This window comes from Alnus glutinosa, chromosome 8 (genome assembly GCF_958979055.1).
Source record: "Alnus glutinosa chromosome 8, dhAlnGlut1.1, whole genome shotgun sequence".
Taxonomy (NCBI): Eukaryota; Viridiplantae; Streptophyta; class Magnoliopsida; order Fagales; family Betulaceae; genus Alnus; species Alnus glutinosa.
Genome location: NC_084893.1, coordinates 22,170,637 through 22,242,725, shown reverse-complemented (window position 1 = coordinate 22,242,725; position 72,089 = coordinate 22,170,637). Strand labels below are relative to the sequence as shown.

At 35.7% G+C, this 72,089-nt stretch overlaps 3 protein-coding genes and 1 long non-coding RNA gene across 4 annotated transcripts; all 4 read left to right on the top strand.

Annotated features, from left to right (window-relative positions):
• The first annotated feature begins 16,511 nt into the window (after positions 1-16,511).
• Positions 16,512-41,092, top strand: LOC133876220 (probable LRR receptor-like serine/threonine-protein kinase At3g47570). Its single transcript, XM_062314505.1, has 7 exons — positions 16,512-17,154; positions 17,231-17,374; positions 18,581-19,021; positions 19,066-20,568; positions 20,726-20,776; positions 40,249-40,560; positions 40,623-41,092. Exons 1-7 carry the CDS (start codon positions 16,512-16,514, stop codon positions 41,090-41,092), a joined length of 3,564 nt encoding a protein of 1,187 aa, XP_062170489.1.
• Positions 41,093-62,965: 21,873 nt separating this feature from the next.
• On the top strand, positions 62,966-65,071 carry LOC133876219 (uncharacterized). Its single transcript, XM_062314504.1, has 3 exons — positions 62,966-63,721; positions 63,790-64,019; positions 64,149-65,071. The coding sequence occupies exons 1-3, from the start codon at positions 62,966-62,968 to the stop codon at positions 65,047-65,049; spliced, it is 1,887 nt and encodes a 628-aa protein (XP_062170488.1). The 3' UTR covers positions 65,050-65,071.
• Positions 65,072-65,214: 143 nt separating this feature from the next.
• Positions 65,215-66,172, top strand: LOC133876218 (uncharacterized). The gene is made up of 3 exons (XM_062314502.1): positions 65,215-65,396; positions 65,502-65,743; positions 65,831-66,172. The coding sequence occupies exons 2-3, from the start codon at positions 65,555-65,557 to the stop codon at positions 66,170-66,172; spliced, it is 531 nt and encodes a 176-aa protein (XP_062170486.1). The 5' UTR covers positions 65,215-65,396; positions 65,502-65,554.
• A 212-nt stretch (positions 66,173-66,384) lies between these two features.
• LOC133874738 (uncharacterized) lies at positions 66,385-67,250 on the top strand. The gene is made up of 3 exons (XR_009901360.1): positions 66,385-66,481; positions 66,589-66,827; positions 66,921-67,250. It is a non-coding gene; the product is annotated as an uncharacterized LOC133874738 (long non-coding RNA).
• Positions 67,251-72,089: the final 4,839 nt, after the last annotated feature.

Below are 72,089 nucleotides of genomic sequence, written 5' to 3'. Positions count from 1 at the left end.
CTAAACTACCACCATTTTTCTGGATGGCCCCCCAAACTACCAAGGCTTGCACTCTGGCCCCCCAAACTACCAAAACCTTTGAAAAATGTTCCTTTGGGCGAAATATTCCCATACAAATAAAAAGATTTTAAAAAAAGATTTTATAAAAAGATTTTATAAAAAGATTTTAGAAAAGATTTTAAAAAATAAAATTTTATTTTAATTTGTTTTGAATTTTTTTTTTTAATTTTTTAATTGAAAAATGACACGTGACAAGGGTATTATGAGGATATTTCGCCAAAAGAGGCATTTTTCAATGGTTTTGGTAGTTTGGGGGGTTAGAGTGCAAGTCTTGGTAGTTTAGGAGACCATCTAGAGAAAATATGGTAGTTTTGGAGGTTAAATTATATTTTTCCCAAAAAAAAATAAAAATAAAAATTATGTTTAACAAAGATATACACATTGACTAACAATAATTATATATATTCAAATTGGGAGAGCCATAAATAACATCTAACAATAAATTTAAATTACCGACAAAAGTTTAATTATAAACTATCGATCTTAGCTTATGTTTTCAAGCTTTGGGGGTCTCCTGGCTCTAATTGATGTGGAGAATTGTCTAGACGATCTAGTCTCTACTCCTAAGTTTTAAAAGGAATTGTAAAGTGAAGAACTTAGAGTGCACAATTAACTATGTTACCAGGGGTTTCGGTTCTAGGTGGGGCAAGGCAAGAGGTCTTTTGAAGTGAAGTTTTTGTCTCTGGGTTCTTAGGCTAATTTTGTAGGGGTCTTTCGGTTCTCTCTTTTTTTGGATTTTTTGGGTGTTTTTTCTCCCTCTCCCCTCTCTCCTGTTTTGGTTTCCTCTTTGTATACTTTCTGCATATTTTGGAATGCCTTTTGCGTTTTTAATAAAATCTTCTCCTCACTTACCAAAAATTTTCTCCTTTTTTTTTTTTTTTGGGTATTTTTCCTCCCTCTCTCCTCTCTTGTTTTGTATACTTTATGTATATTTCGGGGCTCCTTTTGCATTTTTAATAAATTTTTCTCGTCAAAAAAAAAAAAAAATACCACCATACATGGTCCAGGGCCACAGAGCGGGAGAAGCAAAGAGAGGGAAAAGTAGGCTGGCAAGGAGACGTGGAGAGACTAGGTAGCATGGTCTGTCGGATTGGGGGACAGTTTATTTTTTGGTACCCATCACCTGACAGCTGTTTGACCCCCGTCAGAAATCCATTTCCCTTACTGATACGTGGTTCAAAAATCTTATAACCCTTCTTTTTGACAATGCTGAGAACCCCATATCGTGGAGCCTTCTGTGGATCCTGCATTGGCCAAGAATTCCTAGATTTGAAAGAAAAGGATTAATTTAAATGTTATTGACATATAAATGGCCTCAACCTCAAAAACCTATACTAACCCCACTAAAACTGAAGCCATTATATTATCTCTTGTTTTCTTGTATAATAGCTGCTTTTTCTTGGTGCCTTTGTTGATTTGTTCTCTGCCTTTTGGTTGGATTATTGGAGTTATCGCATTATTAATTTAGGGTTTATCTTCTTGACGGTAGGTGTTCCACTTAAAAATGATTGAAAATTGCAATTTGAAGATGATGGGAAACTCTAGGTACTTGGCAATAAAGATCATTAAAAAAATAAAGATTAATTAGTAATTGGATGTTGCTGTAGGTGAAAGAGCTTGAAATGCAGCTGTTGAGTTGTTGGCTACATATGAAGACTACACATTTTTCATGAGCAATTCATTCTGTTGGAGATAGGTGCCAGCCTGGAGGAGAGGTGCTTGAACTCTATATAATGCGAAGTTTTTCCTCTTCTAATGTTTTGTCTTTATATAAATAATTTTTTTTATTCATTTTCTCTGATTTGTTAATTTAATGCTTGAAATGCAGTTAACCAATTTTAAGAAGTTGTTCAGGATGAGATTGCAAAGCTCAAGGCTAGTTCATCTTCAGTTCCACAAAACCATCCTATAATACGCCAATTTATAGAAGCTATCTGGGTATGTTTTCTCTCTATTATTTTATGTGGAGTTTCTTGAGTGTTGGACCTATTAAAAGCATAGGCAAGAATTACAAATTTTTACTCATAGATTTTTTACATTTTTTCTTAGTTTTTCTATTTTAAAATTCCGTGTTTAAGTGTTTTCTACTTCTTATTTTTTATCTAATACATTCTTACTGTGTTACTAATGCTAATGTATTAGTAAGAGAGAAGAAGCTAGAAAGAGGGAGAAGAGACAAGAAGCTGAGTAGAGAAAGAGAGAGAAGAGGGAGGAAGCGAAAGAGAGAATTAATTTTTCATAATTTTATTCGATCAAAGTCCATCTTCATTGAGACACGAGACACTTAAATAGACTAAGAGACAAAACCCTAGGCCAATACCCATTTACTGACATACCTAACATAATCTAGGGCAACACCCATTTATTAAATTTCCTAAAATCCTTTAGGACAATCACCTCCTTATTGAATTACGAAGACAATACCATTGACTCTTGAAATCAAATAAAACATAAAATTAAATTCTAATAACCGTTATAAACCAATATTTCGCGTTTTTTCTTTAGCATCATTCTCCCTTGGTTGGAAAAAACTCGACCTCAAGTTTTGAAATACTAAAAGGTTGAAAACATAAGCTCAGAAAAATTTGTGGGTCCAAGCCCAACTTCTAAATAAGGTGTTAGGTTTTTAATTGGCATATTCGGTGCTCAAAACAAATGTGTATGTAGTTTGTGGTTGGGTAGATTTGTACTTACGATTTGGGTTGAAAAATGTTCAAGAAAATCAAGTACATCAAGCTTCGTTTGCAGGCTTATCCGCTAGTGTCCGGACAAAATGCTCTGGCAGTGTGCATTGTCTGCTGGTTCGTCTACTGATGTCTGGACGGTTGTTTAGATAAAATGTTTCTTTTGTTGTTTTGTTCACTCATGTCCAACTTGAAGAAACAAAAGGTTTCGTTTTCTTTGGCCTTCATACTTGTCCGGACGATTTGAGAGACAGAAGCTTTGGTCTACAGTTGCGTTCGATGGTGTCCAAGAAACTCGTAGTATAAGGCAAGAAACCCTAAGGATGTTTGGATATCTCACTAACTTGACCGGACAACGCCACATAAAACCTAAACCGACTTTAGGTTTTCTGTTTGATTTTTCCAAGTTTATGAAAGGACTATGAAGGCACTATTTTAAGAAGCTAAGCAGAAATGAGTAAGGCTAATATTGTGAGATTCTATACACTAAAAGCTTAGCAATTTCATTGTGTGATTAGAGAAACATTTAAGATAAGCTGAATAACATTTATTCTCTTGGAGTGATCAAACCACAAGTTGTTCTACATCAAAAACAACTTGAATTCTGCAGCTGCTGCAATAGAATGAAAGTGGGCAAGGGGGTGTTTGTTTGGGTACAAATGTCTATCTAATTCATTAGAAGGGTTGTTTAGTGTATTTTGCCTGTATTATGAATTCTTCTTAGTGTTGCTTTCTTGGGTTTGGCCGTCTTTGAGTGGTTTTATCTTTGATGTATTATTCAAAGGGTTTCCATTTTGTTAACAAAATTTGTTGTGCTGATGTATGATTGGTTTATGCTTTCTTAGTGGTTTGATATCAACTTTTTATTCTGCTGCATAATTGTTGGTTGTGAGCATTGGGGTGTAAATTTTGCATTTCAATTGGCATCAGAGTGAGGTTCTCTCATTTTGGATTAAACTCCTAAGTGTGATCCTTGTCCCCAATTGTCAATGGCTCACTCACAATCTCTGTTGGTACCACCCTATTTTGATGGGTACAATTATGCTTGCTGGAAAGTTTGCCTGAGAGTCTCCCATAAATCTTTAGACGAGCAAGTCTAGATGACCACTGAGAAAGGTTGGAAACGGCTAGAAATGCCTCTGTATCAATGGTCCAAAGATGAGCTTAGTGAGTGTAATTGGAATAGGAAAGGCCTAAATCTGTTTTCATGGTCATGTCTCCTGAGGAATTCAAGCGAATTTCTCTTTGTGAGATTGCTAAGGAGGCATGAGAAATCATAGAGGTTACCCATGAAGGTACTAAGGCTGTGAAGAATTTCAAATTTCAGATGTTAACATCTAAGTTTGAAGAAATTAATGAGGGATGATGAGACGTTCGACGAGTTCTATGCTAGTTGAATGATTTTGTAAATTCTAGTTTCAACCTTGGGAAAAAGATTCTTGACAATAAGATTGTCAAGAAAGTCTAGAGGTCTCTACTTGTAATGGCTCACAGAAAAGTGCTAGCCACATCTATACTATCAATCCAAAATGACTAATCAATTTAGAGATTTCTTAGAATCTATTATAAAGTTCAGTTTCACCTATAACAATGTGGGACTTATTGTTCCATTGATGGTGGTCTTTTTTGGTTGGTCGGTGGCTCTAGAAAATATCCTTACCATGAAAAATCTTTGAAAGTGGCATGTCATTGTGGTTAATTGGTGTTGTTTATGTAAACGGAATGGGGTATCTGTGGGCCATTTTCTACTTTATTGTGAGGTTGCTTATGCCATTTGGAATGTTTTCTTTAGTCTTTTTGGGTTTTTTGGACCATGCCTAGATGAGTAGTCGATTTATGTGCTTTGTTGGTGGACTGTTGGCAACACTCAGAATGCTGATGTGTGGAAGATGGTGCCTTCGTGCTTGTTGTGGTGTCTATAGAGGGAAATTAATGATAGGAGTTTTGAGGACCGTGAGAGGACATTAGAGGAGATTAAGTTTTTATTTTTCAACACATTATATATTTGGACAGCTGCCTTTGTTTCTCCTTTGGTGATTAGTTATAATGATTTTCTTATTCTTTTTGCCAATTCTAATTATATGGCTTCTCTTGTACCTAGATGTGCTTTACGCTTTTAATGATAAAAAAGAAAAAGAATAAAAGTAAATCTGGTGGGTACATTCCTGAGTCTTTTTTAGATGCCAATGAGTGAAAAAAATAAACAAAAGAACAAAAGAAGAAAAAAAATAAGATTATGGTCCATATGCAACACAGATTTTTTTGGGTGATTCCTTGATCTCTTGGAAATAAAATAAACAAAACACAATTTCCATATCATCTGTTGAAGCAGAGTATAGGTCTATGGCCTTTGTCACTTGCGAGCTTCTTTGGCATTTTGCTCTGCTTAAGGACTTGCAGCTTCCTCATACTCAGCCTGCTTTGATTTTTAGTGAAAGTCAAGCTGTCCTACATATCGCAGCTTTGCTAACTCTGTATTTCACGAGCGCACCAATCATATAGAACTCGATTGGCACATTGTATGTGACGATTACTTAGGATTGATACGCACTTTGCATGTTCAGTCTAAACACAAAGTCCCTGACATTCTTACTAAGCCTCTTTCTTGTTCTTCTTTTCGTTAGTTGTTGTCCAAGATGAATGTTATAAGCCTTTACCATTCATCCTGAGGGATCGATTCAGCTGTAAATAGATGTTGAAGTTAAACTTATTAATTAGACAGCTGGATTGATTAGTTAATCAATTAGAGTGGTTAGATTGGTTAAGCTACACTGACACGTGATGTAATGAAGATAGTTAATAATTAGTTAGTTTACTCTGTTTTTATACTTGTATAAAGATAGGATTCTTCGTATCATTTACACAGAATATAAATTGAAATCATTCATTCTCCACATGCATTTCATCTTCTCTCTTTCTCTCTACATTCTGTTTCTTGATTCTTGCACATTGCAATTCTGTTAGTCAAGGTCACACTTGCGTTCAACATTTGCATTGTCCGCGCGCTATCATTGATTTTGAGGGTCATCCTTTTGTTATCATTCTTTACAGGGATAACACGCATTGAATCTAAGAAAGGTATCCACAAGACCCAATCCTATCTCTATCACTCGATGTGTGTATAAATAGATGACGATTATAAATGTACTTAGTCAGAGAGTATCAACCATGTGGAATCAATTATGCTCATGGAATATATATCAAGGATCATTCACAAGTTTCAAAGAAGAAATTGCCTGAAATTTTGTGATCATGATCAAATGCCTTTTTCTTTTTTGATGGTGGGATCTTCTTTTATATATATATATATATATATTTATCTTGCACTAATCCCCTTTACCTCGACCAACATACAGTCCTCATGGAGAAAACTTGTTTCCTATTCCCCCTTTGTGTGTCACCTTTGATCATGTTGCAATTTTACATGGCAAGCTTAGTTATTGTAATTGTTCCCAACTTTACCATCGATCAATTTGTTCTTCATGCCTTAAAGGCTCAAATTTCTTATGACCAACACAATGTTTTGACAAACAATTGGTCCACCAGCTTCTCTATATGCAATCGGGTCGATATCACTTGTGGTTCCAGCCATAATCGAGTCATTGCATTAAACCTTTCTTACATGGATCTTATAGGCACCATTCCTCCACACGTGGGAAATCTCTATTCCCAACGAGTTGTCTCATCTTTACCGGTTGCAACATTTATTCTTCGAATGCAATAACTTAAGCGAAAATATCCCTTTAGGGATGGGGCTGTTGTCCAAACTTCAAAGATTGTTTCTATATGGTAACAAATTCTCGGGAACTATTCCTCCATCTCTATCTAATATATCTTTGTTGCAAATAATTGATCTTAGTCAAAACCAACTCTCGGGCTCCATTCCATCCTCAATATTCAACATATACAACTTGCAAGAAATTGATCTTAAAGACAACATGCTTTCTGGTCTGATGCCGTCCATTATTTACAACATGTAATCATTGCAAGTCATTAACCTAGGAGCTAATAAGCTTTATGGTCCTTTACGTATGGATATGTTTGATTATCTTCCCTTCTTACAAGAGCTTGGAATGTCTAATAATCAGTTTTCTGGCCAACTCATATTCACTTTGTTCGAGTGCAAACAATTGCAATATTTATCATTGGCGAATAATGATTTCATTGGAAGTGTACCTTCGAAAATTGGGGACTTAACCATGCTCACAGAGTTATAACTTGACAACAACATCTTTGGAGGTATGTTTAGTATTCTTTTAGTTTTTAGTCACTTGCAAGTTTGAGTATTTGTTTCCAAATGGTAATTGTTTTGTAGGTACTATCCCACTCACTTTGTTCAAGTGCAAACAAATGCAAATATTATCTTTGTCGAATAAAAAATTTATAGGAAGAGTACCTCAAGGAATTAGAAACTTAACCATGCTCAGAGCGTTAGGCCTTTCCCTCAACAACTTTGGAGGTATGTTTTGATTGATTATATGGATGACATCATTGACTTTTTCTTGCCTCAAATTGGGGTACCCGTCAATTAAAAGTACAAAATAATTTGTCCACAACTTACAAGGAAACAAAAGGATTTAAGGAACTCTTTGGAAAAAAGAAAGAAAATTCTTGCGAATTGCAATATGTTAGTTCTTAGTACTAGGTTCTTAATGACCCTCTTCTTGACTTCCGAGTGACAGAACGATGATTGATCGGGTATGTCAGTTGAGCTTTTCTTAATGCGTCTGCTTGTAAACACGTACCAAGCAGTGTAGCGAAATCAAGACGATTCCAATAACGATGCGGAAATAAAAGTCAACAAAGAAAATAAAAATCAACAAAGACGGCTATGCTTTTTAATGTGTTTTAAATGATTTTTTTTTTCCCAAAAAGTGTTCTGATATGATATGAAGGTTAAAATATTTGCATGACCAATATGAATTGCAAAAATTATATACATTGCCAAAAAAATTGTAAGTCACCCATCATATTGTATTTGATTAGTTTAAGAGAAATTGTGATCTTAAGGCTATATATGTACTTAAGCATTTATACGTATAAAAATCCAGAGAAAGAAAATACACATTAGGGCTCGTTGACTACACAATATATTAGCAGTTGCCATGCGTAGGCCACCCCATAGCAGGGGGTGGCCTTCGAGCCACCTCGGCCACCTTTGGGGTTGTTCGCGCACCACCTCGGCCTATGAGGTGGATGTGCGGCTAGGTCCATGAGCTAGGTGTGGCTTGCGAGCCACTCCCAGCCTGCTCTGGGGTAGCCTTAGAGCCACCCCTGTCTCAGTCCCCTTCCCCCCCAAACCCCCTTTTTCTTTTTCTTTTTCTTTTTTCTTTTTTTCTTTTCGTTTCTTTTTTTTTTTTTTTTTTTAAAAAAAAAAACAGTTTTTAATTTTTAGGTTTTATATATCTATACATTTTATTATTCTATTGGTGTTGACGTAATACACTAACGGAATTTGTCAAGTGTTTCGATGAAATTTGACCGTAAGGACTAAACTGTTATTTTGGCTTGCCTCGAGGACATCTGAATTATTTTTTAAACCATAAGGAACGATTTATAGTCTAAAAAACACAATTATATTAATAAATTGTAAAATTCAATTTTTTTTTTCTTTCAAAGTTAATATTTATTTTCGGTAAAATAATATGAGTCTTAATGAAATTTAAATATGTACTTATCCATCAACCGAATTTGGTCAATCTCTATGTGTTGGGTCGCTGGGTCACCTACGACCTTCTCCGCAACCCCTCCCACTGGGGGAGGCTGCTCATCATCCTCTGAACCCATATCCTGGGGGCTATCGGGGACCAAATATTCGGGACCCAACATTGGAACGTCCCCCTCATGGGGAAGTTGGCTCCCCCCCAAATCTGGCATCTGGCTCTCACCAGAGAGTGGCACCTGGCTCTCCCCAAATAATGGCACCTAGCTCTCAACAGATAGAGGCACCTGGCTCTCTCCAGGCCCCGGGCTCTGACCCGCTGCTGATGCTGGCTTCTGTCTCAACCCCATCATCTGGCCCTGCATCGCCGCCTATGCTGGCGTCTGGCCCAACCCCATAGCCGGCATCTGCATCTCCCCAGTCTGTGACAGGAGAAACCTATCATCTTGTGTCTCACTATCGGAGTTACACGGCGGGGGTGCAGTATATGTATACGGAAAGTAACACGCATAACCATGTGGCCCCATCCCCTCTTGTAGCCACCATCGAGTCACATTACCTGGTGCCGTGAACCCTATCTGAGATAATGTGGGGGCCTCCGAATATGGAGAACTGAAACATCCAGCTGTGCTGGTCTGCCCGTGATCTGAGGTGGGCCCGGCCACCGTACTAGGTAATAACGATCTGTAAGCAGCATTTGGGTGGTGTGGCCACGCCGCAATATATAATGCTGTCGAATCTGTGGGCGTGGTCATGGGGGGCACGAGTGGGCGGGGTGCCCGATGTGCACAAGGAGGGGGTCTCTGGTCCTTCGATACCTGCGAACAAATGTTGACAAATCAATTAAAATTTTTATTTTATACTTTATTAATGAATATGCAAATTATACAATGAAATTTATGCAAATTAAAACAAGTGTAGTGAGTTCAAGCGAATCATACTCACAAAAAAATATATCAATCAAGGTATCACGGGAGCTTCAATCGGATCAATTTCGGGCCTATCGTACTCGAATTCATCATTCGTATTGGGTATGTCAGTAGTGGCTAGTACGAGCGGTACGCACTCATGATTGGTTGTACCTGCCTCATTACTCCCTTCCCCCTGACCAACGTCGTATACGTTGCGCGGTTTGGTCCTAACTGCACAAACCCAATTTGGGTTCCTTCCATCCTCGACGTAGAATACTTGATCTACTTGAGATGTAAGCACATACGGCTCGTCCTGAATCAGTTCTCCCCTATGGATGAGGTGATTGAAGTTGACAAACACTAAGCCATACTCGTCTATTTTGAACCCTATGTCCATCGTCGGGTCTGCCCAATTGCACTTAAACAGGACGTACGTAGTCCTGTCATAGTACTCGACCTCAACTATATCGGCTAACTGTCTGTAGTACGTTTCGCCGTTAATGGTTGGAACACATACGCCGCTGTTCTGTGTCCTCCTTCCCACATCATGAGCAAGCGTGCGGAACAGTTTTCTATTTACCACGTACCTGTTGTACTTGACTGCTGTCTCTTTCAGCCCTCTACAACGCATAACCAATTTGTGGCCCAATTTCTCCCTACGTTGATCGTCCAGGCCATCCACTTATATTATAGTTACATATATTAAAGACGACATTGGTTAATTACACCCAACATGCATAAATTTTTTCAATTTCAAATTTACCACTATTTCCTTACATATGCATGGTACCATTCACAGAACTGCTCATGATTTTGTGCTTCAATAAGAGCCTCCGTGATGAGACCCTTAGTGCACGATCGCCTAAGCGCGTATTTGTGCATCCTACACGCAATGTATACATTTACGTAATAGTAGTTATTAATATTTTTAATAGAAATTCTATAAAATATATAAACACTACTTACATCCGCAAATTGTGAAACTCGTCAGAGTTGAACACAATATAACGATGAATCTGGTGCATTGTCAACCAGTTCAGGGTAACTCGCGTGCCCGCTCCCTTTGATCCATCAGGATTTCGCTGAGGTCTGTTTTGAAAGGTTGGTGCATTATTCAGATACCTAGAACAAAACGTTATCAGCTCCGTTGCTATGTACCCCTCTGCAATGCACCCCTCAGGAGCTGCTTTATTGCGCAAGTTAGACTTAAAACTCCCAAGACTCCTGGTGTACACACATGCACGACGATAAATTGACATCGTTTATTGAACCAAATAAAGAAACAAAATTTTACTAACAGAATTTTACCTCTTTGCAGGGTACATCCACCAATATTGCACGGGTCTGCCGAGTCTATACTCGCGCACAAGATGCACGACCAAGTGGACCATGCTGGTAAAAAATCCTGGAGGAAATACCTGTTCCAGCTTGCACAACGTTATACAGACGTCACCCTGCAGTCGGTCCATCTCATCTTGTGCTAGCTTGGATGAGCATATGCCTCTAAAAAATGCAGAAATCTCCACAAGAGGTCTAACCACTTTTTCTGGCAACGACTGACGCAATGCAATTGGGAGAAGCTGTTGCATCAGTATGTGGCTATCATGGCTCTTCAACCTCGAAATTGTACGGTCCTTCAGCCGAACACACCATGAAATATTCGAGGCGTATCCATCCGGGACCGTCAAATTTCGAAGAACTTTCAAAAAAATTTCTTTGTCCTCCCTAGACATGGTGTGACAGGCGGCAGGCATATATGTCTTACCATTTGCGGCTATGAACGGATGCAACTTAGGTCTCAACCCCATTTCCTGCAAGTCCAGCCGAGCTACCAGGTTGTCATTTGTTTTCCCTTTGATATCCAAAATAATGACAAGTATATTATCCATGACATTTTTTTCTATGTGCATGATATCAAGATTGTGCTGAAGCAGATTGTCTTTCCCATACGGCAGTCTAAAAAAAATACTTTTCTTCTTCCACAGCACATCATCAGAGCTTGCTGCACTCCTCCGCTTCTTCCATTTCCTCTTCTTACCCGCATTCTCATTCCCAAACGCAACTCCGTCTAACTGTTGGATGATCTCGTCTCCGCTTGGCACATGCAGCATTGTTAAAAAATAATAATAATAATGAAAAAAAAATTAATTAATTAACCAATTTAATACTTATGGACCGAAATACCTGGTCCATAAAAATATAAAAAAAAAAAAAAAAAAAAAAACCCAAATTATACATATATGTACACAACTTTCAACAAGTCAGTAACATTGGAGCAAAAAAAAAATGGGAATAATAAAAAAATTATTACAACCTTAGTTAAACTTATTAGTTAGACAATTAGTTACTAACACGTGACACGTGATGTAATGAAGATAGTTAATTAGTTACTTTACTCTGTTTTTATACTCATGTAAAGATAGGATTCTTCGTATCATTTACATGGAATATTAATTGAAATCATTCGTTCTCCACATGCATTTCATCTTCTCTCTTTCTCTCTACTTTCTGATTATTGATTCTTGATTCTAGCTTGTACATTGCAATTCTGTTAGTCAAGGTCACGCTTGCGTTCAACATTTGTATCGTCCACTATCATTGAATTTGAGGCCCATCCTTTTGTTATCATTCTTTACGGGGATAACACGGCATTGAATTTGAGAAAGGTATCCACAAGACCCAATCCTATCTGTGTCACTCGGTGTTTGTGTGTGTGTGTGTTTACTTGAGGGCCCAAGGATAGGCCTTGATATTAAGTTGAATTCCAAATAAGCTTACTCGGCTCAAATTTGCAACACATGCATCCACAGTGCATGCATCAGTCCCCAAGATTAATGCTTGAACCGTGACGTTTCTGGAAGGACATTACTTCATTGGCAATTTTTCCACATGCATCGAATCAATTAGTTGAGGTCCAAGAATTGCAAGTGCCAAAAGATATTAATGGCATAGCAAGAAGTTGAGCAATGCAACTTGCTTGGTGTTGTCTTATTAGTGACTTTATTTGAGAATTAAATTTTGAAATTTTTTTTTGAAATGTATAGCATTTTCCGTTGATTAATTGTTTCAGTCAAGTCATGACAACCTTGTCAAAGTCGTTATTTTCACTTACACCAATTTTCTTAATGTCGACCATGAACGATTGGACATCAGCATTGACATTGACTTGGAATGTCTTCATCATGACTATGCTACTTTCTACAACTCTGTGCACGGCATCCTTAAGCCAGGTAAAGTCTTGCTAGATGATGAAAGTTAAGAAAGTTAGTTACTGACACGTGACACGTGATGTAATGAAGATAGTTAATTAGTTACTTTACACTGTTTTTATACTCATGTAAAGATAGGATTCTTCGCATCATTTACATAGAATATTAATTGAAATCATTCGTTCTCCACATGCATTTCATCTTCTCTCTTTCTCTCTACTTTCTGATTATTGATTCTTGATTCTAGCTTGTACATTGCAATTCTGTTAGTCAAGGTCACGCTTGCGTTCAACATTTGTATCGTCCACTATCATTGAATTTGAGGGCCATCTTTTTGTTATCATTCTTTACGGGGATAACACGGCATTGAATCTGAGAAAGGTATCCACAAGACCCAATCCTATCTGTGTCATTCGGTGTTTGTGTGTGTGTGTGTTTGCTTGAGGACCCAAGGATAGGCCTTGATATTAAGTTGAAATCCAAATTTGCACCACATCCACAGTGCATGCATCAGTCCCCAAGATTAATGCTTGAACCGTGACGTTTCTGGAAGGACATTACTTCATTGGCAATTTTTCCACATGCATCGATCCAATTAGTTGAGGTCCAAGAATTGCAAGTGCCAAAATATATTAATGGCATAGCAAGAATTTGAGCAATGCAACTTGCTTAAAGTTGTCTTATTAGTGACTTTAGGGAGCACCATAGAATTGATAGTTCCGTGGTTTCAAACTTTTTGGAGGGGCAGAATTAGGTAGGACTTTAAGGGACTAATGTCCCCTCAAAATTTTAAAATTATTTTAAAAAAATTTTATGCTTTTTATATAATCTCTCTTCCAAAATTAACAAATGTCTCTTCAAAATTTTAAAATTCTCTCTAAATTTTATACCCTTTTTCAGTTATGTCTCTCCCACACTTTAATGTCTAGTTCTGCGGCTTCCGCCCCTGGTTTTAGTGGTTAAAGTAATTCAATGATGATTATAAATGTATTTAGTTGGAAGAGAAGGAACAATATATACAAGAGGTGATTTTTTCAGCATTCTCATGGAAATATTTACGTGGTATAAACCGGAAACTGTTCGAGCAATTTTTTCTAGTGAAATGAACTTGAAGCATTAAGCATTGGATGAATGGAATAAAAAAAAGAGGGGGGAAAAAATAAAGCATTGCATGAATGACTAAATTAAATTACATGGAAATTACATGGCTCGATTAATCGTTGCTGTCAAGTTTTGATTAAGAGAAATGTTAGACTTCTCAAATTTTTCTTTCAAAATTTTGTTCCAAAATGATGTGTCACAATTTAATGAGATTGTGACACATTTTTTTTTTTTTTTTTTTTAAATAATAGATTTTATGAGGTTATAATACATCATTTGATAATCAAATTTGGATTTTTTTTTTTTTTTAGATGCATAGCATTTTCCGTTGATTAATTGTTTCAGTCAAGTCATGACAACCTTGTCAAAGTCGTTATTCTCACTTATACCAAATTTCTTAATGTCGACCATGAACGATTGGACATCAGCATTGACATTGACTTGGAATGTCTTCATCATGACTATGCTACTTTCTACAACTCTGTGCACGGCGTCCTTAAGCCAGGTAAAGTCTTGCTAGATGATGAAAATATATATGGTTGTACATCTTCTTGTTCTTTCTCACAAATTCCAAGTACAACCATGTAAGTGACGAAATGTTGAGCATTTTCCATACTGAATAATTCCGAGTGATCAATACTGAAATTACCCAAGTCATAACTAATTGATGGCTTCTCCAAGTACACTTTGCAGACATGTCATATATGTTTGCTTCACTCTACAAGATTATTGATTGTGGTAATTTCTTGAGCATCCTCCTATTACAGAAAAGGACAAAATCGAAGGATCAATCGAATTTAACACGATTTAAGATTCGTTTGAACGTCCAATTAATCCTCATGCATTAGTTTGATACATCGTGGTACGATTGAATGATCAATCAAACTTTATGAATTTTGTATTATCTTTGTGCACTAGTCTGATCGATCGTGATACCATTGAAGGGTCTATTGAACTCTTGGATTTTTTATCATCACGGTGCACTAGTCTGATCGATCGTGATAAGATCGAAGGATCGACCAAACTCTTTGGATTGAAGAATCATCTCGATGCACCTAGTTCGATCAATCATGATACAAGTTAATGATCGATTGAACTCTTTGGATTACATAATTACCAATTTACCGCTCACACGAAATTTTAAATATTTTTTAAAAAGATATTAAGTATAAAAGACATTAGTACGACATTCAGTAGGCATAGGTGAAAAGATACATCTTATTATTTTGTTTTAAGAAGTTCTTGAAAATGCTTGAACAAAACCCTAAATCTTTTCTTTTATTTTCCGCTGCGTATTAGTTTAGCATATTAAATATGTTTATGCTAACCATTACTTCATTGGCAATTTTTCCACAACGATCCAACTAGTTGAGGTCCAAGAATTGCAAGTGCCAAAAGTTATTAATGGCATAGTCAAGTCCTGTAAATCTCCCCGAAATAATTCCTAGAGAGATCCATCACTATCATCAGGAAGACTTTCCTAGTCCCAATTTATTGCTACCGGGAGGATTCGATGTCAAATTAAGAATTCGACTAAATGTATTTAGCCAGAAGAAAAGGAACAATATATACAAGAGGTCATGTTTACCATGTTTTGCCGTAATCAATTATGCTCATGGAAATAAATGTATCAAGGATCACTCACAAGTTTCAAAGAAGAAATTGTCTGAAATTTTGTCGGCCAGGAAAGACTGGACATCAGCATTGACATGGACTTGGAAAGAAGTTGAGCAATGCAACTTGCTTGGTGTTGTCTTTTTAGTGACTTTAAGGAGCACCATAGAATTGATATATAGTTCCGTGGTTTCAAACTTTTTGGAGGGGCTGAATTAGGTAGGACTTTAAGGGACTAATGTCCCCTCATTATTTTTAAATTATTTTAAAATTTTATGCTTTTTATATAATCTCTCTTCCAAAATTAACAAATGTCTCTTCAAAATTTTAAAATTCTCTCTAAATTTTATACCCTTTTTCAGTTATGTCTCTCCCACACTTTAATGTCTAGTTCCACCCCTGGTTTTTAGTGGTTAAAGTAATTCAATCATGATTATAAATGTATTTAGTTGGAAGAGAAGGAACAATATATACAAGAGGTGATTTTTTCAGCATTCTCATGGAAATATTTACATGGTATAAACCGGCAACTGTTCGAGCAATTTTTTTCTTGTGAAATGAACTTGAAGCATTAAGCATCGGATGAATGGAATAGAAAAAAGAGGGGGGAAAAAAAAGCATTGCATGAATGACTAAATTAGATTATATGGAAATTACATGGCTCGATTAATCATTGCCGTTAAGTGTTAATTAAGAGAAATGCTAGACTTTTTAAATTTTTTTTTAAAAAAATTTTATTTTTAAATAATGTATCACAATTTCATAAGATTGTGACACATTTTTTAAAAATAATAAATTTAATGAGATTATGACATGAGAATCAAATTTTGAAATTTTTTTTTTGAGATGTGCATTTCCCGTCTATCAATCGTTGCTGTCAACTCATGACAACCTTGTCAAAGTCGTTATTCTCACTTACACCAATTTTCTTAATGTCGACCATGAACGATTGGACATCAGCATTGACATTGACTTGGAATGTCTTCATCATGACTATTCTACTTTCTACAACTCTGTGCACGGCGTCCTTAAGCCAGGTAAAGTCTTGCTAGACGAAGAAAATATGGTTGTACATGTTAGTGACTCGGGTTCTCAATTCTTTTTCCTTTCTCTTTTTTGATGGTGGGATCTTCTTTTATATATATGTATGTATAGTCTCACTTGAACTCGCACTAATCCCCTTTACCTCGACCAACATACAGTCCTCATGGAGAAAACTTGTTTCTTATTCCCCCTTTGTGTGTCACCTCTGATCATGTGGCAATTTTACATGGCAAGCTTAGTTATTGCAACTGTTCCCAACCTTACCATCGATCAATCTGCTCTTCTTGCCTTAAAAGCTCAAATTTCTTATGACCCTTACAATGTTTTGACAAACAACTGGTCCACCAACTTCTCTATTTGCAACTGGGTCGGTATCACTTGTGGTTCCAACCATCATCGAGTCATCGCATTAAACCTTTCTTACATGGATCTTGTAGGCACCATTCCTCCACATTTGGGAAACCTTTCATTTCTTTCTAGTCTAAACATTGAAAACAACAGTTTTCATGGCTCTATTCCAAACGAGTTGTCTCATCTCTACCGGTTGAAAATAATTGATCTTAGTCATAACCAACTTTCGGGCTCCATTCCATCCTCAATCTTCAACATATACAGCTTGAAACATATTTATCTCTATGACAACATGCTTTCTGGTCTGATTCCGTCCATTATTTCCAACATTTCATCATTGCAAGTCATTCACCTAGAAGCTAATAAGCTTTATGGTACTATTCCACACACTTTGTTCAAGTGCAAACAACTGCAATATTTATCATTAGCGAATAATAATTTAAGTGGAAGTGTACCTTTGGAAATTGGGGACTTAACCATGCTCAGAGATTTATACCTTTACAACAACGTCTTTGGAGGTATGATTAGTATTCTTTTAGTTTTTAGTCACTTGCAAGTTTGAGTATTTGTTTCCAAATGGTTACTGTTTTGTAGGTACTATTCCACCCACTTTGTTCAAGTGCAAACAACTGCAAATTTTATCTTTGTGGAATAATAAATTTACGGAAAGAGTACCTCAAGGAATTAAAAACTTAACCATGCTCATAGCGTTAGGCCTTTCTCACAACAACTTTGGAGGTATGTTTTGATTGATTTTATGGATGACATCATTGACTTTTTCTTGCCTCAAATTAGGGTTCCCTTCAATTAAAAGTACAAAATAATTTGTCCACAACTTATAAGGAAACAAACGGATTTAAGGAACTTTGGGGAAAAAAGAAAGAAAGAAAATTCTTGTGAATTGCAATCTATTGGTTATTGCTACTAGGTTCTTAATGACCCTCTTCCTAACTTCCGAGTGACAGATTGGTGATCGATCTGGTATGTCGGTCGAGCTTTTCTTAATGTGTCTGCTTGTAAACACGTACGAAGCAGTGTAGCAAAATCAAGATGATTCCAATAAAGATGTGGAAATAAAAATCAACAAAAGACGGCTATGTTTTTTTATGTGTTTTAATTTTTTTTTTTCATAAAGTATCCTGATATGATATGAAGCCATGAAGGTAGAAATATTTGCATGATCAATATGAGTTGCAAAAATTATATACGTCGCCAAAAAAAGTTGTAAGTCACTCTCATCATACTGTATTTGATATTTGATTAGTTTAAGAGAAATTGTGATCTTAAGTCTGTATATGTACTTAAGGATTCACACGTATGAAAAACCAGAGAAATAAAATATACATTATGGCTCATTGAATACACAATATATTACTAGTTGCCATGCACAGGCCACCCCAGAGCAGGGGGTGGCCGTTGAGCCACCCTGGCCTATGAGGTGGATGCTCGGCTAGGCCCATGAGCTAGGTGTGGCTTGTGAGCCACGCCTAGCTTGCTCTAGGGTAGGCTTCGAGCCACCCCCATCCCCCAACCTTTTTTTTTTTTTTTTCTTTTATTTTTTTTTAAATAAGTTTTTAATTTTAAGGTTTTATATATTTATATATTTTACATTTTTTTTAATTAAGAGTGACACATGTCATCATTCTGTTGGTGCTAACGTAGTACACTAACGAAATCCGTCAAGTGTTTCAACGAAATTTGACTACAAAGACTGAATTGTTATTTTAGCCTACCCCGAGGACCTCTGAATTATTTTTTATACCGCAATGAACGATTTATAGTTTAAACCAACCACATGGACTGATTTTGTATTTATTGCTATTTATTAATTAGCTCTTAATTTGAAGTTTTTGTTAGTTTATTACACTTGTTCACTTGTATGCACGATTCATTTAAAGCATTTTTTTTTTGAATAGTAACGCATGGTTGTTCATATTGTGACAGGTGCAATACCAAGTGAAATTGGAAATCTTCAAAGCATTAAGCTCTTTGATGTCAGTTTCAACAACTTTATTGGTCCAATTCCATTTGAGATATTTAACATCTCAACAGTACAAGTAATTTCAGTGGTTTGCAATAACTTCTCAGGCCATCTTCCATCAAATGTAGGCCTCTTCCTTCCAAATCTCCAGCAACTTATTCTTTGGGAAAATCAACTAAGTGGAGCAATTCCTAGCTCTATCTCTAATGCTTCACAACTCACTCTGTTAGATTTGAGTGACAACTCATTTTCAGGCTTAATTCCTAAAGCACTTGGTAATTTAAGGTTCCTTACAGGGCTTGGCGTAGCAAACAATAATTTGACCATTGAATCTTCTACTCCAGAGTTCAACTTTTTCTCTTCTTTGTCAAATTTGACATATCTAAAACAGTTACAGTTGTCAGGTAATCTACTGAATAACATCCTTTCTGATTCCATTGGAATGAAGAACTTTACATAGATCATTGCAATATTAAGGGCAACATTCCAAGAGATATAGGCAATTTAAGCAACTTGATGACTTTGTCTCTACAGTTTAATGAATTGACTGGACCTATTCCAACTACTGTGGGAAAATTGCACAAGCTTCAAGGATTGAGAGTTGATAATAATAGACTAGAAGGTCTCATCCCATTTGATCTTTGTCATTTAGAGAGCTTGTTTGAGTTGAATTTAGGTCATAATGAGCTTTCTGGACCTATTCCTACATGTGTAAATAATCTAACTTTTCTAAGATATCTTTATTTACACTTCAACGAATTAACATCTGAGATTCCCTTGAGTTTGTGGAGCCTCTCTTATATCTTAAAGGTCGACTTGTCATCAAATTCTCTAAATGGCTCTCTCTCATTAGAGATTAGAAATTTGAAGGTGTTGATGGAATTGGAGTTATCAAGAAATCAACTATCTGGTGATATCCCAACAACAATTGGTGACCTCAACGATTTAGTTAATCTTTCATTGGCGGACAATAGATTAGAAGGCTCAATTCCTGAATCTTTTAGTAAATTGATAAGTTTGGAATTCTTGGATCTTTCCATTAACAATTTATCTGGAGAGATTCCTAAGTCCTTAGAAGGACTTTCACAACTCAAGTATCTAAATGTCTCTTCAAATAGACTGGAAGGAAAAATTCCTGTAGGAGGACCATTTGTATACTTCTTTGCTGCATCATTTATGTCAAATGATGGACTTTGTGGTGCTCCTCGATTGCAAGTTCCCCCATGTAAAGAAGGTGCTTCTCGACCCAAAAATACCGCAGTAGCATCTATACTAAAGTATGTATTACCAACAATTGGGTTAACAATGCTTGTAGTTGCTTTTGTATTAGAATGGACAAGACGCCAAAAAAGGAATGCAAAACTTCTGGTGGAGACAAACTCACCACAACTAGCGACATGGAAAATAATTTCCCAACAAGAACTTTTTCAAGCAACAAAAGGGTTCAATGCAAGCAACTTACTTGGTAAAGGGAGCTTTGGATTAGTATACCAAGGGACCCTTTCAGATGGTATGATTGTTGCAATAAAAGTTTTCAACTTGGTAGTAGAAGGGGCATTCAAAAGTTTTGAAACTGAGTGTGGGGTACTACGCAACATTCGTCATCGGAATCTTATTAAAATCATCAGCACGTGTAGTAACAATGACTTCAAAGCTTTTGTATTGGAATACATGCCTAATGGGAGCCTACAAAAGTGGTTGTATTCTCAAGACTGTTGTTTGAGTATCTTACAAAGACTAAATATAATGATTGATGTCGCATCAGCACTAGAATACCTTCATTATGGTTATTCAACACCTATTGTTCATTGTGATCTGAAGCCTAGCAATATCTTATTAGATGAAGATATGGTCTCACATGTTGCTGATTTTGGAATTGTCAAACTGTTAGGTGACAAAGATTCTATGATGCAAACCATGACTCTTGCTACTATTGGGTATATGGCACCAGGTGATATTTTTAGCCTACAACTAAAACTTGCATGTTTATCATTATACTCATTTATACACAAATAACTATAGTTTTTTGGTAGAATATTGATTTTAACACTTTATATCTTTGGAATATATAATTATGTTCTCATGATTAATTGTTATGTTACACGTAGAGTATGGATTGGAAGGAATTGTTTCAACAAGTGGCGATGTGTATAGTTATGGTATTTTGCTTATGGAAACTTTCACAAGAAAGAAACTACTGATGACATGTTTGGTGGAGAAATGAGCTTGAAGCGTTGGGTAGAGGAATCTTTACCCTTTTCAGTAACTAACGTTGTTGATGCCTATTTGTTGAGAACTGAAAAAGATTATGCTTCTATGGAGAATTGTATGTCATCCATAATGAGATTGGCGTTGCAGTGTTGTGATGAGTTACATGAGCAGAGGATTAATGCAAAAAGGATTTTAATCACACTCAACAAGATCAAATTGAATTTTCTACAAGATATTGATGGAAGCTAATATGAGAACATCAAGTTTGTTTATAGCTCTTTCAAGTTTGTACGTGCTTTTGAAATAATATTATATTTTTAAGACTCCACTAAAGATATTTTTTTATAGTCATTGATTTGTTTATAACTAGTACAGTTAATGATTGTAGTTATCATCTATAGTTAGCAGCCAATGGGTATTCTACGTTAGTCTCAAAGTGTTGAAGGTAAAAAAATCACTATTTTTGGTATCGGGACACAAATGAAAGCAATTGTGGGATTGTAATTTTTTTTTTTTTAAAGTACATTGAACAAGAAACAAACAGCTAATAGGCTTAATGCAGAAATAAACCATAAAGCAAGTTACATTAATAATGTAATAGGAGGTGGGTCTTTCCCACTTACAATAGAAACTGAGGGAGGGGGAGGAGTAGTGGGAATGCGGCCAGAAAAAGATTTGGTTGTGACCCAATGTGCCACTGAGTGGACACAAAGGTTTGCATTTCTATTGACTCTTCTAACACTCTAGGAGATGAAGATTGGAAGAGAGTCAATGATATCGTAAATAACAGATGAGATGCGCCAATCTGGAGGATTCTTGGGATGTTGCAAAGATAGAATAACCACTTGAGTGTTACCCTCAATGATAACTTTCTCAAGATTAAGAGAAGTAGCAAAAGAAATAGCTAGACACACAGCTAAGGCTTCGCCATAATTTGGCAAACAAGGAGAACTAATTTGGGAGATCATACTAATAATATGACCCTTGTGATTTCAACAAGTCACTGCTTGTGTTGAAAAAGTATCCCGGGTTACTATGTCAAAATTGATTTTGTAACCAAGACTTGTAGGAGGTAGCCACCGTTCCACTGGAGTTGGCCGGGACTCGATTCCAAGCAATGAAGTGCTCCATAGAAATCTTGTTGATATGTTGAGAGACTTGAACAACATCAAAGGAGAGAGCATCATGAAAGGCTTTATTTCGGTAATGCCAAAGAAGATCACACGACACAGCTTCAAATATTTGTAACATGTGGTGATCAGTTATAAGGATCCCTAGAGATGTTGGGGAGATAAACAACTCAACCCATTCTACCATATATATTAGAGAAATTAAGAGCCGTAGAATCCAAGGGCCAAAAGGAGTTGCGCCATACTACCCGAGAAAATGTGCTGTTGGAGAATCTGGCTTTCACTCGAAGCCTTTGTCGACGTATGGGGGTCCTATCATGGCCTTAAACCTCATATCTTCAGTCTAGGTGCTTAGTTCTAGGATCATGTCTGGAACAACCATTCTCCCTTCGGTCATGCTTACAACCTCATACATGGTAGGCCTAAGTGACGGGCAAGGGTCTTATGTTCCACCTATTCATTGATATACTTATATGTAATGAACTATATTTTTATCTTACAACTAATTCATAATGTTATAATTAAGCAAAAAAAAAAATAATTATTGGTAAAGCATCCTTGCAAGACTTATTGAGACGAGTAGGAAAATGCATACGCAAAATGGAAAAGTTTGCTAATTAAGTTCTTGTTTTCATTAGTTTTTGTCCAAGATGAATGTTATAAACCTATATATACCATTCATCTTGAGGGATAGATTCAGTTGTAAATAGGTGTTGAAGTTAAACTTATTAGTTAGACAGTTAGTTACCGACACGTGACACGTGATGTAATAAAGATAGTTAATTAGTTACTTTACTCTGTTTTTATACTTGTATAAAGATAGGATTCTTCGTATCATTTACACAAAATATTAATTGAAATCATTCGTTCTCCACATGCATTTCATCTTCTATCTTTCTCTCTACTTTCTGATTCTTGATTCTTGCACATTGCAATTCTGTTAGTCAAGGTCACGCTTGCGTTCAACATTTGTATTGTCCACTATCATTGAATTTGAGGCTCATCCTTTTGTTATCATTTTTTACGGGGATAACATGGCATTGAATCTGAGAAAGGTATCCACAAGACCCAATCCTATCTCTGCCACTTGTAGTGCCGGCTCTTCCCTTAGGCGAATTAGGCAGTCGCCTAAAGCCCCCAAGAAAGAAGGCCCCAAAAGTTACATTCCCCCCAGTAGAAAAAGGCCCCAAAAATTACACTTCTCAAGGCCCAATTATAGTCTGATGAGGAAAGGAGGGAAAAAAAATTCATTATCTATTTTGTCCCCTATTTATCTCTTCTTTAATTAAGAGACTCTTAAACTTCCATAAAAAAATTCAGATGCAAAAAACACAACAATTAATACTAAAATAAACAGTCATTAATTATCTCTATTTTGGAAGATTCTCACTCCCACAAAAAATCAATAGTCAGAACACAAAGTTGGCCAATAAAAAGGCCCAAAAACCACAAATATGAACTTTTTTTTCTTGAAAGAAAAAAGACACAAATCCTACTTGAACAATCTCTCCAGCAAATTACCAAAACTACTCTTTGAAATGCTCTATGATTTCCTCGAGCAGCCATATGATAAGAAGCCCATGAATCCAAGATCGCCGTAGCCACCTCTCGCCTCATCTTTGCCCCTCCTACGGCAATCTCTCATGCCCAAGGTTAGATCTGCAATTTACTTTCGATTTCTTTTTTGATATTTAGAGGTCTTCTAGACCTTTCTTCCACAAGATTTTATGTTCTCATGAGAGCATGCTAGGCAGCATGCAGCCACACCTTTTCCTTTTGTATTTTTTTTGTCATCCTTTTGATTATTGATGGGGAACGCAATCAACGCATGGCTGTTGAATAGCCATGTTTTTCCTCTTTTTTCTTCTTCTTTCTTTCTTTTTTTTTTTTTTTGTTGTGGGGTTGGGGAGTGGTGATTGTAATTTTAAACTTCTCGCCTAAGGACCCCAAATATATCGAGCCGGCCCTGGCCACTCGGTGTGTGTGTGTGCGCGCGCACGCACGTGCGTGTGCGTTCGTGCTTGATGACCCAAGGATAGGCCTAGATATTAGGCTGAAAGTTTGCTTGATGCTTGAACCGTGACGTTTCTGGAAGGACATTACTTCATTGGCAATTTTTCCACATGCATCGATCCATTGTGTGTGTGTTTGCTTGATGACCCTAGGATAGGCCTTGATATTAAGTTGAAATCCAAATAAGCTTACTCGGCTCAAATTTGCACCACATGCATCCACAGTGCATGCATCAGTCCCCAAGATTAATGCTTGAACCGTGACGTTTCTGGAAGGACATTACTTCATTGGCAATTTTTCCACATGCATCGATCCAACTAGTTGAGGTCCAAGAATTGCAAGTGCCAAAAGATATTAATGGCATAGCAAGAAGTTGAGCAATGCAACTTGCTTGGTGCTGTCTTATTAGTGACTTTAGGGAGCACCATAGAATTGATGGTTCCGTGGTTTAGTCGGAAGAGAAGGAACAATATATAGAAGAGGTGATTTTTTCAGCATGCTCATGAAAATATTTACGTGGAATAAACTGGCAACTATTCAAGCAATATTTTTTCTAGTGAAATGAACTTGAAGCATTAAGGATTGCATGAATGACTAAATTAAACTACATGGAAATTACATGGCTCGATTAATTGTTGCTGTCAAGTGTCGAGAGTTTTTTTTTTTTCTTAAAAAATGGTAATTAGCGATTAATAATTATTCAAGGATCACTCACAAGTTTCAAAGAAGAAATTGCCTGAAATTTTGTCATGACAACCTTGTCAAAGTTGTTATTTTCACGTACACCAGTTTTCTTAATGTCGACCATGAAAGATTGGACATCAGCATTGACATTGACTTGGGAAGTCTTCATCATGGCTATTCTACTTTCTACAAGTCTGTGCACGGCGTCCTTAAGCTCACTTGAACTCGGTAAAAGTTTTGCTAGATGAAAATATATATGGTTTTACATGTTAGTGACTCGGGTTCCCAATTCTTTTTCCTTTCTCTTTTTTGATGGTGGGATCTTCTTTTATATTTATCTTCTTGTTCTTTCTCACAAATTCCAAGTAAACCATGAAGTTACGGAATGTTGAGCATTTTCATCTCCACTGACTCAAACTTCATCCTTACCGGGTGCTCAATACTTAAATTACCCAAGTCATAACGAATTGATGACTTCTCCAAACACACTTTGCAGACATGTCATGTTTTGCTTCACTCTACTTGACTATTGATTGTGGTAATTTCCATCTTGAGCATCCTCCCATTAAAGGAAAGGACAAGATCGAAGGATCAATCGAGCTTGACACGATTTAAGGTTCGATTGAATGTCTAATTGATCATAGTGCATTAGTCTGATCGATCGTGATCCCATTGAAGTGTCTATCGAACTTTTGGATTTTTTATCATCTCGGTGCAATAGTCTGATCAATCGTGATAAAATCAGAGGATCGACCAAACTCTTTGGATTGAAGAATCATCTCGGTGCAATAGTTCGATCAATCATGATACGAGCTAATGATTGATTGAACTCTTTGAATTAAATAATTACCAATTTACCACTCACATAAAATTTTGAATATTAACCTATAAACACAACACAACTACACCATGTTTTTAAGATTCACAAAAGATCTTAAAAGACATTAGAATTTCTAGAATTTTCTGCTAACCAAAATACATGCGGCATCCCATTACTTCAATCATAGAATTAAGTTCAAGTATGAGGCGACTAGATCCTTATCAGCACTCTCATCACCTGCAATATTAAGATATATGCGATTGTGGGGTTATCACAATGACATAGGTGGATATTTGTAATACTCCGAGAATAAATACATTTATTTATTTATTTAATAATCACGATTTATAAATCCTTATTTTATATATATATATATAAAGGATTCCAATAAAATGCTATAAATTAGATTTACTTAAAACCTTTGACACTTTAAATTTCTTTATTTTTGAACATTTTAGTTTCATCTCGAACAGTCGAGTTGTCTTTTCCCCAAACGCTCGAGTTTCCTCTTAAATAATGAAGTTGTCTTGTTTCTGAATGTTCAGCCTCCTCTCGAATGATCGAGTTGTTTTTATTTCGAACGTTTGAGTTTCCTCTCGAACGTTTGAGCCTGTCTGAGAACATTTTGTGTTTAGCCCCCTCTTGCAAAAGCCCATAAAAAGCTATCTTTATCCTAAAATAATGCCATTTTCGCCTTCTTCTCCCCCCCCCCCCCCCTTTTTTTAACACCAGCAGCCCATAGAGGAGAAAGAGAGGTTTTAAAGAGAAAATGTGATTTTGTTTTGAGCCTTCTTCCTCAAGAAAATGTAACCCCTAAACCTCTATCTCATTTTAATATGTATTAGCATATTATTAGGTAAATCTGGCTGTAGAACTATATACGATGCTCATAGTATTAAAGTATTGATTAAGTGATTAAATTTACTTATTTCTATTAGTTTAAACTTTTAAAAAAAAGTTGCAATCCATCACATACAAATAAATTGACTTTCATCTGCTCGCTTAATTATTTTACGAAAATGACATCTAGTACATAGTTTTACAGCGTCTTTCTCTCATCCTCTCATTTTTCAAAATTACCATTGAATCAATAGGGTCCATAGGTAGGACTCATATAAACCCTACAAATTCAATGATAATTTTAAAAATTGAAAAGACGGGAGAAGAACCAAGCTAGAAATGAAATGGATCATTTCTCTTTTACACAGCAGAGAAGGAAAAATACATAGTTATACAACACATACAACAAAAGTACTGCAATTTCCCCAAGCCATGAGTGACACAGAACCAATTTATTCTTCGCCCTTCCTCTTCACTACGATAAGCTACTTAATACTATCATCTGTTCAACAAATTCATTATTGAAGCCACACGTTTCTTTTTCATGGGCCGCAATGACTCTGGCCGTTGTAAGGAGGAGCACATCTCTCAGTTATTGGAGGCGCTACCCTATATCCAGGCTGGCCTAAAACCACGGCAGCTTCATTCCCTACAATTTTTTTAAAATTATAAATTTTCAAATTATGTAAATTTAGGTCGTTTCATGCATTGAACGACATGAAAAGTGTTACATATTAAAAATGTGACATGTAAACAATGAAAATTGAGTATATTTTTATCAGGTTCTTATACTTTATGTCGTATACAAGCTTTGAGAAAAAAACTGTGTTTTGGTTTAGTAAAGAAAAAACGTCTCTTCAAAAGTGAAGAAAAAGCTTTTTAGAATTTTTTTTTTTGTTTTTGTTGCCTCGATAATATGTCATATCTTAAATATGTAGTACTTTTTTCGCCATTCGATGTAAAAAACGGCTAAAATTCACATAAATTGATAATCTAAAGTTTCTTTGAAATTGTAGAGGATCCTAATCGGCTCTGCTACGCCTATAAAATATTTGATCTCTACATGATAAATCCAAAATCATACTCATACCTGGTACTGGTTAATTAGTCTTTTCTGTTTAAATTTTCTTTTAACATTTCTCACCTTATTGATCGAATATCATAAAATTTGTTATTGATATGACTAATCCTGCACCCTCTTGCTCAGTTTTCCGAAGTATTATTGCTATTTAAGATATATATAACGTATTAGATTACTAGCCGAAAATTTTCAATCATATCATATTAATTAGTTGATTCTAGTACGATCAATAATATATATATAATCAACCAAGATTGCAAAAAGTTAAAATATTGCTGAAATGAATGACCAAATTAATAATAATTAAGTAGACGCACGAAGCATTCCCACTGAATCTCTTATTATTCTTGCATTAAGATTAAGAACGGAAAAGATCATGAAAATCCACCCTAGTAACATTTTTTTTATTCAATTAGAAAAAAAAAAAATAAAATAATAATAATAATAATAATAATGAAGCAGAGTTTCATCGTGTATGTAAAGAAGACACATGCACATGTAAAGCTAATGAATGTTGAAAATAAGAACACAACGGAATTCGTAGTCTCACCGCCGCTGGAACCAGATAATTCTCGAGCATTTATGTCGGAAGGAAGAAAGAATATGGAAGCCAAAAGAATGCATGCTATAAAAAAGGTCTTCATATTGGAGAGGAGAGTGGACACTGTTTGCTTTATGCTTTATCCCCACTTACCTACACCAACTATTATTTATAGTGGATTAACTCTGGAGACGAATTCTGGGTGTGTGTGAAAGAGAGAGATTCTAATTTGACCGTTTAAAATAATAGAACGAGTAAGCTAAAAACAACACAAGAATTAATGAAAATATGCTGAATTGGAAATAATGCATGAAAAGAAAGTTCAACACATTTTAATCAAACGGTACTGATTTTAAAAGGGGAAATGCTACTTTTACAACAACTGCACAACAAGTGCAGCAGTCGGGGCCTTTTTAGAAGCCATCTCATTTTTTTGATAGACACATAATAAACACTTAGAGTCCGTTTGAGTTTTCAATTTCAAAAAGTACGATTTAAAATAACGATTTTAAAATTTGCGATTTGAAAAAAATGATTTTTAAAAACGCAGTTAAGCGTTTGGCAAAATCGCAGTTTAGCCTTTAAAATCGTAAATTAGCCTTTAAAATTTCGCGTTTTCAAAAAGGCACCATCTTACCTGAGATTTGAAAAAGCAGATTTTTTGCGTTTTCAAATCGCAATTTTTAAAAACGCAATTTCCAAACGATTTATGTTTTGCGATTTGGTTTAAAATCGCACCCATTGTCTATGAAATCGCAATCCTAAACGCATTCTTAATGTATTATTAGAATTACTTATTTTTTCAGAATGCTAATCATGGAAATATTGAGTAAGTCTAATAATACATTTAAGTGTCAATAAAAAAATAAAATGGCTTTTAAAATTACTATTTGATCGAATTTATCATTTGATCAATCACATGTCTAATGGTGATTTTAAATACCACCTCATTTTTTTATGGATACTTGATAAATACTTAATGTATTTGTAAAATTACTCGAAAATATTTAAGTGGAATAAACCGGCAACTGTTGGAGCAATTTTTTTCTGGCGAAATGAATTCTTTTGCACATAATAAAATTAAGCATTAAGCATTGGATGAACGGATAAGAAAAAAGAGAAAAAGAAGAAGAAAGAATTGCAAGAATGACTAAATTAAATTACATGGAAACTACATGGCTCGATTAATTGTTGCATGCTGTGTCAAGTGTCGAGTTTTTTTTTTTCTTTCTTTTGTTTTTTAAAAAAAAAAAAGAAAAAGAAAAGAAAAGAAAAAAAGAAAAGAAAAGCAATTAGCGATTGATATCATGGATAAATCACAAGTTTCAAAGAAGAATTGCCGAGAAATTTCCAGAAATTTTGTCATGACAACCTTGTCAAATTAAGTCGTTAATCTCACGTACACCAAATTTCTTAAACTCGACCGTGAAAGATTAGACATCAGCATTGACGACGTTGACTTGGAAAGTCTTCATGATCATGGCCGGCTATTCTACTTTCTACAACTCTGTGCACGGCGTCCTTAACCAGGTAAAATCTTGCTAAATGAAAATATATATAGTTGTGTATGTTATGACTTGGGTGTTGAATCTGAATATTATTTAAATTTATTGCATGAATTACGAGGTTTGACTTTGTGAGATAAAATTTGAAAAAATTTAAAATTTTTTCAAAAAGTTGAATAAAATATAATTTATTTTTTAAAAAAAGTTGAATATTATTTTAAATATTATTCAAAACAAACACACTATTAATGACTCGGGTTGTCAAAATATATATAATAATAATAATTGTATCTTCTTCTTCTTTCCCACAAATTCCAAGTACAAACATGTAAGTTACGGAATGTTGAGCATTTTCCATATCTCCACCGACTCCAACTTCATCCTTACCGCGTGCTCAATGCTGAAATTACCCAAGTCATAACTAATTGATGGCTTCTCCAACTACACTTTGCAAACATGACATGTTTGCATGCTTCACTCTACAAGATTATTGACTGTGGTAATTTCTTGAGCATCCTCCCATTAAAGAAAAAGACAAGATCAAAGGATCAATCAAATTTAACATGATTTAAGGTTGGTTTGAACGTCTAATTGATCTTAATGCATTAGTTTGATCCATCGTGTAGGGTACAATTGAATGATCAATCGTAATACCATTGATGAGTCTATCGAACTCTTGAATTTTTTATCATCTCAGTGCACTAGTTCGATCAATCATGATACCATTGAAGGGTATTTCAAACTCTTAAATTTTTTATCATCACGGTACACTAGTCTGATTGGTCATGATAAGATTAAATGATCGACCAAGCTCTTTGGATTGAAGAATCATCTTGATGCAATAGTTTGATCAATTATGATACGAGCTAATGTTCGATTGACCTCTTTGGATTAGATAATTACCATTTTACCACTCACATTAAATTTTGAATTTTTTTTAAATAGATATTAAAAGTCTCACCGCGTTGGTACATAAACATTTATGTCGGAAGGAAGAAAGAATATGGAAGCCAAAAGAACGCATGCTATAAAAAAGGTCTTCGTATTGGAGAGGAGAGAGTCTGTTTGCTACTTTGCTTTATGCTTTATCCCTACTTACCTACGCATACTATTATTTAGGAATAATTGCACCGTTGATCCCGTGGTATGTCATAATTATTTTTCACTCCCTATGATTTAAAAAGTGCATGAGAGGTCATTATGGTTAGCGATAATTACAAATCGATCTTTACAGTCAAATTCCGTTAAAATTTTTAACAGATTCTGTCAAATGCCACGTCAGCGTCATGTGTCGCTAATAAGATGGCGACACGTGTCCATCTAAATAAAAAAATATAAATTTATTAAAAAAAATTATTTTTAAAAAAAAAAAAAAAAAAAAAAAAAACAAAAAAAAAAAAAAAAAAAAAAAAAGCCAGCAAAGGGGTGGCTGGGCGCCACCCCCGGCGGCCTTTGGGGGTGGCTCGCGGCCACCCCCTTGCCCCATTTTTTTTTTTTTTAAAAAAAATAAGTTTATTTATTTATTTTTTAATAAATTTATATTATTTTATTAAGATGTGCATTCAGTGACACGTGGCACTGACGTGGCATTTGACGGAATCTGTTAAAATTTTTAACGAAATTTGACTGTAGGGATCGATTTGTAATTATTGCTAACCACAAGAACCTCCCATGTACCTTTTAAACTATAAGGAGTGAAAAATAATTATGGCATACCACAGGGACCAACGGTGCAATTATCCCTATTATTTATAGTGCATTAACTCTGGAGCCGAATTCTAATTGTGTGTGGAAGAGAAAGATTTTAATTTGGCCGTTTCAAATATTAGAATGAGTAAGCTAAAAACAACACAAGAATTATTGAAAATATGCTGAATTGGAAATAATGCATAAACAGAAAGTTCCACACAAAAAGGGGATTAAAATTAAAGGACAACGGAAAAAGAATCAACGTAATAAGACTTACTAACTTTGGAATAGTCCATAAATTAAGAGTTAAATATAATTCACTCTTTAAAGTTGTCATACATTTTAAATTCGACTACCAAAGTTTAAAAATTTACAATATGCCCCCCCAAGTTTTCAAAATTGTCAATGTTGCCATTCTATTTGACTTATCTTTCAAATCAGACGGAATTTTGAACACGTGCGTATCTCGTGAATTTTTTTTTATGTAAATTTATCCATTTTACCCTCACTCCAAAACGTCGTCATTTTGCCTTTAGGGGGGCAAATTGAAAATTCAGGAAACTTTGTGGAGGCAAATTGCAAATTTTTAAATATTGACTAACAACTAAAAAAAAAAAAAAAAAAAAAAAAACAATTTAGCCCTCTAAACTACCACCATTTTTCTGGATGGCCCCCCAAACTACCAAGGCTTGCACTCTGGCCCCCCAAACTACCAAAACCTTTGAAAAATGTTCCTTTGGGCGAAATATTCCCATACAAATAAAAAGATTTTAAAAAAAGATTTTATAAAAAGATTTTATAAAAAGATTTTAGAAAAGATTTTAAAAAATAAAATTTTATTTTAATTTGTTTTGAATTTTTTTTTTTAATTTTTTAATTGAAAAATGACACGTGACAAGGGTATTATGAGGATATTTCGCCAAAAGAGGCATTTTTCAATGGTTTTGGTAGTTTGGGGGGTTAGAGTGCAAGTCTTGGTAGTTTAGGAGACCATCTAGAGAAAATATGGTAGTTTTGGAGGTTAAATTATATTTTTCCCAAAAAAAAATAAAAATAAAAATTATGTTTAACAAAGATATACACATTGACTAACAATAATTATATATATTCAAATTGGGAGAGCCATAAATAACATCTAACAATAAATTTAAATTACCGACAAAAGTTTAATTATAAACTATCGATCTTAGCTTATGTTTTCAAGCTTTGGGGGTCTCCTGGCTCTAATTGATGTGGAGAATTGTCTAGACGATCTAGTCTCTACTCCTAAGTTTTAAAAGGAATTGTAAAGTGAAGAACTTAGAGTGCACAATTAACTATGTTACCAGGGGTTTCGGTTCTAGGTGGGGCAAGGCAAGAGGTCTTTTGAAGTGAAGTTTTTGTCTCTGGGTTCTTAGGCTAATTTTGTAGGGGTCTTTCGGTTCTCTCTTTTTTTGGATTTTTTGGGTGTTTTTTCTCCCTCTCCCCTCTCTCCTGTTTTGGTTTCCTCTTTGTATACTTTCTGCATATTTTGGAATGCCTTTTGCGTTTTTAATAAAATCTTCTCCTCACTTACCAAAAATTTTCTCCTTTTTTTTTTTTTTTGGGTATTTTTCCTCCCTCTCTCCTCTCTTGTTTTGTATACTTTATGTATATTTCGGGGCTCCTTTTGCATTTTTAATAAATTTTTCTCGTCAAAAAAAAAAAAAAATACCACCATACATGGTCCAGGGCCACAGAGCGGGAGAAGCAAAGAGAGGGAAAAGTAGGCTGGCAAGGAGACGTGGAGAGACTAGGTAGCATGGTCTGTCGGATTGGGGGACAGTTTATTTTTTGGTACCCATCACCTGACAGCTGTTTGACCCCCGTCAGAAATCCATTTCCCTTACTGATACGTGGTTCAAAAATCTTATAACCCTTCTTTTTGACAATGCTGAGAACCCCATATCGTGGAGCCTTCTGTGGATCCTGCATTGGCCAAGAATTCCTAGATTTGAAAGAAAAGGATTAATTTAAATGTTATTGACATATAAATGGCCTCAACCTCAAAAACCTATACTAACCCCACTAAAACTGAAGCCATTATATTATCTCTTGTTTTCTTGTATAATAGCTGCTTTTTCTTGGTGCCTTTGTTGATTTGTTCTCTGCCTTTTGGTTGGTTTATTGGAGTTATCGCATTATTAATTTAGGGTTTATCTTCTTGACGGTAGGTGTTCCACTTAAAAATGATTGAAAATTGCAATTTGAAGATGATGGGAAACTCTAGGTACTTGGCAATAAAGATCATTAAAAAAATAAAGATTAATTAGTAATTGGATGTTGCTGTAGGTGAAAGAGCTTGAAATGCAGCTGTTGAGTTGTTGGCTACATATGAAGACTACACATTTTTCATGAGCAATTCATTCTGTTGGAGATAGGTGCCAGCCTGGAGGAGAGGTGCTTGAACTCTATATAATGCGAAGTTTTTCCTCTTCTAATGTTTTGTCTTTATATAAATAATTTTTTTTATTCATTTTCTCTGATTTGTTAATTTAATGCTTGAAATGCAGTTAACCAATTTTAAGAAGTTGTTCAGGATGAGATTGCAAAGCTCAAGGCTAGTTCATCTTCAGTTCCACAAAACCATCCTATAATACGCCAATTTATAGAAGCTATCTGGGTATGTTTTCTCTCTATTATTTTATGTGGAGTTTCTTGAGTGTTGGACCTATTAAAAGCATAGGCAAGAATTACAAATTTTTACTCATAGATTTTTTACATTTTTTCTTAGTTTTTCTATTTTAAAATTCCGTGTTTAAGTGTTTTCTACTTCTTATTTTTTATCTAATACATTCTTACTGTGTTACTAATGCTAATGTATTAGTAAGAGAGAAGAAGCTAGAAAGAGGGAGAAGAGACAAGAAGCTGAGTAGAGAAAGAGAGAGAAGAGGGAGGAAGCGAAAGAGAGAATTAATTTTTCATAATTTTATTCGATCAAAGTCCATCTTCATTGAGACACGAGACACTTAAATAGACTAAGAGACAAAACCCTAGGCCAATACCCATTTACTGACATACCTAACATAATCTAGGGCAACACCCATTTATTAAATTTCCTAAAATCCTTTAGGACAATCACCTCCTTATTGAATTACGAAGACAATACCATTGACTCTTGAAATCAAATAAAACATAAAATTAAATTCTAATAACCGTTATAAACCAATATTTCGCGTTTTTTCTTTAGCATCATTCTCCCTTGGTTGGAAAAAACTCGACCTCAAGTTTTGAAATACTAAAAGGTTGAAAACATAAGCTCAGAAAAATTTGTGGGTCCAAGCCCAACTTCTAAATAAGGTGTTAGGTTTTTAATTGGCATATTCGGTGCTCAAAACAAATGTGTATGTAGTTTGTGGTTGGGTAGATTTGTACTTACGATTTGGGTTGAAAAATGTTCAAGAAAATCAAGTACATCAAGCTTCGTTTGCAGGCTTATCCGCTAGTGTCCGGACAAAATGCTCTGGCAGTGTGCATTGTCTGCTGGTTCGTCTACTGATGTCTGGACGGTTGTTTAGATAAAATGTTTCTTTTGTTGTTTTGTTCACTCATGTCCAACTTGAAGAAACAAAAGGTTTCGTTTTCTTTGGCCTTCATACTTGTCCGGACGATTTGAGAGACAGAAGCTTTGGTCTACAGTTGCGTTCGATGGTGTCCAAGAAACTCGTAGTATAAGGCAAGAAACCCTAAGGATGTTTGGATATCTCACTAACTTGACCGGACAACGCCACATAAAACCTAAACCGACTTTAGGTTTTCTGTTTGATTTTTCCAAGTTTATGAAAGGACTATGAAGGCACTATTTTAAGAAGCTAAGCAGAAATGAGTAAGGCTAATATTGTGAGATTCTATACACTAAAAGCTTAGCAATTTCATTGTGTGATTAGAGAAACATTTAAGATAAGCTGAATAACATTTATTCTCTTGGAGTGATCAAACCACAAGTTGTTCTACATCAAAAACAACTTGAATTCTGCAGCTGCTGCAATAGAATGAAAGTGGGCAAGGGGGTGTTTGTTTGGGTACAAATGTCTATCTAATTCATTAGAAGGGTTGTTTAGTGTATTTTGCCTGTATTATGAATTCTTCTTAGTGTTGCTTTCTTGGGTTTGGCCATCTTTGAGTGGTTTTATCTTTGATGTATTATTCAAAGGGTTTCCATTTTGTTAACAAAATTTGTTGTGCTGATGTATGATTGGTTTATGCTTTCTTAGTGGTTTGATATCAACTTTTTATTCTGCTGCATAATTGTTGGTTGTGAGCATTGGGGTGTAAATTTTGCATTTCAATTGGCATCAGAGTGAGGTTCTCTCATTTTGGATTAAACTCCTAAGTGTGATCCTTGTCCCCAATTGTCAATGGCTCACTCACAATCTCTGTTGGTACCACCCTATTTTGATGGGTACAATTATGCTTGCTGGAAAGTTTGCCTGAGAGTCTCCCATAAATCTTTAGACGAGCAAGTCTAGATGACCACTGAGAAAGGTTGGAAACGGCTAGAAATGCCTCTGTATCAATGGTCCAAAGATGAGCTTAGTGAGTGTAATTGGAATAGGAAAGGCCTAAATCTGTTTTCATGGTCATGTCTCCTGAGGAATTCAAGCGAATTTCTCTTTGTGAGATTGCTAAGGAGGCATGAGAAATCATAGAGGTTACCCATGAAGGTACTAAGGCTGTGAAGAATTTCAAATTTCAGATGTTAACATCTAAGTTTGAAGAAATTAATGAGGGATGATGAGACGTTCGACGAGTTCTATGCTAGTTGAATGATTTTGTAAATTCTAGTTTCAACCTTGGGAAAAAGATTCTTGACAATAAGATTGTCAAGAAAGTCTAGAGGTCTCTACTTGTAATGGCTCACAGAAAAGTGCTAGCCACATCTATACTATCAATCCAAAATGACTAATCAATTTAGAGATTTCTTAGAATCTATTATAAAGTTCAGTTTCACCTATAACAATGTGGGACTTATTGTTCCATTGATGGTGGTCTTTTTTGGTTGGTCGGTGGCTCTAGAAAATATCCTTACCATGAAAAATCTTTGAAAGTGGCATGTCATTGTGGTTAATTGGTGTTGTTTATGTAAACGGAATGGGGTATCTGTGGGCCATTTTCTACTTTATTGTGAGGTTGCTTATGCCATTTGGAATGTTTTCTTTAGTCTTTTTGGGTTTTTTGGACCATGCCTAGATGAGTAGTCGATTTATGTGCTTTGTTGGTGGACTGTTGGCAACACTCAGAATGCTGATGTGTGGAAGATGGTGCCTTCGTGCTTGTTGTGGTGTCTATAGAGGGAAATTAATGATAGGAGTTTTGAGGACCGTGAGAGGACATTAGAGGAGATTAAGTTTTTATTTTTCAACACATTATATATTTGGACAGCTGCCTTTGTTTCTCCTTTGGTGATTAGTTATAATGATTTTCTTATTCTTTTTGCCAATTCTAATTATATGGCTTCTCTTGTACCTAGATGTGCTTTACGCTTTTAATGATAAAAAAGAAAAAGAATAAAAGTAAATCTGGTGGGTACATTCCTGAGTCTTTTTTAGATGCCAATGAGTGAAAAAAATAAACAAAAGAACAAAAGAAGAAAAAAAATAAGATTATGGTCCATATGCAACACAGATTTTTTTGGGTGATTCCTTGATCTCTTGGAAATAAAATAAACAAAACACAATTTCCATATCATCTGTTGAAGCAGAGTATAGGTCTATGGCCTTTGTCACTTGCGAGCTTCTTTGGCATTTTGCTCTGCTTAAGGACTTGCAGCTTCCTCATACTCAGCCTGCTTTGATTTTTAGTGAAAGTCAAGCTGTCCTACATATCGCAGCTTTGCTAACTCTGTATTTCACGAGCGCACCAATCATATAGAACTCGATTGGCACATTGTATGTGACGATTACTTAGGATTGATACGCACTTTGCATGTTCAGTCTAAACACAAAGTCCCTGACATTCTTACTAAGCCTCTTTCTTGTTCTTCTTTTCGTTAGTTGTTGTCCAAGATGAATGTTATAAGCCTTTACCATTCATCCTGAGGGATCGATTCAGCTGTAAATAGATGTTGAAGTTAAACTTATTAATTAGACAGCTGGATTGATTAGTTAATCAATTAGAGTGGTTAGATTGGTTAAGCTACACTGACACGTGATGTAATGAAGATAGTTAATAATTAGTTAGTTTACTCTGTTTTTATACTTGTATAAAGATAGGATTCTTCGTATCATTTACACAGAATATAAATTGAAATCATTCATTCTCCACATGCATTTCATCTTCTCTCTTTCTCTCTACATTCTGTTTCTTGATTCTTGCACATTGCAATTCTGTTAGTCAAGGTCACACTTGCGTTCAACATTTGCATTGTCCGCGCGCTATCATTGATTTTGAGGGTCATCCTTTTGTTATCATTCTTTACAGGGATAACACGCATTGAATCTAAGAAAGGTATCCACAAGACCCAATCCTATCTCTATCACTCGATGTGTGTATAAATAGATGACGATTATAAATGTACTTAGTCAGAGAGTATCAACCATGTGGAATCAATTATGCTCATGGAATATATATCAAGGATCATTCACAAGTTTCAAAGAAGAAATTGCCTGAAATTTTGTGATCATGATCAAATGCCTTTTTCTTTTTTGATGGTGGGATCTTCTTTTATATATATATATATATATATTTATCTTGCACTAATCCCCTTTACCTCGACCAACATACAGTCCTCATGGAGAAAACTTGTTTCCTATTCCCCCTTTGTGTGTCACCTTTGATCATGTTGCAATTTTACATGGCAAGCTTAGTTATTGTAATTGTTCCCAACTTTACCATCGATCAATTTGTTCTTCATGCCTTAAAGGCTCAAATTTCTTATGACCAACACAATGTTTTGACAAACAATTGGTCCACCAGCTTCTCTATATGCAATCGGGTCGATATCACTTGTGGTTCCAGCCATAATCGAGTCATTGCATTAAACCTTTCTTACATGGATCTTATAGGCACCATTCCTCCACACGTGGGAAATCTCTATTCCCAACGAGTTGTCTCATCTTTACCGGTTGCAACATTTATTCTTCGAATGCAATAACTTAAGCGAAAATATCCCTTTAGGGATGGGGCTGTTGTCCAAACTTCAAAGATTGTTTCTATATGGTAACAAATTCTCGGGAACTATTCCTCCATCTCTATCTAATATATCTTTGTTGCAAATAATTGATCTTAGTCAAAACCAACTCTCGGGCTCCATTCCATCCTCAATATTCAACATATACAACTTGCAAGAAATTGATCTTAAAGACAACATGCTTTCTGGTCTGATGCCGTCCATTATTTACAACATGTAATCATTGCAAGTCATTAACCTAGGAGCTAATAAGCTTTATGGTCCTTTACGTATGGATATGTTTGATTATCTTCCCTTCTTACAAGAGCTTGGAATGTCTAATAATCAGTTTTCTGGCCAACTCATATTCACTTTGTTCGAGTGCAAACAATTGCAATATTTATCATTGGCGAATAATGATTTCATTGGAAGTGTACCTTCGAAAATTGGGGACTTAACCATGCTCACAGAGTTATAACTTGACAACAACATCTTTGGAGGTATGTTTAGTATTCTTTTAGTTTTTAGTCACTTGCAAGTTTGAGTATTTGTTTCCAAATGGTAATTGTTTTGTAGGTACTATCCCACTCACTTTGTTCAAGTGCAAACAAATGCAAATATTATCTTTGTCGAATAAAAAATTTATAGGAAGAGTACCTCAAGGAATTAGAAACTTAACCATGCTCAGAGCGTTAGGCCTTTCCCTCAACAACTTTGGAGGTATGTTTTGATTGATTATATGGATGACATCATTGACTTTTTCTTGCCTCAAATTGGGGTACCCGTCAATTAAAAGTACAAAATAATTTGTCCACAACTTACAAGGAAACAAAAGGATTTAAGGAACTCTTTGGAAAAAAGAAAGAAAATTCTTGCGAATTGCAATATGTTAGTTCTTAGTACTAGGTTCTTAATGACCCTCTTCTTGACTTCCGAGTGACAGAACGATGATTGATCGGGTATGTCAGTTGAGCTTTTCTTAATGCGTCTGCTTGTAAACACGTACCAAGCAGTGTAGCGAAATCAAGACGATTCCAATAACGATGCGGAAATAAAAGTCAACAAAGAAAATAAAAATCAACAAAGACGGCTATGCTTTTTAATGTGTTTTAAATGATTTTTTTTTTCCCAAAAAGTGTTCTGATATGATATGAAGGTTAAAATATTTGCATGACCAATATGAATTGCAAAAATTATATACATTGCCAAAAAAATTGTAAGTCACCCATCATATTGTATTTGATTAGTTTAAGAGAAATTGTGATCTTAAGGCTATATATGTACTTAAGCATTTATACGTATAAAAATCCAGAGAAAGAAAATACACATTAGGGCTCGTTGACTACACAATATATTAGCAGTTGCCATGCGTAGGCCACCCCATAGCAGGGGGTGGCCTTCGAGCCACCTCGGCCACCTTTGGGGTTGTTCGCGCACCACCTCGGCCTATGAGGTGGATGTGCGGCTAGGTCCATGAGCTAGGTGTGGCTTGCGAGCCACTCCCAGCCTGCTCTGGGGTAGCCTTAGAGCCACCCCTGTCTCAGTCCCCTTCCCCCCCAAACCCCCTTTTTCTTTTTCTTTTTTCTTTTTTTCTTTTCGTTTCTTTTTTTTTTTTTTTTAAAAAAAAAAAAACAGTTTTTAATTTTTAGGTTTTATATATCTATACATTTTATTATTCTATTGGTGTTGACGTAATACACTAACGGAATTTGTCAAGTGTTTCGATGAAATTTGACCGTAAGGACTAAACTGTTATTTTGGCTTGCCTCGAGGACATCTGAATTATTTTTTAAACCGTAAGGAATGATTTATAGTCTAAGTCAACCACATAGATTGATTTTGCATGTATCCTTTTTTATTAATTAGCTCTTAATTTGAAGTTTTTGTTGGTTTATTACACTTTTTCACTTGTATGCACGATTCATTTAAAGCACAATTTTTATTTTTATTTTTTTTTGAATAATAACGCATGGTTGTTCATATTGTGACAGGTGCAATACCAAGTGAAATTGGAAATCTACAAAGCATTGAGATCTTTAATATCGTTTTCAACAACTTTATTGGTCCAATTCCATTTGAGATATTTAACATCTCAACAGTACAAGTAATTTCAATGGTTTGCAATAACTTCTCAGGCCATCTTCCATCAAATGTAGGCTTCTTCCTTCCAAATCTTCAGCAACTTTTTCTTTGGGAAAATCAACTAAGTGGAACAATTCCCAACTCTATCTCTAATGCTTTACAACTCACTCTCTTAAACTTGAGCAACAACTCATTCTCAGGCTTAATTCCTAAAGCACTTGGTAATTCCTTGAGTGGCTCAATGTTGCAAACAATAATTTGACCATTGAATCTTCTACTCCAGAGTTCAACTTTTTCTCTTCTCTGTCAAATTTGACATATCTAAAACAGTTAGATTTGTCAAGTAATTTACTGAATAACATCCTTTTTGATTCCATTGGAAATCTCCCAACTTCTCTTGAAGAACTTTACATAGATCATTGCAATATTAAGGGCAGCATTCCTAGAGATATAGGCAATTTAAGCAACTTGATGACTTTGTCTCTACGGTTCAATGAATTGTTTGGACCTATTCCAACTACTGTGGGAAGATTGCACAAGCTTCAAGCATTGAGAGTTGATAATAATAAACTAGAAGGTCTCATACCATTTGATCTTTGTCATTTAGAGAGCTTGGTTGAGTTGTATTTAGGTTATAATGAGCTTTTTGGACCTATTTCTGCATGTGTAAATAATCTGATTTCTCTAAGATATCTTTACTTACACTTCAACAAATTAACTTCTACTATTCCCTTGAGTTTGTGGAGATCTTAATGGTCGACTTGTCATCAAATTCTCTAAATGGCTCTCTCTCATTAGAGATTGAAAATTTGAAGGTTTTGATAGTATTAGAGTTATAAAGAAATCAATTATCTGGTGATATCCCACCAACAATTGGAGACCCCAAAGATATAGTTAATCTCTCATTGGCGGACAATAGATTAGAAGGCTCAATTCTTGAATCTTTTAGTGAATTGATAAGTTTGGAATTCTTGGATCTTTCCAATAACAATTTATCCGGAAAGATTCCTAAGTCCTTAGAAGCACTTTCACAACTCAAATATCTAAATGTTTCTTTCAATAGATTGCAAGGAAAAATTCCTGTAGGAAGACCATTTGTACACTTCTGTGCCGCATCATTTATGTCAAATGATGGACTTTGTGGTGCTCCGTGATTGCAAGTTTCCCCATGTAAAGAAGGTGTTTCTCGACCCAAAAATACCGCAGCAGCATGTATACTAAAGTAGGTATTACCAACAATTGGGTTAACCATGCTTGTAGTTGCTCTTGTATTAGTATGGACAAGACACCAAAAAAGGAATGCAAAACTTCTGGTGGAGACAAACTCATTACAACTAGCGACATGGAAAAGAATTTCCCAACAAGAACTTTTACAAGCAACAAAAAGGTTCAATGTAAGCAACTTACTTGGTAAAGGGAGCGTTGGATCAGTATACCAAGGGACCCTTTCAGATGGTATGATTGTTGCAATAAAAGTTTTCAACTTGGTACTATTCTCAAGTTTTAATACTGAGTGTGGGGTACTATGCAATATTCGTCATCGGAATCATGTTAAAATCATCAGAATGTGTAGTAACAATGGCTTCAAAGCTTTTGTATTGGAATACATACCTAATGGGAGCCTACAGAAGCGGTTCTATTCTCAAGACTGTTGTTTGAGTATATTACAAAGACTAAATATAATGATCGATGTCCCATCAGCACTAGACTACCTTCATTATGGTTATTCAACACCTATTGTTCATTGTGATTTGAAGCCCAACAATATCTTATTAGATAAAGCTATGGTCTCACATGTTGCTGATTTTTGAATTGTCAAACTTTTATGCAATGAGGATTCTATGATGTGAACCATGACCCTCGCTTCTATTGGGTATATGGAACCAAGTGATATTTTTAGCCTACAGCTAGAACTTGCGTGTTTAACTATAGCTTTTTGGTAGAATATTGATTTTAGCACTTTATATCTTTGGAATATATATAATTATGTTCTCATGATTAATTGTTATGTTACACGTAGAGTATGGATCGAGAGGAATTGTTTCAACAAGTGGCGAAGTGTATAGTTATGGTATTTTGCTGATGAAAACTTTTACAAGAAAGAAACCTACAGATGACATGTTTGGTGGAAAATGAGCTTGTAGCGTTGAGTAGAGGAATCTTTACCCCTTTTAGCAACTAACATTGTTGATGCCTATTTGTTGAGAACTGAAAGAGATTATGCTTTTATTGAGAGTTGTATGTCGTCCATAATGAGATTGGCGTTACAGTGTTGTGATAAGTTACATGAGTAGAGGATTAATGCAAAAAGGATTTTAATCACACTCAACAAGATCAAATTGAATTTTCTACAAGATACTGATGGAAGCTAATATGAGAATATCAAGTTTGTTTATAGCTCTTTCATGTTTGTACGTGCTTTTGAAATAAAATTATATTTTATTTTTAAGACTCCACTAAAGAGATTTGTCTATCGTCATTGATTTGTTTATAATGGGTAGAGTTAATGATTGTAGTGATCACTTATAATTAGCCGCCAATGGGTATTCTAAGTTAGTTTCAAAGTGTTGAGGGTAACAAAATCACTACTTTTGGTATCGGGACACAAATGATAGCAATTGTGGGACTCTAATATATATATATAAATACACATTGAACAAGAAGCATGCAGCTAACAAGCTTAATGTAGAAATAAACCATAAAGAAACTAACAACTTAATAATCTAATAAGAGGTGGGTCTTTCCCACTTGCAATAGGGACTGAGGGAGGGAGAGGAGGAGTAGTGGGAATGTGACCAAAAAAAGATTTGCCTGCAGCCCAATGTGCCACTGAGTGGCACAGAAGTTTGCACTCTTATTGACTTTTCTAGCACTCCAGGAGATGAAGACTGGAAGAGAGTCAATGATATCGTAAATAATAGATGAGTTGCGTCAATCAAAAGGATTTTGGAGATGTTGCAGAGGTAGAATAACCACTTGCGAGTCACCTTTAATGATAAATTTCTCAAGATTAAGAGAAGTAGCAAGAAAAACAGCTAGACGCTTAGCTAAGGCTTCGCTATAATTTAGCAAACAAGGAGAACTAATCTGGGAGATCATACTAATGATATGTTCTTGGTGATTTTGACAAACCGCTGCTTGTGCTGAAAAAGTATCCAGGATTGCTGTGTCAAAATTGATTTTGTAGCCAAGACTTGTAGTAGATAGCCAGCATTCCACTGGAGATGGGACTTGATGCCAAGCAGTGAAGTGCTCTGTAGAAATCTTATTGATATGTTGAGAGACTTAAATAACATCAAAGGAGAGAGCATCATGAAAGGCTTTATTTCAGTAATGCCACATAAGATCACACGACACAGCTGCAAATATTTGAAACCCGTGGTGATCAGTTATAGAGATCCCTAGAGATGTTGGGATGATAATCAGCTTGACCCATTCTACCATATTCAAGAAATTAAGAGGCATAGAATCCAAGGGCCAAAAGTAGGGTTGGCAAAATAAGTTACCGTGTCGGGTTCGGGTCGACCCGCCAAACTAAACCCGAATCAATTAGCTAAACAGGTTAGGTGGGTCAACCCATTTATGGCCCGAACCCGTTTAGCCTAAACTCAAACCCTATAACTTCATGTCGAATTCGCGGGTCGTATAAAAAATTGTCAACCCTAATTAAAAGGAGTTGCACCATACTACTCGGGCAAACGTGCAGCTGAAGAATAAATGCAGGGATTGTCACGGGGCACACTACAAAAAAAGTTGGAAGTGGCCATGCACAGTTAGCCACGTGTACGGACACTGTACACGTGGCTAACAGGTGGCCACGTGTCATTGGCGACATGTTCCACGCTTGTTAGATCCGGGTGTAGCTAAATGCACATTTGGCCGCGTGTACAGTAATACAGGTGTCAGACTGTCTGACATGTGTATTAATACACGTGTCAGACTGTCTGACACGTGTATTAATACACGTGTCAGATAGTCAGCCGCGTGTACATGATACGTGGCCAGACTACCACGTGTATCATGATACACGTGGCCAGATTGCCACGAGTATGTTGTTCTGCTTTTTTTTTTTTTTTTTTTTTTTTTTTTTAAATACAATTATTAATTATATTAAATCTATTTATTTAATTTAATTTCCGAATTAAATTAAATTTTTATTTTTATTCCTTTTCCAAATTTTAATTGTATATTTATTTTATTTAATTTTTAATTGTATATTTAATTTATTTAATTTCTAATTCTAATTCTATTTTTATTTCATTTAATTTGTAATTGTATTTTTATTTCATTTAATTTGTAATTGTATTTTTATGTAGGCTAATTATTTTTGAAATTTCTTTTGTAATTTTTTTTTTTTTTTTTTCAGTAATTTTGTTTTTGCCGGCATAAAATATCGCAAAATGTATTTTACCCCAAAATAGAACAAAATGAAATTACACATATTAATAATTAATAACGTATTTGTTAACTACACATATCTTCACAAACCAAAAATAATTACATAAAATATCTACGACTCGGAAAGGTGTCTCTGAGGTACCGTCGCAGGAGTATACTGGCCACCCGGCGATTGCTGTGCAAGGGATGGTGTAATAGGCGATGGTGTCCCAACAGGGGAGTGCTGGCTCAGGCGTCGTCCAGAGGGCGACAACGGACCAATTGTTGTCGCATTACCTACAAATAATAAATACATTTACAATATATAATACTATACGCAAAGTATGACAATTAATGAAAAGAAATTTAAAATAATTAACTGACGATGTGCTACTTACGTTTACAGGTGAACCCTGCTGAGCACCTCTTGTGCCATGCGAGGCCATGAATGCCTCAAACCCTCGCATACGCTGCTCCAAGATGTCGTTTCTCTCTCGCTCGGCACGTAACTCCGCCCGCAAATCCGCCACCTCCCGGGCATGCTCAGCCAAAGCCTAGGACGTGCCACTTGATGGAGCCCCCTGTGAACGAGACCTGTATGCGAAACACGTCCCACGAACAGGGGTAACGTTCGGCCCAACCTGCCAAACCCTCCCTGCGTACTCAGGCCTCCCAATCGCCTGTTCGTACGCGTCGTTCGGTGCCCAACGCACCGTGTCTTGTGAGACGCTCTACGTGGCGGCGGGATTAGTGGATAAATTCTGCGCCATCCTCTCCTGTACGTCATCAATATAAAATACACATATATTAAGTAATGTCATATCACACACATAACTTAGAAATACACGCGTAAATTAGATCAGTAGCATACGCATAAGATCCGTGTGCGTTCGTTCAGGTAAGTGCCGTCCTTCCTTGTGTGCGTCTTCACGAACAACTCCGCGCAAGTGGGGGGCGTGCTAGATGTACATGCCTGTCGCCATCTAGTTGAAATATATAACAAACCTAGAGGGAAAAAATAGTGACAATTAGCAACAATTGACAACAAATATTGTATTTACATATATTTATCCATACCTCCTCGTGATTAAATGTAACATAACTTTTAGATCCCGTACAATGGGGGAGGTCATTCTGCTCGCGCAAACGCTTCATTCGTTCAGAGGTCACCTACGCATTGGACATGATGGAAAAAATGTAAGCATTGACACAATTAAGTTAGTTTAAAAATTAAATTAAGTGTTATTAAAAAACACACCATTTTCTTTGTCATAAAATCAAATACCTACATACCCTTTTTCCCTCAGTGCACCAGTCGGTCAGTAGGAACACCACATCTTGCACGTATAATATCGGGTGTGTCACCGTCTCGAATTTCTAGCTTCGTTTTGAACCTCGACTTCCACAAGCGGTGCTTGCGGCCAATATCATTCCACGCTTCCTGCTGTGCCCTGCGCTCATCTACTGATACAGGTAGATAGAACTCCTCCTCCACATTCAATGTAAGCATTAATTTCAAGAGTTTAAGAGAAACTTAATCTTCAATTTAATTTAAATAAATAAATAAATTAGATTCATAACCACACCATCAGCACGTCCCACATAGCCTTCTTAATCTGCTTATCTACTTTCGCCGATTCGTCCCGCATATGTATGAAGGACCCGCTTCTGATAAGCATGCCCTCCGCCCGCCTAAAACGATTGCAAGCTCATCCTACAGGTTGTATCGCAGCATTGTACTGCAACACAATCTTCTTCCCCCTTGGGAGCACCCAATTTCTCTCCTGGTCCCTAATCACCTCATAATAAATGCTCCCGTCTGGGTTGTACCCTAATAAAAAAAATATACAACATTTAATTGTTTAAATATACAACACTAAAAAACACAATTATATTAATAAATTGTAAAATTCAATATTTTTTTTTCTTTCAAAGTTAATATTTATTTTCGGTAAAATAATATGAGTCTTAATGAAATTTAAATATGTACTTACCCATCAACCGAATTTGGTCAATCTCTATGTGCTGGGTCGCTGGGTCACCTACGACCTTCTCCGCAACCCCTCCCACTGGGGGAGGCTGCTCATCATCCTCTGAACCCATATCCTGGGGGCTATCGGGGACCAAATATTCGGGACCCAACATTGGAACGTCCCCCTCATGGGGAAGTTGGCTCCCCCCCAAATCTGGCATCTGGCTCTCACTAGAGAGTGGCACCTGGCTCTCCCCAAATAATGGCACCTAGCTCTCAATAGATAGAGGCACCTGGCTCTCTCCAGGCCCCGGGCCCTGACCCGCTGCTGATGCTGGCTTCTGTCTCAACCCCATCATCTGGCCCTGCATCGCCGCCTATGCTAGCGTCTGGCCCAACCCCATAGCCGGCATCTGCATCTCCCCAGTCTGTGACAGGAGAAACCTATCATCTTGTGTCTCACTATCGGGGTTACACGGCGGGGGTGCAGTATATGTATACGGAAAGTAAGACGCATAACCATGTGGCCCCATCCCCTCTTGTAGCCACCATCGAGTCACATTACCTGGTGCCGTGAACCCTATCTGAGATAATGTGGGGGCCTCCGAATATGGAGAACTGAAACATCCAGCTGTGCTGGTCTGCCTGTGATCTGAGGTGGGCCCGGCCACCGTACCAGGTAATAACGATCTGTAAGCAGCATTTGGGTGGTGTGGCCACGCCGCAATATATAATGCTGTCGAATCTGTGGGCGTGGTCATGGGGGACACGATTGGGCGGGGTGCCCGATGTGCACAAGGAGGGGGTTTCTGGTCCTTCAATACCTACGAACAAATGTTGATAAATCAATTAAAATTTTTATTTTATACTTTATTAATGAATATGCAAATTATACAATGAAATTTATGCAAATTAAAACAAGTGTAGTGAGTTCAAGCGAATCATACTCACAAAAAAAAATATCAATCAGGGTATCACGGGAGCTTCAATCGGATCAATTTCGGGCCTATCGTACTCGAATTCATCATTCGTATTGGGTATGTCAGTAGTGGCTAGTACGAGTGGTACGCACTCATGATTGGTTGTACCTGCCTCATTACTCCCTTCCCCCTGACCAACGTCGTATACGTTGCGCGGTTTGGTCCTAACTGCACAAACCCAATTTGGGTTCCTTCCATCCTCGACGTAGAATACTTGATCTACTTGAGATGTAAGCACATACGGCTCGTCCTGAATCAGTTCTCCCCTATGGACGAGGTGATTGAAGTTGACAAACACTAAGCCATACTCGTCTATTTTGAACCCTATGTCCATCGTCGGGTCTGTCCAATTGTACTTAAACAAGACGTACGTAGTCCTGTTATAGTACTCGACCTCAACTATATCAGCTAACTGTCCGTAGTACGTTTCGCCGTTAATGGTTGGAACACATACGCCGCTGTTCTGTGTCCTCCTTCCCACATCATGAGCAAGCGTGCGGAACAGTTTTCTATTTACCACGTACCTGTTGTACTTGACTGCTGTCTCTTTCAGCCCTCTACAACGCATAACCAATTTGTGGCCCAATTTCTCCCTACGTTGATCGTCCAGGCCATCCACTTATATTATAGTTACATATATTAAAGACGACATTGGTTAATTACACCCAACATGCATAAATTTTTTCAATTTCAAATTTACCACTATTTCCTTACATATGCATGGTACCATTCACAGAACTGCTCATGATTTTGTGCTTCAATAAGAGCCTCCGTGATGCAACCCTTAGTGCACGATCGCCTAAGCGCGTATTTGTGCATCCTACACGCAATGTATACATTTACGTAATAGTAGTTATTAATATTTTTAATAGAAATTCTATAAAATATATAAACACTACTTACATCCGCAAATTGTGAAACTCGTCAGAGTTGAACACAATATAACGATGAATCTGGTGCATTGTCAACCAGTTCAGGGTAACTCGCGTGCCCGCTCCCTTTGATCCATCAGGATTTCGCTGAGGTCTGTTTTGAAAGGTTGGTGCATTATTCAGATACCTAGAACAAAACATTATCAGCTCCGTTGCTATGTACCCCTCTGCAATGCACCCCTCAGGGTCCGCCGAGTCTACACTCGCGCACAAGATGCACGACCAAGTGGACCATGCTGGTAAAAAACCCTGGAGGAAATACCTGTTCCAGCTTGCACAACGTTATACAGACGTCACCCTGCAGTCGGTCCATCTCATCTTGTGCTAGCTTGGATGAGCATATGCCTCTAAAAAATGCAGAAATCTCCACAAGAGGTCTAACCACTTTTTCTGGCAACGACTGACGCAATGCAATTGGGAGAAGCTGTTGCATCAGTATATGGCTATCATGGCTCTTCAACCCCGGAATTGTACGGTCCTTCAGCCGAACACACCATGAAATATTCGAGGCGTATCCATCCGGGACCGTCAAATTTCGAAGAACTTTCAAAAAATTTTCTTTGTCTTCCCTAGACATGGTGTGACAGGCGGCAGGCATATATGTCTTACCATTTGCGGCTATGAACGGATGCAACTTAGGTCTCAACCCCATTTCCTGCAAGTCCAGCCGAGCTACCAGGTTGTCATTTGTTTTCCCTTTGATATCCAAAATAGTGACAAGTATATTATCCATGACATTTTTTTCTATGTGCATGATATCAAGATTGTGCTGAAGCAGATTGTCTTTCCCATACGGCAGTCTAAAAAAAATACTTTTCTTCTTCCACAGCACATCATCAGAGCTTGCTGCACTCCTCCTCCGCTTCTTCCATTTCCTCTTCTTACCCGCATTCTCATCCCCAAACGCAACTCCGTCTAACTGTTGGATGATCTCGTCTCTGCTTGGCACATGCAGCATTGTTAAAAAATAATAATAATAATGAAAAAAAAATTAATTAATTAACCAATTTAATACTTATGGACCGAAATACCTGGTCCATAAAAACACAAAAAAAAAAAAAAAAAAAAAAAAAAAAAAAAACCCAAATTATACATATATGTATACAACTTTCAACAAGTCAGTAACATTGGAGCAAAAAAAAATGGGAATAATAAAAAAAATTATTACAACCTTAGTTAAACTTATTAGTTAGACAGTTAGTTACTAACACGTGACACGTGATGTAATGAAGATAGTTAATTAGTTACTTTACTCTGTTTTTATACTCATGTAAAGATAGGATTCTTCGTATCATTTACATGGAATATTAATTGAAATCATTCGTTCTCCACATGCATTTCATCTTCTCTCTTTCTCTCTACTTTCTGATTATTGATTCTTGATTCTAGCTTGTACATTGCAATTCTATTAGTCAAGGTCACGCTTGCGTTCAACATTTGTATCGTCCACTATCATTGAATTTGAGGCCCATCCTTTTGTTATCATTCTTTACGGGGATAACACGGCATTGAATCTGAGAAAGGTATCCACAAGACCCAATCCTATCTGTGTCACTCGGTGTTTGTGTGTGTGTGTGTTTACTTGAGGGCCCAAGGATAGGCCTTGATATTAAGTTGAATTCCAAATAAGCTTACTCGGCTCAAATTTGCAACACATGCATCCACAGTGCATGCATCAGTCCCCAAGATTAATGCTTGAACCGTGACGTTTCTGGAAGGACATTACTTCATTGGCAATTTTTCCACATGCATCGAATCAATTAGTTGAGGTCCAAGAATTGCAAGTGCCAAAAGATATTAATGGCATAGCAAGAAGTTGAGCAATGCAACTTGCTTGGTGTTGTCTTATTAGTGACTTTATTTGAGAATTAAATTTTGAAATTTTTTTTTGAAATGTATAGCATTTTTCGTTGATTAATTGTTTCAGTGAAGTCATGACAACCTTGTCAAAGTCGTTATTTTCACTTACACCAATTTTCTTAATGTCGACCATGAACAATTGGACATCAGCATTGACATTGACTTGGAATGTCTTCACCATGACTATGCTACTTTCTACAACTCTATGCACGGCGTCCTTAAGCCAGGTAAAGTCTTGCTAGATGATGAAAATATATATGGTTGTACATCTTCTTGTTCTTTCTCACAAATTCCAAGTACAACCATGTAAGTTACGGAATGTTGAGCATTTTCCATACTGAATGATTCCGAGTGATCAATACTGAAATTACCCAAGTCATAACTAATTGATGGCTTCTCCAAGTACACTTTGCAGACATGTCATATATGTTTGCTTCACTCTACAAGATTATTGATTGTGGTAATTTCTTGAGCATCCTCTTATTACAGAAAAGGACAAAATCGAAGGATCAATCGAATTTAACACGATTTAAGATTTGTTTGAACGTCCAATTGATCCTAATGCATTAGTTTGATCCATCGTGGTACGATTGAATGATCAATCAAACTTTAAGAATTTTGTATTATCTTTATGCACTAGTCTGATCGATCGTGATACCATTGAAGGGTCTATTGAACTCTTGGACTTTTTATCATCACGATGCACTAGTCTGATCGATCATGATAAGATCGAAGGATCGACCAAACTCTTTGAATTGAAGAATCATCTCGATGCACCTAGTTCGATCAATCATGATACAAGTTAATGATCGATTGAACTCTTTGGATTACATAATTACCAATTTACCGCTCACACGAAATTTTAAATATTTTTTAAAAAGATATTAAGTATACAAATTCTCCCAACCTATAAACACAACTACACCATGTTTTTAAGATTCACAAATGATGTTAAGAGAATTTTTTTAGAATTTTTTGAGAACCGAACGATCTATAACGACCCCACAACCACACGCCCCATATACGACAAGGGCGAATGCACGAAACGCTACTATGAACATCTCATATACATATATACTCATTACATCGAAGTTCTATAACTCATAATAGAAACAACTAAACAACAATATACATCATCACGTAACACACAAAGCTATATATATATATATATATATGTATATATATTGTTAAAAATTTTACACTATATTCTAACGTATCTTAAACACTAGCTATACAAAAGTGTCACGGTTGGTACAAAGATAAATATATCACACTTGTTTATAAACATAAAAAAGAAAAAAAGAAAAAAAAGATGTACAACGCCTAATCAAAATACATGCAGCATCCTATTACTTCAATCATAGAAGTTCGAGTATGAGGTGACTAGATCCTTATCAACACTCTCATTACCTGCAATATCAAGATGTATGCGATTGTGGGGTTATCACAGTGACATAGGCGGATATTTGTAATACCCCGAGAATAAATACATTTATTTATTTAATAATCAAGATTTATAAATCCTTATTTTTTTTATATATATAAAAAAAGGGATTCCAATAAAATGCTATAAATTAGATTTACTTAAAACCTTTGACACTTTAAATTTCTTTATTTTGAACATTCGAGTTTCCTCTCGAACAATTGAGTTGTCTTTTACCTTAATGGTCGAGTTTCCTCTTAAACGATCAAGTTGTCTTGTTTCCGAACGTTCGAGTCTCCTCTCGAACGATCGAGTTGCTTTTACTCCCAACATTCGAGTTTCTTCTAGTACGTTTGAGCCCGTCTGAGAACATTTGGTTTTAGCCCCCCTCTTGCAAAAGGTCATATAAAGCCATCTTTATCCTCAGAAAAATGCCATTTTCGCCTTCTTTTTTTTAGGCTAGCAGCCCATAGAGGAGAAAGAGAGAGGTTTTAAAGAGAGAAAATGTGATTTTGGTAAGCCTTCTTCCTCAAGAGAATGTAACCCCTAAACCTCAATCTCATTTTAATATGTATTAGCATATTATTGGATAAATATGGCTATAGAACTATATATGATGCTCATAGTATTAAAGTATTGATTAAGTGATTAAATTTACATCTTTCTATTAGCTTAAATTTTTAGAAAAAGTCGCAGTCCATCACATACAAATAGACTAACTTTCATCAGCTCGCTTAATTATTTTACGAAAACGACATCTAGTACATATAGTTTTACAGCGTCTTTTTCTCATCCTCTTTTGTGTTTTTTTTTTTTTTTTTTTTTTTTTTTTAAATTACCATTAAATTTGTAGGGTCTGTAGATAGGACCCATATAGACCTCATAAATTCAATGATAATTTTAAAAATTAAAAAGACGGTTAGAAGAACCAAGCTAGAAATGAAATGAATCATTTCTCTTTTACACGGCAGAGAAACAAAAAATACATAGTTACACAACACATACAAAAAAACTGCAATTTCCCCAAGCCGTAAGTGACACAGAACCAGTTTATTCTTCCTCTTCACGACGATAAGCTACTTAATAATATAATCTGTCCAACAAATTCATTATTGAAACCACATGTTTCTTTTTCATGGGCAATGACTGTGGCCGTCGTTAGGAGGACATGGACGTATTGTAGGCGGTCGTTTTTGAGGCGAGCAAAACGAGGATCGTTCATAAGGATTGCAGCCTTTTGTACTCCCTATAATTTTTTTAAAATTGTAAATTCTCAAATTATTTGAATTTAGGTCGTTTTATGCATCGAACGACATGAAAAGTATGACATGTTAATGATGAGAATTGAGTATATTTTTATCAGATTTTTATACTTTATGTCGTATAAAAGTTTTGAGCAAAAAACTATATTTTGGTTTAGTAAAGAAGAAGCATTTATTTAAAAATGAAGAAAAAGCATTTTGAAATGATTTTTTTTTTTTTGGTTTTTTTGGCATTGATAATATGTTATATCTTCAATATGAAGTATTTTTTACGCCGTTCGATATAAAAAACGGCCGAAATTCACATATATAATTTGATAATTTAAAATTTCTTTAAAATTGTAGAAGATCTTAATCGGCTCTGCCACGCCTATAAAATATTTGATCTACGTGATAAATCCAAAATCATACTCATACCTGGTACTGGTTAATTAGTCTTTTCTGTTTAAATTTTCTTTTAACATTTCTCACGTTGTTGATCGAATATCATAAAATTTGTTATTGATATGATTAATCCTGCACCCTCTTGCTCAGTTTTCCAAAGTATTATTGCTATTTAAGATAGATATAACGTATTAGATTAATAGCCTAAAATTTTCAATCATATCATATTAATTAGTTGATTCTAGTACGATCGATAATGTATATCTAATCAACAAATTAAGATTGCGAAAAGTTAAAATATCGCTGAAATGAATGCCCAAATTAATAATAATTAAGTACAAGCATGCATGAAGGAAGACACATGCACATGTAAAGCTAATTAATGTCTATGTTCGAGTTCATCTTTAATGTTGAAAATAAGAACACAATGGAATTCGTAGTCTCACCGCCGGGAGGATCAAATTGTTGAGCTTTTATGTCGGAAGGAAGAAAGAATATGGAAGCCAAAAGAATGCATGCTATAAAAAAGGTCTTCATATTGGAGAGGAGAGTAGAATCTGTTTGCTTTATGCTTTATCCCTACTTACCTACGCCTATTATTTTTAATTTTTTTTCAAAAATGCAAGAAGTATTATTCGAGACAGCTGAAGCGGACATGGAAGGCTTCGAAGCACACACTACAAGAAATTTGGCCAGTAGCAACGACATTTTTAGCAACGACATAAATATAGTTGCTAAAGATCACTTAACAGCAATGACTTTTCAATGTCATTGCTAATAATAGATCTATAGCAACGACTTATATGTCGTTGCTAAAACTTGCTGCTAATGTCAAAAAAAATTTATATCAGCAACGACAAATGTGGCGTTGCTAATAAGTCGTCACAAATACCTTCGCGGTAATTTTCTTCTCGCACGCGTTGCATGGCGGGAAAGTATCAACGACAATAATATAGCATTTGCAACGAAAAATAATTGTTGCTAATAGTAATTAATATCAGCAACGACAAATATCATTGCGGATAAGTAGATCACCAACAACAGTCACTTATTAGCATCGACTTTAGTATGTCGTTGCTAATAATTGATTATCAGCAACAACCACAAAGTTGTTGCTATTGCTCTTCTGATTATTAAAACTAATAAAAATAAAAGCACATTAGCAAGGACTGGTTGTCGTTGTTGATATCCACTTATTAGCAACGACATTGAGGATCGTTGCTAATACTTGATTATCAGCAACGATTTTATGTGTCGTTGCTAATAACCTACAGCATAATTAGCAACGACTATTTGATCGTTGCTGATAATCGTTATATACAGGAAAAAAACCCACATTTATATGCAGGAAAAAAATTAATTCTTGTAGTGTAGTTTTTTAAAGTTTTTTTTATTATTAGGGTTAAATACATACTTGCCCCTTGTAGTTTGCAAACTTTATTTTTTGTCTCCTCATTTTTATTTGTTATCAAATGTGGTACCTGTGCTATGAGAAAAAATGCAAATGGTACCTCTATCAATTTTTCCATCCAAAATTAACAGAAATCTATGTCAGCGCCACGTGGCACATTCAAAATGTGACACGTGGCCACAATATATATATATATATATATATATAAGGCTTTTAAAAAAAAATAAAAATTGTAGGGGTGGCTCATCCACCCCTTTTGGGCCACATGGGGGTGGTGGCCACTCCCATTTGGCCTGGGGCTGGTTCTGCCACCCCCATACTAGTCAGTCTTGGGGTGACTGAACCACCCCCGTGACTCTCAATGGTAATTGTCGAAGTTTTTTTTTAAAGGTTTGGCCCTTAGGAGTGGCCGAACCACCTACATAGGTCACGAGGGTGGTTCGGCCACCCCCAGACCAGCCGATATGGGGGTGGCCGAACCACCCCCATGAGCTACGAGGGTGGTTCGACCACCCCCAAGGGCAAAACAGAAAGAAAAAAACTTTGAGGGTTTTTCCTTAAGGGTGGTTCGGGCCAAATGGGGGTGGCCGGCAACCCCCATGTGGCCCAAAAGCCACCCCTACAACTTTTTTTTTTTTTTTTTTAAAAAAAAAAGCCTTAAAATAAATAAATAATATATATATTGTGGGCATGTGTCGCATTTTGAATAGTGCCATGTGCCGCTGACGTGATTTCCATTAGTTTTGTATGGAAAAATGGTCATAGGTACCATTTGCATATTTTCCCATAGTACATGTACAACCTATGATTACAAATAAAACTGAGGGGGTAAAAAAAAAAAGTTTGCAAACCAAATGGGGCAATTTTGTATTTAACCCTTATTATTATATATGCACCATTTTATTCAATTTTTAGTAGAGATTTGTTATATATATATATTTTTATATTGTGAAAAATCAATATTTTAAGTCTAAATTAATTGGTTGTTGAACAATTAATTTTAAACGATAATTTGTTATACAATCAAAGGGTTTTGTCATGGATTATTTTTTTTTTTTTTTTTTTTTTTTTTTTTTTTTTAATTATTATCATTGTACATTAGAACTGTCAATCGTAATACAAACATCCGATCAATCATTTTGCATTAGTCTGATCGATTGTGATAGGATTGTAGGATAAATCGAACACCCGATCGATCCTAGTGCATTAGTTCGATCTAACTTGACACTATGGATTTTGCATTAGTATGATGAGTCACGTTAAGAACATCTGATCGATCATTTTGTAGCTATTTCAATCGATCTTGACTATGGATTTTTTTTATTATTCTTGTACATTAGAACTATCAATCCTAATACAAACATCCGATCGATTGTGATAAGACCATCCGAACTATCTTTGTGCATGAGACCGATCCTTGTGCATTAATCCGATCGATTGTGATAAAATTGTTGGATCAATCACGATTGATCGAACATTAAATTGATCTAATGTACGATTGTGATATACTTTAGCCAATAAACATGACCACATTTTCATTTACACATTCAAACTTTAAAAATTGACATTGGTGCCCCCTTAACTACCACTGCGTGTCAAATTAGACACTTTGTCATTTTTTTGCCCAAAATGCCTTTGTGGTTATTAAAAAATTACCATTTGAAAAAAAATGAAAATTATTAAAAAACTAAACAAAAGGGGGAAAAACTAAAAATACCAAAAAGGGGTGGCCTTTTTCATATTAGTTCCCTTAATTTTAATTTTTTTTTTTTTCTTTCAAATGACTTTTTTTTTCATTTTTTTTAATAACTCCAATGGTATTATGGGTAGACAACCGCAAACGTCTCTCTCTCTCTCTCTCTATATATATATAAAAGATTATAGAAGTTATATATGTATAACATATATATTTTTAAATAGTTATTAAGAAATTTATAACATTAGTTTTTTTTTTCTGAACAAATTAAAAAAAAAAAAAATTCGGTCAAATTATTAATATATGACTATCAGCGGCGACACCAACATAATACCCAACGCTTCACGCGGGAAATGAAGGCGCTAAGGTGAAAAAAAGAAAAGGCGCTAAAGTGAAAGAACTTTCGTCATTTTGAGCTTATCTTTTGTAATAATAATAAAAAAAAACTCCTCTCTCGATCTCTTACACATTTCACTCTAATAGAATATATCAAACAGCTCCCTCTCTCTCTAATCCAAGCAGTGCAGGTTGACATCGCCGCCCACCTCGCTGTCGCCGCCCAGTCTAAATCCGCCGGCCACCTCCACGCCGTTCGATCTACTCCCCTTCGTTCTCACCAGCCCAAGTTTGGTTCTCTCTCTTTGCAATTTCCATCTATGGCAGAGCACCAACAATGATTATGTGTTGCAAATTTAGGGATTTCTTGTATCCATTTGAAGATTGGGTTAGATTCTCTGTAAATTGTGGAAACTTGGATTAGAATCTTACAATTATTTCAAAATACTCATTAAAAACATAAATCCCAAGAATTAGATACCAGAAGAACCTATGGAGAATAGGGTTTCCTTGTTGATGGACTTGGTGCTAGCGAGGTCTCTGTAAGAAGATGAAGAAGAATCTGTAGCTTCAGGGGCCTGATCTTCTGGGTCTCTCATAATATTTAAATACTTTAAAAATAAATATCAGTTTAATGAATGTAATTAAAAAAAAAAAAAACACACAATATAAAAGAAAAGTATGTTGTTTTATATTTGTGGACGCCCGTGTTTGTGCTGAAAATGAGTATAAATACAAATACAAGTGTGGATGCCGTGCAATCCAAGACACAGAATCTTGGAGTGAATTAAGTACGAGTGCCTGAAATGGAGTTGGTTGCTAAAGCAAACAAGGCATAGGGCTCCACCATGCAACCACTTTGTCCCTCTCACTTATTCTGTTTGTTATTGTATTTTGGATGTTTTTCTTTCTTTCTTCTTTTTTTTCTTTTCGGGTTTTAAAAAGTGTTAGAGCATCCATATCAAAGTAGCTATTTCAAATCTTTCACCAAATAATAGAGAAATAACTCAAAATCTCTCTTGTATCAAGCTCTTCATAATTTCACCAAATTGGCTCCTGTCAGACACTCTCTCTAAATTTAACGCACAAATGCTCTCAAGCCATTCATTTTATATCATTTTATTGCATTCTCCCGCTTCTTTCACTTTCCTCTCCGCGCCTTCCATTTTCCTTCCAGTTTCTGTGAATCTCTCATGCTCTCTTCAGCACTGTGCGATTTCTTCTTTGGCGCTGTGCAATTTCAGTCTAAACTCCAGGTAGCCCCTTCAACTGAGATTCTTCATCCCACGTTCCAGCTCCGCTGCTTCGGTACTGCTCTCTCTCTCTCTCTCTCTCCCAAATGGGGCTATAAATGGGTTTCGTTCAAAGGGGTATGGGGTTTTCTTTTATCCCCATTTGCAGCTTGATTACGTTTATATGGGTTTGTTGATTTTTCTTTATATGGGTTTGTTGATTTTTCTTTATATGGGTTTCTTAGTTTAAGTTTTATTTGTTTGCTTTGAGTAGCTTTTGTTTGGTTTCTTAGATTATGCTTTTTTTGTGGCCAGAAGAACAAAGAAAATGTTTGTTCTTTGTCAAATGCAGAAAAAAAGAATCTGATTGAATTGGTTTTTCTAATTTTGACAAAACCCATTGCTGTTCTTTGTCATATTTGGAAAGCTTGTGTCCAGCATTGCCCTTCCATTGTTCCTCTTTTTGATTTGCAGAATTTGTTGATATATGGTTGTAGTTCTTGGAAGAAGAAGTCGATGCTGGGGATTCTTTGTAGACTTGTCTTTAGTTCTTTAGTTTATAACATCTGGTATGCTAGGAATGCAATCAGACATGGCCATCCGTATTTTGTAATTTCAATTGGCATGACCCCATTACAATCCTGGGTGTGCTCTGTCCCATGTTATTGTGGGATACATTGTTTACACTTGGAACAAAATCTCAATTTCTGGCCATTCGCATGTTCACTGCATAATCACAGTACATGCAGTTTCATATTGGTGGTACTATTTATTATTCACCACTGTTCACAGCCACATGTGTCACTGTTTTTTCTGGCAAGTGATGAACAAAGAACAAAGACAGGGGAAGTTATGTCCTATTTTGCTAGACTAGGACTTTTGATCACGATTGTTTGAAAGTTATTAGTACTTTATTATTTAACTAGGATTATGCTTTAAGATGAATATCCATGACTAATCTGGACAAGTTTTTGATAATATATATCCTCATGTAATTTAAATGATATTGGTGAAATATTGCCTACTGTATGCTTCCTGCCTTCTGCCTTCTCACAGGAAATATTGGTGAAATATTGCCTACTTTATTTTTTCTCTTGTATTCTACATGCATTGATTTGGTGGGCGACTACTTGGAAGCCAAATTTTGGCTGATGTGCAAATGAAAAACATAAGTTACGAAAGTGTTTGACTTGGACCCCTCATTCTGTATGTGGAATCCACCATAATTGCATTGCATGCTCAAAAACCTCATTGTTCTACCTTGAAGTTTTCTTAAACATGCCTCCGATGTCCTTTCTATTTTGTGTATGTGAATATATTAGTCTGTTATAAAAATCAACCCATCACTTTTTTTTCCTTTAAATAAAATCTCTTTTATATTCATGCCTTTTTTGTTAGCAAAGTTCTTGGTATTCATTTCTTTTATTCCTGTTCTGTTCTTTTAAAGCAAGGAGCGTTCTTGTGATAAAACAACTAGCCGCCAACAAGTTTGTCTCCATTGCTACTACTGGAATAATATAATTAAAAAAAAAAAAAAAAGCAATGCTGAACGTTGATGGTTTAATTAAAGTGGGTGGATGGTTTAATTAAAGTGGTGTGGTGGTAGTTGGATTCAATTTAAACATTAATGTTGAGTGGCCAAAATATATATATATATATATATATATATATATATATATATATATATATATATGCTGGACGTTGGATGAAGAGAGTTGGCTAGTTGTTAGTGCAATTTTGATGTTCATGAAAGTAGTTAGTTAAAGTAGTTATTCTCAAAACTAATAAAAAACAATATATAGTTAAAATAGAGAAATATTTAGAGAGTTTGATGTATGAGCTACTTTAAAAGTGATGGATAAAATAAGAAAAGTAGATTGTTTGGCTTAAATTTGAAGAAAAATTTGGAGAGCTTGATAATGATGCTCTTATGATATAGTATAAAGGTAAAAAAAATTGTATTTTGTATGATATTTTTTGTTGTTTAAAAAAAAAAATGTTATAGCTGACATAAATATGATAACAAAATGTTTAATATTTTAGTTTTTTTTTTTTTTAAAAAAAAATGTAATAATATTTTAAGAGTTTTTTATATTTAAAAAATAAAAATTTTAACGAACGGAGTACTAATTCCTTTGTATTATATTAACTCGTAGCCCTTGCTAGAATTTGCCAAAGCCCAAAAATGTAAACATAAGGCTAATCCATTCCAACATTAGAAGTACCACACCATTAACTCCATTGCCATTGGGCACTGTTATTTATGATGTTTGGTTTAGGTCAAATGAATAATGTACGAAGATTTGATTTTGTTTCACCAATTTTTCTTCTTCCTTCAATTATTTATTTACTAGCTTTGCTGGTTACTTTGGTGGATGGCATGATAGTCAGGTATTGGGTGGGTTCTTGATTCGGATTAAGTGGACATTTTAATTGAAACAAAGTACTTGTGTTGGGAGTAAGTTTGGAAGTGGACATTTTAAAATCATTGCCCCCTTTAGTACCAAAAGGAATGGAATTTCATTTCCTGTATATGGAATCAATGAATCATAATTAATTGAATGCCAATTTGTATTTCCTATATAGACACTTCTTCTGTGGAGATATTCGGGTGATATATACTCTACTTTTTCTGCAAAAATACTGCAGAATGTAGGGGAATTGCTTAATACATTCTGGATTTATAGGCAAGTTCGTTGGAGACTAGCATTTTGAATTGCAGTAGGCAAGCTAATCATTATATAAAAAGAAAAAAAATTCTTGGACAGCTCCAATGTGTGTCATGTTTGGGTGGAGAGAAATTCTTGAATTCACCTCAACTGTTAGAAATTCTTGAATACAACTTCGCCTAAAAATTGATAAGCAACATTAACAATCTGCAGTTGAAGTCCACATCTTTGAAATAATGGTTGAAAAACAGATTCAGCTCAAGCCCATGTGGGGTTTTGAATAGAACCACTTTGTAATTCCCTGTTGAATTTTATTCTTCTTTATTTTGTAATTCAACAACTGTCGTACATTTTTTGAATATCAAAAGACATGGTGGTTTGCATTTATTAATAGGAAGAAAATCAATGAAAATGAAGAGCTGTTTTCTATATCAACCCTTGTTCATATCTTTCCACATATATAGGAGAAGCATACATTTGCAATATGGTAGAATATTGTGGAAAGAGAAAACTGGTAGTGACTTTGATGTTTTTTATGGCTCAGAGTGTGAATTAAATGAAAACATGATGATAAACTATATAACATTTGACCAACTGCTTCAAATGTCGTAACTTCTTATAGGGATATCAAGATGCATAAGAGTTGGATGCAGGAAACTAGACGATTGTCTGAACGATATAAAAAAGGTGTTGATGATTTCATGAGAATGGCAGTTTGTTGCTTGGATGGACGTGGTATGACGAGGTGTCCATGCCGTAAGTGTGCAAATCGATGTTGTGAATATATAAACGTGGTGGAGAATCACTTGTATCAAAATGGAATTGATTCGAGTTACACTCAATAGATATTTCATGGGGAAGATCCGTTTACTACAAATAATATGCATGTTGAGCATACACCAAACAATGCAAGTGTAGAGGACCTTGATGAGATTGATGACTTGTTAAATGATGTTCATAGGGGGACGTTTCCAGTTCCTAATATGGGTGATTCTTCTACTACTCAAGGTCCTACGACCAATGATTACGAACATAGAACCTCCTTTGACCCATTGTGTGAAGATGCCCATCGTGAACTTTATCCAGGCTGTAAGCAATTTTCAAAACTCTCTTTCATTGTGAATATGCTTCATATAAAGACGCTTTGCAACATGAGTAACAAGGCGTTTGATATGATGATTGATTTGATGAGGAGAGCCCTCCCAGACAGAGAGACATTGCCTAGATCGTATTATGAAGCAAAACGGGTTAGGCAAGGCTTGGGTTTTAGATATGAGTCGATACATGCATGCAAGAATGATTGTGTGCTTTTTTGGAAGGAACACGCTGATAAAGAAGAATGTCCACAATGCAAAACCTCAAGATGGAGTAATGTTAAAGGTAGCGGTAAGAAAATCCCTCAAAAGGTCTTACGGTATTTCCCAATAAAACCAAGGTTGCAACGATTGTTTATGTCAAAAGATACAGCCAAGAATATGAGGTGCCACAAAGATGAACGGCAACATGATGACAATGCCCTAAGACATCCAGCCGATTCTATTGTGTGGAAAGAATTTGATAAAGAGCATGATTGGTTTGCTCAAGATTCCCGCAACGTGCGGCTTGGTTTAGCAAGTGATGGTTTTAATCCATTTGGTAATATGAGTACATCATATAGCATGTGGCCAGTAGTACTTATGCCGTATAATTTACCTCCGTGGAAGTGTATGAAGGATCCACATATAATGTTGTCGTTACTTATCCCTGGGCCTACAGCACCCGGAAACGAAATTGATGTGTATTTGCGACCGTTGGTGGATGATTTGCATGAATTATGGAATGAAGGCGTAATCACGTACGATGCGTTGACGCAACAAACATTTAAATTGCATGCGGCATTATTATGGACTATAAACGATTTTCCTGCATATGCAAATTTATCTGGGTGGTCTACTAAGGGAAAGCTTGGATGTCCAGTATGTAACAAGGATACAACATACAAATGGTTGAAGTATGGTGGAAAGGTGTGTTTCATGGGTCATCGTCATTGCTTACCTCAAGGCCATGTATGGCGGAAAACAAATCATTGTTCGACGATACTGAGGAGCATAGAATGAAACCTAAAGAATTCTCTGGTGATCAACTGTTACAACAACTAATGCATGTTACAGATGTGCAGTTTGGAAAAGTATGTGGAACAAAGAGGAAGCGCACAGATGATGAGTTGAATTGGACGAAGAAAAGTATTTTTTTCAAGTTGCCTTATTGGTCAACACTAAAACTAAGACACAATTTAGATGTCATGCATATTGAGAAGAACATATGTGATAGTGTCTTGGGTACATTGATGAATATTGCTGGGAAGACAAAGGACACGGCCAAGGCACGAATGGATTTGTATGAAATGGGTATACGCAAAGAATTGCACTTGCAGACAAATGGTGCAGCTCGATCAATGCCACTTGTAAAGTACACCTTGACACAAGATAAAAAGAAAACTTTATGTGATTGGCTGAAAGGTGTGAAGTTTCCTGATGGGTATGCATCTAACATCAGTCGATGTGTGAACAAGCTTTTTAGTAAGATTTCGGGAATGAAAAGCCACGATTGTCATGTCTTCTTACAGCGTTTACTCCCTATTGCAATCCGTGGATATTTAACAACCGAAATACGTACAACATTGATTGAGCTGAGTAACTTTTTTAAGCAACTGTGTGCACGGACATTGAAATTAGATGTCTTGAAGCAAATGAAGGACGACATTGTCGTGATTCTATGCAAGTTGGAAAAGATTTTTCCACCTGCCTTTTTTGATATTATGGTTCATCTAGCTGTTCATTTACCTCGAGAGGCTGAGCTTGCTGGACCAGTACAATATCGTTGGATGTATCCAGTGGAAAGAACACTTGGTAAATATAAGCGGTTTGTGCGGAATAGAGCACGCCAGAGGGGTCAATTGCTGAATGTTATTTATCTGATGAGTGTTTGACATTTTGCTCCTCTTATCTTCGTGGGATTGAGACAAGATGGACTCGTGAAGAGAGAAATGCTGACAGATGGCTAGAGGAAAGGAGTATAGGCTTGGATGTGTTCTCTCAACGAGTTCGACCTTTGGGAGCAGCAAAATTTGTAACACTTGAAGAGAAGGTTTTCACAAGGGCTCGATGGTATGTTCTTAACAATTGTAAGGAAACTGCTTCATACTTGGAGTAAGTGTAACAATGATTGTTTATTTTTACTTTATGTGCAATGTAATTGATAATGAAGATGAGTACTTATTTGTATTTTTTATGCAGTGAACACTATCAAAAGGTTAGTGGAGAATCCAACCTTCACATTGAGAAGAGGCATGAAGCCGAATTTGAACGTTGGTTTCAAAATCGTATATGTGGGAGCAATGCGGCGAATGTTTCAAAACAATTATATGACCTTGCATGCGGGCTTGATTATCTAGTTAGATCATACAAAGGTTGTATTGTGAATGGGGTTAGGTTCCACACAACAGAATGTGAACAAACTCGTACTACTCAAAACGGTGGTATTGTTGTTCGAGGTGAGCATGGCACGTCGAATATTGAGTTCTATGGTGTGTTGAGGAACATTTTGGAGTTACGTTACCCGGGCTCAAATCACGTGTATTTTTTTGAGTGCGATTGGTGGAACACTGGGATTAGAACGGGAATGCAAACGGACCAATACTTTACAACTGTGAATACTTCTCGTACATGGTATGAATCTGACCCGTTTATCTTAGCATCTCAAGCTTCACAAGTATTTTACTTGAATGATATCAAATTGGGTGGTAGTTGGCAAGTGGTGCAGAAGATGACTCATAGAAACATATATGATATTCCAACAATACTAGAGAGAGATAATGAAGAAGAGGACCAAGGAGTCAGTGGTGAGGTACACCAGGAACGTGAATGTGTTGGGGGTAATGCCATTACTGTAGAAGCAAATAATGAAGACTCAAATTTGTTATGTAGAGATGACGTGGAACCTATCCCAATAGCTGTTGATGAAGTATATGTGGAACTTGATGAAAACATGTTCATTGACGATAACTTGTATAATGAGGAACATGATACAAACTCCGATGATGAAGAAGAGTTGTCTAGTAATGAAAACACAGACTCTGAACACGAAGAGGAGTTTTCGAGCGACACTGATACAAACTCTGATGATGATATGTGTTGAATATATTTCATTTTGGTGTAAATATTTACTATGAAGTTTGATGTTTCATAATGTATAGTTAATTAAATTATTTGAATGAACATGTTTCATAATGACTAAGTATGATGTAATATTGTTATATGTCTAATGCGTTTCTTTGGCATGTTATTACCCTAATAGAAATAGTGACACGAAAAAGGAGAGCAAGGGGAGGCCCAGGCCAGGGCTGGGGCCAAGCCCATATTAATCATCATGCTCACAATCTCCCATTGAGGAAAGTGAAGATATGGGTACAGACTCACCGATGACTAATGCAGTGCATTCAGCGGCTTAGTCGAGTTCACAGGGATCTATCCCAACTGCATCATGTAAGTGCACATATGTTATTTGTGTAGTCGTCTTTCGATTTTTAAAGGGATCTTTTTTTCTTTCTTTTTTTGTTATAGACTATGTTTCCATGTTTTGCCTAACAGCGAGCACATTAATTGGACGGAAAAAAAGGGGTAGGAATAAGTGCATAGAGTTTATGGAATTGTGTAAAAGTGGTCCCATTCATCTAGAAATCAAGGATGGGACTCAGGTAGCTGTAGGCAAGCGTGGTGGGCAATTTACGAGGATGGTGAGCAAAATTGTTCGCAACCATTGCGAGCTACATCATGCTTCTTGGTGCAATGTCCCACCTGAACAAAAGGAAATGTTAAGAAACCGTCTTACGGTATATCTCTCATTGTTTGAGATAACGTTATTTAATACAAATTATGTGATAAAGTTTTGACTGTTATTTTCTTTATTACTATGTTAGTCTTATGTCACCCTGAACATGAATCGTGTGGAGGAAATCTTGACACTTAATGGAGCACTTCGGCGTAGCTATACAAGACTTCGCAACAAACTTTACAACAAACACTATAAACCATTTCTCAAAGATGATGAAGAGGAGGGCAATGAGGAGGGCAATGAGCAAGGTAATGAGCAGGGTGATGATGAGGGTAAAGCTAAGGCAAGGGCCACTGTCCCCGAAGGTATTGCGGTCAACGCATGGCTTATGATATGCGGCTCATTTGATGAGAAATTATGGAAGGTAAATCTTATTAATCTAAATTTACAATGTTGTTATAGATATGCTTGGAATACAACTCTTTAATTTAATGAATACTGCTTTTTTGGACAACATTCGATAGGTTAAGTCTAGACGGAATAAGAAGAATAGACGTGGATTGTTAAAAAATCACACGGCTGGCTCCAAACCATTCATAAGTCATCACGATGAAGAAGTAAGAATTTTAAAATATTATATTATTATAAGAACGTTGTTGGAAGTATACGTTTATTATATGTGTATTATTTGCATACAAAGAAAACTGGAGTCGAGCCCCGTTGGGTAGAATTTTTTAAGAAGACTCACACAAAGAAAAGTGGTTCTTTTGTGAACCCACATTGTGAGACTTTATACGTAAGTAAATGGAACGTTTATTTGATAATCATGATTTCTTATAATGTATTTATAAAATTAGCTTACTTGCATGAACTTCTTAACTAAAGTTTATACTGATTATGCAGAATCAAATGAAGGATTTAACAGCTGAAGAAGGCATTGACAACACAAAGGAAGCTTCCATAATGACACAAGTACTAGGGGGCCCCCGATCTGGCCATGTTAAAGGCATGGGGTATGGTGTCATACCTACCCCATCCTCATCTCGGTTGCGTGATGTGATCCATGTGGACAACCATGAAGAGTGTAACCAAAAAATGGAGGCGATGCAGGAGAAGATAGATATGCTAATGGCAATTGTGATGTTAGATTATATTTACAATATAATTTATTTTTACATACATTCACTAATTGTTATAATGGACATGATTATGATATGAAATTCTCTTCTTCCTAGGCCTGGACGAAGCGTGGAAGATGATTCAAGCTAGGGCAACCTCTCTTAACATAGATCAACTGAAGGTGTTTATTGGATTGATGGTGATAGTGGGCTTTTGCATGGTCGCCTAACTATGTTAAAATATGAGCTGTTGCAATGGGAAAGATTGGGAATGAGACAATTGAGTTTGTGATTAAAAAAAAAAAAAAAAAAAACAAAACTCATTAACACCTTTTGTAGTAGTTTGTCTTTTGTTTGTCTTTTTGTATGTCTTTCCCCCTACTATTAAGCTCATGTAGTTGTAAATTTTTTGTATTTTATTTAATTACGAAGCTTCTTATATCTGTTAGCCTCTAGTGTTCTATTTAGTTTTGAATCTTCGCTTCCCTCTCTTCCCACATATATATTATATAGTATAACAGTTTATGAAGCAAGGGCAGTATTTATGCGTGCACATGGATTGTCTAGTGTGATTGGTTTTATGGCTAAGGTATGTTGACAATTCAAAGCATTAAGAACCAGGTCATATTACAAAGTTTTTGCTGTAGGTGTAACTTTCGTTGATTTTGTGATCAATGTTGTTTACTTGTGAGCTTCTTCCACTGATTTACAGACTAGTGACTGCTGAAGTGGCTTATTGCAGGAACTACCGTAAGTTTACTAAGTTGCCAGAAAGTTGAAGATGTTAGAGGGATGTCGGTGTAGGACTTCAGGTTGTGAGGTTAGGACTTCTGATACTTTAAGCAATCACAGAACTAATCATTTTCCTAAAAAATGTCTCTTTCTGTGTTTGGGTTAGGTTGTACATTGACAAGGATTCAACATACCTGTTTTTAACTAAAAGCATTGAGATGATTATTTCTATATGTAGCTCAAATTGTGACTTGAATACTTTTAAGCATTTCTAGATGAGCATCTATCAATAAGATTAATAATATCTTGTTATTTAAACTGTAGTTGTAGTTGAAGATACTATGAATTTCTATGAGTGAGGAAGGTATTCTGAAGATGATTCAAAAGCTGCTAGTTTTTGTTCTTTTTGAATGTTTTAATGAGAAGTCTAGGTTTCTATTTCATTGGCAAGTGAATACGACCAAGTTGAAAGCCTTCTGATAATATTAAAAGTGACTATCATCTATATTAGCGAAGTACTATTCATGATATTGTTTTTTTTAGGTTTCTGCCAACATCAAAGAGAAGACTTCAGCTGCAAAAACTGATATTGTCATTGTACCCTTAAAGCAGTCCCCATGGAGTAAAAAGTGGGAGGCATTCAAATAGAAGGTAATTTACCCTTTTTGCCAACTCTACTTCAAAAATATAGAAGTTCTATCTATTTTATATATAATTTCTTGTCTCTCATCTGAAATAGATTTTTTTTTTCTTTTCTCTTTTCCCCTTAAGCTTTAAAGTCATCCTACATTCAAGCGTATCAGCGGGTTTAGTGAACCTGTTGTCACAAAGAGTCGGGAGGTATTTTTCAATTTAATATTGTTTCTTTTTATTTACAAGTTTGTCTAGTTGAAATGCTAACCTGTTTTGCTTGGTTTTCTTGTTTCTACTACAACTTTTTTTTTTCTTCTTCTTGAAATGACTCTTGGCATGTTATATCCTTGTGTCGTATGGCCATGCTTAAGGTTTGAGCAAAAATCAGATGCCTCTTATTGGCACAAGTCAGATGTGTTTAAATAAGAATGGGGTAGAAATCTCTCTCTCTCTCTCTCTCCCCATTAGAGCCTCTTAGTGTCCAATAATGAGGCTTTTCTTGTAGTTGGGCTTGAGATGCAAAAAGTAGAAGCCGAATGCCTAAGAACAATTTCTAGATATCTTGTACAGAAGTAAACGTGTACTTGGTTATGTTTTGAAGCTAGTATTTGAATTTTCAGAAACCTTACAAAGATGGAAAATTTATAAAATGCAGCCTTGAATTATGGTTATCTCAGTGCTAATGCCATATACTTAGCTTGTTTTCTTGTTTATTACTTTTTGTTGATTGGTATCAACTGTAATTGAAAATGATTGCTTAGCTTCTATTCCATTTTTTTCATGGTATTTAAATTTATTCAAATTGGTCTAACCAGAAGGGAAGGGTTGAAGTGTTATATCCTTCTTGAACTTGTAAAGTTATGCATTGCAAATTCTAATTGGCATGTAATAATTTGATCGCTGACAATGACATGTTATTCAGTTTTAATTTTCCTTATAATTGATGTTGTTGATTTTCTTAATACTCATCCTCTTGCAATGTGTGTTGTAAATTGTGTCTGGGTTGGAATTGGCAGATTGTAGAAGATGTGCAGGAAAGATGGGAGACAAGTGATAACCCCATTGTTCACAAAATTTAGGACTACTCTTTTCTGCCTTGATATTTTTTCATGTTATATTCTGAGTGCTAATCTGACTGTCTCTTGTTTGACAGTCTTAATGAAAGTATCTTTCAAGAAACAGATGCTGCAATATCAATCAATGAAATATGGTAATGAGATCCGTATGTTCATGTTCCTACTGGTGTTTGTCTCAGAATTTGCATTCCATATTTTAAAAACTTACAACTTTTTTCACTTTCTACAATATTTGTGTGGATTAGATCTTTCCCTTTACAAAAGTTTGTGAAAGAAATTCAGAAAGCAATCAGGCCAGTCCTCCATGCTTACATAAGGTGCACTGAGCTTCTTTAGGAATTTTGGAATGGTGTTGCCCTTTTATTATACCATGTTTGGCAATCTATACTCTAGTTATATATAAAGTGAGCTTTCTTCAACTTTACAGAAAACTTTTAGGGACAAGGAAGCAAGTACATAGATCCAAGAAGAAGAAGAAGAAGAAGCAACTGTATCAAACAATGTGGAATAAAGTATAGTGATTGAGTGTAATTTATGTCCAATGTGAATTTTAGTTGTTAGGCTTGAACACATATATAGACTTGTAATTCATATTTTCAATTAAATGTAAATCATATTTTACTCAAAGAGAGTGGAATATTTTGTATGGTGTAGAAATTTAATGGCAAATTCAGCATTGATAATACTATAAATAAAATTACAAATTTAACAAAAAAATAAATAGAAATCATTACAGGTTGCTAATGAGTTATTAGCGACGACTTTCAGCTGTTGCTAATAAGTCATTATCTACACACACCATCGATGATATTGATCTGCAACGACTTCTAGTCGTTGCTAATAACTCATTATCAGCAACGACATGATAGTCGTTGCTGATAATGGGTTATCAGCAACGACTTTTAGTCGTTGCTGATAATGAGTTATTAGCAACGACTAGAATTGCTAATAACTCATTATCAGCAACGACATGATAGTCGTTACTGATAATGGGTTATCAGCGACTTTCAGTCGTTGCTGATAAGCCATTATCTACAGATAATTCACTATTGATCTGCAACGACTTTTATTCGTTGTTAATAATCCAGTATCTGCAACGACATTTGAGTCGTTGCTGATAAGTACACACTATTAGAAACGACACCCATTTTCTATTCCGTTTTTGTTCGAAAGAAAGGGCGACGACACGAAGCTTATCAGCAACGACAATTTTGGTTGCTGATAAGGAACTATCAGCGACAACAAAAAGTCGTCGTTGATGAGCAACAAGGACCATCTTTTTGCAAGGACTTATCAGCAACGATATCTCTATTAGCGACGACTTTTACACTATCAGCAACGACAAATTGTCGTTGCTAAAGACCAAATTTCTTGTAGTGACAATTGCACCACATCCACAGTGCATGCATCTGTCCCCAAGAACGCTTGAACCGTGACGTTTCTGGAATGACATTACTTTAAGATTTATCTTTTGGAATGACATTACTGTAAGATTTATCTTCTAGATATGGCCTACACACACACACACACACACACACACACACACACACACACACACACACACATATATATATATATATATATGATTTATTGTATTTAAAAATAAATTGTATATACAGTGTACGGTATGGTAATTTAATTATATTAAATTTTCTAATGGAATCAAATTAATTGTCAATGGCATTAATTTGTAAATTGATATCAAATCAATTTAATCAATTAATTATTCTTTGATGGGAGGAACAATTACGGAGTATATCAATTTTGAGGTCCCTAATCTAGCCTATAAATAAAGAGGCTGTGTACTCCACTAGTACGACATTCAGTAGGCATAGGTTAGAAAATACCTCTTATTATTTTGTTTTAAAAAGTTCTTGAAAATGCTTGAACAAAACCCTAAATCTTTTCTTTTATTTTCCGCTGCGTATTAGTTTAGCATATTAAATATGTTTATGCTAACCATTACTTCATTGGCAATTTTTCCACAACGATCCAACTATTTGAGGTCCAAGAATTGCAAGTGCCAAAAGTTATTAATTGCATAGTCAAGTCCTGTAAATCACCCCGAAATAATTCCTAGAGAGATCCATCACTATCATCAAGATGACTTTCCTAGTCCCAATTTATTGCCACCGGGAGAATTCGATGTCAAATTAAGAATTCGACTATATGTATTTAGCCAAAAGAAAAGGAACAATGTATACAAGAGGTCATGTTTACCATGTTTTACCAGAATCAATTATGCTCATGGAAATAAATGTATCAAGGATCACTCACAAGTTTCAAAGAAGAAATTGCCAAGAAATTTTGTCGGCCAGGAAAGACTGGACATCAGCATTGACATTGGCTTGGAAAGAAGTTGAGCAATGCAACTTGCTTGGTGTTGTCTTTTTAGTGACTTTAAGGAGCACCATAGAATTGATAGTTCCGTGGTTTCAAACTTTTATGAGGGGCGGAATTAGGTAGGACTTTAAGGGACTAATGTCCCCTCAAAATTATAAAATTATTTTTAAATTTTATGCTTTTTATATGATATCTCTTCCAAAATTTACAAATGTCTCTTCAAAATTTTAAAATTATCTCTAAATTGTATACCTTTTTTCAGTTATGTCCCTCCCACACTTTAATGTCTAGTCTAGTTCCGGCCCTGCTTTTTGTGGTTAAAGTAATTCAATCATGATTATAAATGTATTTAGTTGGAAGAGAAGGAACAATATATACAAGAGGTGATTTTTTCAGCGTTCTCATGGAAATATTTACGTGGTATAAACTGGCAACTGTTCGAGCAATTTTTTTTTCTAGTGAAGCGAACTTGAAGCATTAAGCATTGGATGAATGGATTAGA

Excerpts from the sequence above, each read along its gene's own strand:
- LOC133876219 (XM_062314504.1), top strand. The coding sequence starts at position 62,966 with ATGAAACCTAAAGAATTCTCTGGTGATCAACTGTTACAACAACTAATG. Across the intron at positions 63,722-63,789 it reads AGGCTGAGCTTGCTGGACCA|AGCACGCCAGAGGGGTCAAT; the intron begins GTACAATATCGT and ends TGTGCGGAATAG. Across the intron at positions 64,020-64,148 it reads GTTTTCACAAGGGCTCGATG|TGAACACTATCAAAAGGTTA; the intron begins GTATGTTCTTAA and ends TTTTTTATGCAG.
- LOC133876220 (XM_062314505.1), top strand. The coding sequence starts at position 16,512 with ATGGCAAGCTTAGTTATTGCAACTGTTCCCAACCTTACCATCGATCAA. Across the intron at positions 17,155-17,230 it reads TTACAACAACGTCTTTGGAG|GTACTATTCCACCCACTTTG; the intron begins GTATGATTAGTA and ends ACTGTTTTGTAG. Across the intron at positions 19,022-19,065 it reads AAAACAGTTACAGTTGTCAG|AACTTTACATAGATCATTGC; the intron begins GTAATCTACTGA and ends ATTGGAATGAAG.
- LOC133876218 (XM_062314502.1), top strand. The coding sequence starts at position 65,555 with ATGGAATTGTGTAAAAGTGGTCCCATTCATCTAGAAATCAAGGATGGG. Across the intron at positions 65,744-65,830 it reads TGTTAAGAAACCGTCTTACG|TCTTATGTCACCCTGAACAT; the intron begins GTATATCTCTCA and ends TTACTATGTTAG.